This window comes from Channa argus, chromosome 18 (assembly GCF_033026475.1).
Source record: "Channa argus isolate prfri chromosome 18, Channa argus male v1.0, whole genome shotgun sequence".
Classification (NCBI taxonomy): Eukaryota; Metazoa; Chordata; class Actinopteri; order Anabantiformes; family Channidae; genus Channa; species Channa argus.
This window is the reverse complement of record NC_090214.1, coordinates 13356817-13428905: the sequence shown is the minus strand read 5'-3', so window position 1 is coordinate 13428905 and position 72089 is coordinate 13356817. Positions and strand designations below refer to the sequence as shown.

At 38.4% G+C, this 72089-nt stretch overlaps 1 protein-coding gene across 1 annotated transcript; it reads right to left on the bottom strand.

The window, feature by feature from the left end:
* Positions 1–15233: 15233 nt before the first annotated feature.
* Positions 15234–70469, bottom strand: trabd2a (TraB domain containing 2A). Its single transcript, XM_067484710.1, has 7 exons — positions 69780–70469; positions 67958–68518; positions 45180–45326; positions 44510–44684; positions 26636–26726; positions 18870–19133; positions 15234–15481 (listed from the first exon to the last, which is right to left on the bottom strand). Exons 1-7 carry the CDS (start codon positions 69882–69884, stop codon positions 15277–15279), a joined length of 1548 nt encoding a protein of 515 aa, XP_067340811.1. The 5' UTR covers positions 69885–70469; the 3' UTR covers positions 15234–15276.
* Positions 70470–72089: the final 1620 nt, after the last annotated feature.

The window sequence follows — 72089 nt, the reverse complement described above, 5'->3', positions numbered from 1 at the left end:
GCTGCCAGTTTACAAAACAAGGCACAGGGGGCTTGGAGTTGACTAGGGCGACGATTTCTGTATATTTCCGCATCAGCCAGTGAATCTGCCAGTTCATACTGGGAAGACTGGGGACCAGTTTAAATTATGTTGATTGCAAAAAAAAAATGTAATAAAATAAAACAAAAAAATCGCCTTCTATTTCAGCTTCTTCAGCTGACACTGATAAAATCCTGACTCCCTCCTCGTCCAGATGCTTTTTTTGTAATTATCTTTGGATATTTGCCAAAGATTTTGGCAAACCTTTTCACTGTTTCTCACAGTGGCAATAAAACAAAAAACATTTACAATCATTGAAGAATAAAATGGTTTGATTTAGTGAAGCCTGTGGTTGACCTGACTCCGCTTGGCTACATGCCTGCAGTGTGTCACTTGTCTGATGTGGATACAGGAGGATGTAACAAATCTGGTCGACAAAAGTGAGCAATACACTTATTCTCTACAGTGATTCTGTGACACATTATGTGATAAAAGCCTTAATAATAATATAATAATGATTTGCTGTACCTTTTTGTCGCTGGATCACCTGGTTTTGTCCTTTGTGTTTAAATGGACTGTTACACACATGGTAAAAATGGCCAGCGGCAGAGTGCTCCCTGGCCTGTCTTTTTTCACATGCCTGTAAATGTAATGATGGTTGACATGCTTACATTAGAGTACAAAGTCAGGAAACATTAATATTTAAAATTTTAATATTTAAATATTGATTTCTAGTGAAGGGCTAAAACAGGGGCTGCATTTCTAATTTTTTTTATATGAAATCTAAATTCTTATCCCAACCTGAAATTTAAAACACCATGTGCTTTGTTTCTCACATTACCACCTCCACATACACAAAGACAAGCTGAACTAAGCTTGAAATTCCAGACAGAGTTCTGAAAATCAAACGAGGCTTACGACAATCGAAACCTGACAAGAATCTAGAAGGAGGTAAACATGGCTTCAATCACAGTCACCAAACAACAGTAATTACAACGATTGTTGCTAAATAAATTTCCTCTTTGCTATGAGGTTTGAAGAAAACAATACTGCTCTGTGTCAAACTGCCATCTAGTGTTCAGATATTTCAGCTTGCAGTCTCCAAAGATGGTCTCAGTCTCATTAACCATGTTTTTGACCTGCAAAAGCAAACAGCTTTCTCTATTTATGTCATGGATCACTGTAGCTCTGCCATGACCCTTCTTGTCTTCTGTCTGGTGTCAGTCTCGTTGCTCCTTCTCAGCTGTGATCAGTGCTGCCTCCAAGAGTTGATGAGGTTCATCTGCCCCAGCTTTCCCTTGTCAGCATCAGTTATCAAAGCCTCACTCTTTAAAACCAGTGAAGCCTTGAGCTGCAGCACCAGACTCAGTTTGCTTCACTGTGGAAACGAGATCAGCTCTAATAAAAGAACAATCCTGCCATGTGGTTAAGCCTATGTAGATCACAAAAACGATTAAGTCATTATAAACTCATATTGATTCATATTGATCAGATTATCCTTGTTTGATATATGTTTATTTTATTCTACCGTTAACATAGAGTTACTTTTTAATTCTGTCCATCAGACGAGCTGACGGTGAGGGCTCCAATCCTCTATCCTCTGTTAACTGAAGAGAATTGATTAAAATGTCCACTATATTTGTTGTTCATTTTGATCTCATCATCAAACTGTTAACAAAAATGTCACATATTTACTGTGATCCCTGTCTTTGCTTATAAAAGAAAACTTTTGTCCACTCCAAAAAATAAGTTTTCTCCAGCCTTGAGAGAGGTCAGGTCTCTCCATTCCTCTAGTTGCCAGTTGCCTCTGAGTTCTGGCAGATATCTGTCCTCTGGGACACACTGCATTCAAATGAAAATTTCCTTCAACATAATATTTGGATTTGGTTACAGTGAGCCCAGACAGACAACAGAACTGGACTTTGGAATGCATCCCTCTCCTGTCCATCTGAAACCGAGTTGAAAGCACAGAGAAATACTGTTCTTTTGTGCCTGATGAATACACAACACAAGGCTGCAAGACAGAAGTATGAGCTACATACATGGAGCGGTGCTGGCAGTGCTGATAAAAGCTCAGACACACATTTTAAACAAAAAGTTTTACAGTGAATATATGTGAATAACCAGGATGTGAGAGGAGGTTGAGGAGAGTCTCCCTTCAAAAACATGCAATTTCAAATCCCATCATCACACCTGGGTCATCTTTGGGGGGCTGAAACCCTCTTCAGAATGACAAAAAGCTGCATGCATGCGCCTTATAAACAACAAAATAAAAAGGTAAAAAAGAAAATGGTAATTCTTCATTGTGTGGAGGATGCTTGTGTCTCTCAGTAAACTAGCAATGGAAATGCCAAGGAGAGAGATGGACACTACAATTACACAAAAAGCCCAGAGACAGTAGCATTTATCAATCATTTTAATTGCTGTCTCAACAGGGCAGTGTCTGACAGACAGGCAAACATCCAGACTATTAATTTGCCCTGTAGCCCTGTTTTGAAGGCCAACATAACATGTTTATGTTTACGCAGTATCCCGGGGAAATCTGATCATGAAGACACAGCTTAGCTTATTTTCACATTGGGAAACTGGAAGATTCTTGCAACTTATCTTGCAGTTGATATGTGATGACGAGACTTTCACACAACAATGCTCAACACAGAAAATTAATTTACAGACTCCAAACAGAGGTTCTGTCACAAATGCATGTCTTTACATCCGTCCAATAGCTTCTTGAGGACCACTATTCTATGAGACTTTTCAGGAGGAACCCTTCCATTTGCAGGTGTTTTTTGGGACAAGGTGATATTTCATAGTTTAATTTCAGAGAGTTTTCTATTACTTTTCCACAGCCTCTGACTTGAAATTGATATCGGCAGGGTGAGGAGCCAGTCCCAGGTGCTTTATATTCAATAATGTTATCTACAGTTGCTCAGAAAAGAACCTGAGGTGAGGCGACAGGGAACTTGGAAAGACTTCACACTAACATTTGAGAGGTGAAAAGAATGGTAAGGAATTTCGGAAAGGCTGCTAGGCTGCCATTCGCCTTTCGTAAAGGTGATGGGTTCAGCCCAAAGGAAAGAGCTAAAATGTTTCGAGTGAGGCTATAATACTTGTGTGATTCTTGTGTGACAGGCGGTATTCTGTGTCTAGTTGCGCTATGTACTTCAAATTCAAAGTCACAAAACATGCAGTTAAATGGAGTGACAGACAATTTAATGAACATTGTTGTGCTCGGTTGAAGGACTACAAAGGGTTAATGTCACCCAAAGTGCTTTGTTCAATGTTTCCCATCAAATCATAATGCATAATTTGTGAAATGTAGCCTCCATAATGATTATTTTTCGAATGTGTCAAAAGTGTGACTTGAATTTCAATGAATTCACCTTATGCAAGTGATGAATCTCGTCCTTTTGGCAACATTCTCCTTTGAAGTGGTTGATACTGATGAAAACTAGTAAAATGAGATGTGGATAAATGGTGGTTACAAAAATTGCAATGAAACTGCAATGCAAGAAGAATAATTTAGAACAGCAAACATTCAATTCACGGATTTCCGGTTAAATTGTCAGTACAAAATAGAGCCACACCTTCCAACCATTCAGTATCAGTATCAGAAGTGTTCTTCCCTGGCTGTTTGTGAGGTTTTGAGCGAAAGACATCCACCCTGCAGGAACCAGTAAGGATCATTAGGTAGAGTAAGTGTCATTAAAAGTGGACGTATGAATAAGAGCAGAGCAAGTCTTATCAGCTGAGACACTATTAAGATGAGCAAGGCCTCAATCCTTGCCTCTGCCTCTGTGCTGCAAGGCTGTAAATATCCACTGGGTTAATGAGGTGTTCCTTGTGTGGGAGCTTACATTTACTTTCCAATAAACTGCTGCCAGGGACAACATCACTCCCTATTTCTTATAATGGCATTTTAATAGATGCTCATTTTAAATAAAAAAAAAAACACTGATGTGACGAGGGATGGCGGCAGGTGTGTGGGAGAGCAAAGACAGTGTGTGTTCACATGTTGCCATGTTTGCTGGTGGTACATCCAAGGTAGGTGTACAGAAGAGAGATGTACCGACATTTCAAAATCAGAGGTTAAGATCAACACAGTGTTTTCTGATGTTTCTCATGTGTCCAAAGCTACAATTTCACTCTCCTGCAGCTAAAATCTTGCTCTCATCTTAAGCAACAGGCTAAGAACCATTTTGCAGGTTTCAGACCTTTAAACAGAATCATTTGGGGCCAACTGCAGATTACACATAGTGTGCTCTACGTATGTGAGGAGTGCATCATTTCTCTTTATATACAGTATGAACAATCGTATGCTCGTCTGAATCCGGAGAGGCACAGTATGGATGTTCTTATGCTTTAATTGTGTTAACTTTTGTCATCATTTATACTAAAGACCATAAAAAGGCACTGTGCAGAATATGAAGATGGAGAGTATGTACTTTGCATCTGGTTTGGTATTTCAATTCTAATAACCTATAGACTGAAGCTATTTGTTAAAATAATTTGACTCCTTCAAATTCAAAGTAATTTCAAGGAAATTACTTTGAATCCTGTTAAGCACTCTGCTGAGAACTGAACACTAGAATTCATGCAATTTAATAGAACATTTCTTCAATGTCCTCTTTTAAGAAAAGGTGAAAACCGAGTGATAAAAAATAATATGGTAAAAGAGAGATTAGATAAGTAAGACAAATACATTTAGCCCAATGAGTTTGTTGTGTTCTGTTCAAAGCTATATGGATGATTATTTTCTGCCAATGTTTAGAGGAAATACAGCGGCATTTGTTTCACATGCAGCTCTTTAAAAAGAGCTAATTTTCATGCACATTTCCAACAGTTATACCTTTAGACATTATAGTCAATTTAAATTTTAATTAACTGGCATTGACTTGTGTGGAGATGTACACATCTTGTCTTACATGTCTAGTGTGTCCTTTACCTCTTGAGGAAGCAGAACATTGAAGTACTATAATCAGCCTGAAGTGACTCTGAAATGTGGGGGAATTGCTTGAATCATTCTTACCTAACCTGTCACAAAAATGTTGAAACTCAAATGAGTAAAGCCATTCAGATACACTATATTGCCAAAAGTATTCGCTGACCTGCCTTTAGACCCATATGAACTTTAGTGACATCCCATTCTTAATCCATAGGGTTTAATATGACGTCGGCCCACCCTTTGCAGCTATAACAGCTTCAGCTCTTCTGGGAAAGGTTTCCACGAGGTTTAGGAGTGTGTTTATGAAATACATTATACACAGTGCTTGCAGTCTTCGCTCTTATTCATCCCAAAGGTGTTCTATGGGGTTGAGGTCAGGACTCTGTGCAGGCCAGTCAAGTTCTTCCACACCAAGCTCACTCATCCATGTCTTTATGGACCTTGCTTTGTGCACCTGAATTTATTTATTTGGATGGGTGAGCGAATACTTTTGGCAATATAGTGTATATTTCTTGTTATTTTGTTGTGATTATCCTAAAGCATGATAGACCACTTTCAAATTTGTAAAGCTTTGGTTTGTCACAGCATGAAAAGCACAGGTGTAAAAATCAGTGAGACTCTATTCAGATGCAGCAGCTCCAGGGCTCAGGTATAGTGCCAGATGACATGTGAAGTCCATGCAATTACCTGTTATAATCTTTCATTTATATGATACCAGGTGGAGCATAGAGCAGTAATTTTTGAGTGAGCGTAGAAAACACAATGTCCATTTTCACAGTTGTCCCACATTCAAAAGTGTTCTTTCCTTTTCAAACTAAGCAGAAAGATAAACTTTATTAAGGGCCACACAGGTTTAATGTATGTTACCACATGCTTCCATGGATGCAGCAACTTCATGCTTTTATTTCCAGCTTGTTTTCAAATTAAATAAATCATTTTGATTAATCTAAAGTAATTATCTATCTTTACAGACCACATAATGTGTTGGATGTCACAATGGTGCATCGACTTCCCCTTTTCCACAGGCATTATTCTGCCTGCTCAAAGTGACTTTCTCTTATGCAGAAACAAACCTGCTGAGGCTTGACAAATGCATTATATTATCTAAAACCGACCGACAATATGTGGGACTACAGTTAGGGACACCGACTGCATTTTTATATTTGTATGCATTTGTTATGCAAAAATTCTCAACTTGTATATATAATACTATTAAAAATAGATTTCAAGCACATTTGTATTTAACTTTAATGTTATAAATATTACTATATGCTGTCCACTATGTATCAGGATGGAGTACGAAATAATAAAACATGTTTAAAAAGGTTTAAATATTAATACAACCATAGATGTGTTCACTGACTACCACACTTAAAACGTGATACATTAAAAGTCCAAGCAGAAAAACTGTAAGGCAGCTGTGTGAAAATAACACAGCACACAATATTTATTGCATAGTATTTTTCTACTAAAATCTGTTATAACAGTAACATAAGTTATATAAACTAAAAACATGGTCAACAACATCTCTGCTGTAATAAAAAAAACAAGAACAAGAAGTTGTACAGCTGGTGTTGCAAGGTTAAAATATTAAGGCTTTAATGGAGTTTAGCAGAGCAGGCTGTCTGAACAGCAGGCATGTTGGGAACAAAGCCAGCTCTTGTCTTGTCCATCCTCTCCACACTGAGTTTCAGATTTTATCCCATGGTTTTTTGCAGCTACAGTGCAATTCTACTGACCTTAAGGTCCTCAACCTTTTTTTCTTAACTTAGTTTGACTTTTTAATTTGTCCTTTCAGCTTATCCCGTGAGTTCAAGATCGCCATAGCTGATCATTGTCCGCATGTTGATTTGGCACAGTTTTTACGTTGGGAATGGGCTGTTAGGGCTTCAGTTTCTTGCACAGAGACACTTCGACATATAGCCTGGACCAGGGTCTGTGGACGACTGCTTTAGCAATTGAGCTTCAGCCACCCCTATTTAACTTAATTCAATGATGACCTTTATTTGATTTGACCACTTATTGTGGTTTTAATTCATTGAAAGATATATTTTTTCCTTGTCTTTTTATTATTTGGATGTTTATTATTTATTATTTAAAGATAATTGTAATATTAGTCTCTTATAAATATATGTTCTTTCATCATCTTTCTTCTGTCCTCTGAACATAATGTGCTCCTGACCATGACCTTACACAGAGTTTTAGAAATACTGATGTCCAAAAAATGAATCTACACGTGTTAGTATGTTTTGCAGCCAAAATTGCGTAACACTAAAAACCTTTCAGTGGGTGGTGTCATAAATTATTTCTCAAGTAGCAATTCATTAGGAACTGGTTAAATGTTGCAATGAATATTCCACATATAAGCTGCATCCTCTCTCTAAACTCCACACATTGGATTTCAGTTATACAAATGAGCCTTAAACACTACATAAATGTAGCAAAATGTGATTTATACAATAATATATTAACAATAGCGTAACACAATAATTGTGCTAGGTTTGCTTTAATAAATTGAGACTATAGGTAATAACCAAATGTCTGTGGTGATTAAACCTGTTTGTTTATGTTGAACAGCAGAGAGACATAATGTCTCTCTCCTGGACACAGTGGACAGTACTTGTCCATCTTGAGTTGTACCTCTTCCCCTCCCAAAGCTCTGCTTCGATGATGCACTCTTTTGATTTTCATTTGTAGTGAAAACAGTGCCAGTCACTTCTATGAATGAATGGCCCTGAACTACAAGCAGTATGTTAATAAATGTATGTTACAGTAACTGGATCAGCTTCAGTGGATTCAGCTCTGTCCAGGTTGTTGACAGAATCACAAAACCATCGTGTTCGGCAAAGATTTTGCATTAAGGACAAGATCATTTATTGCACCTGTGGTAAAGCAACAAAGGTGATGATAATATCATGTACAAAAGTTCAGAAGTGACACCTGCTTGATGTGTTGAGGCTATTACCTGCTGCATGGCTGAGAGAGGAGAGGCAGCAAAAGGTTTTTTTCTGTGCCCCTCAACTGAAACGCTGTACATCATCTTACAGGCAGAGGGCAGCATCACACACAATGTTTTTGTAGGATGCTTAACTGCACCCAGCAATAATCAGTCCATTTCTCATGGACTGACTGGTAGGCTTTAATTAGCAGTTTTCCTGCATAAGTGGAACATTTTGTGTTTTGTAAACAGCAAAACATTGAACTGACTTTACAGATTTCACATGCACAATCTCCTGATTTCTGCTCTTACCATACTGTCATTTTTTAATTTTTTTTTTATCAGTGCAGGACGGCATCTTCATTTCAGCTCAGCAAGTTATATATTGAAGATAGATGATTTCAACTCAAAATATTACTATAATGACAGTCTAAGGTCATAAGAAACTACTACGCTACAGTGCAGAACTGTTTGTGACAACATGTATTAAAAGATAAAGGAACTATTGAAGTGAAGCATCACTGTCCTGCTGGTGAGGTAGCAATGCTTTTCTACAGACACTACTATCAAACTTTAGTGCTAAACCGTTAGAAATACAAAGTAATAGTTGATTATAAACAGATGCCACATTGCTAGAAAAGGTACATTTCTAAATTCAGTGATAAATGAAACTGTGAAAGTTTCATATTTCTGCAGCAGGCATGGGAAATGCTAAAGTGTGCTTTAAACATAAAGAAAAGCCGAGCAATGTAGACAGGACTGAGGCAGGAATCAAGACACCTAGGATAAGGTGCAACCTGAAACAATTGTAAAATATGATTAAATGATCTCTGAGACTCAGACTCAGGTCAGGTGTCGGATGAGACAAACTCCTGCACCTTTTAGTCATCATGACACTGTAGCTTCATCTTTCGCCCTCCCAGTGACTGTGTTGACCCTGGGCACATTCCTGAAGCTGAATCTGAGAACTTCAGAGGGGTGGTAACGTTTAGTTTGACAGTTGGAGTTAAAGGATACTGAGGATGGATAGCAATTAAACCAAGTCAGACCATCTATGTTTTTGTCAGTTGGACTGTGTCTGTGTGTGTGTCAGCACCTCTGAACCATGGTGGTACGGAGTGTGTGTGTGTGTGTGTGCGTGCATGTGTGTGTGCGTATTTATGTCTGTGTGTGTGTGTGTCTTGACTACATGTTTGAGCTCCCAGTGTGGGCTTCCTTCTTTCAATAACACTCCCCAAAAATCATTTCCATGAATGGGATCCATTGACCTGAGCTGTAGCTGAGTGACACCCTGTGGTGTGGTGCCAGCACAAAAATGGTTCTGTTGTTTATAAGCTGACAATCACAGGCAGACCAACTCTGAGAGCCACTGAGAGACATAACATTGTTGCTCCAAAACTCTCACTGGACTGAAATAGTCACGTTGCTTCAGTGATTGTCTTCAAGATTTAAGAACAGGGTTTTACATTTCTCTAAGAGAAAGTGGGACACAATAGATAATAACTGGAGGAAATCAAATTTGATGCATAACTTAAAAACGATTTAATTACATTTCACAATTTTTTTTCATATTTATGACTTCAGTGCTTCCTCTATGGTAACGATAAGAAAACAGAGTTTGGCATCGATTTTACAATATTTTATGATAAAATTATTTTTAAAGCTTGAATTTTTGAGTTGAACCTAAACTGTAATAAAAGAAATCAAATAACTTGCTTGTCCATTGTGTTTTTCCCAATGAAAACTTGGTGCTAAATGATCCATGCAGTGTATACATCATCTTTCAGTTGGGGTTTTGGACATACTGTATGCAGTTGTCAACAAGTGTTCCCTTTCTATAAGTCTAAATTCTTGGTCAATTCTTGGTTAAATATTACTATGAGTATGTCCAAAATCTCTGTAAAACAAGAAACTATTATTTTAGCATTCAAAGCTTCAAAAAAAAAAAAACTAAAAACTTCCACCCAGAGGCTGAAAATAAGTGAAAGAACAATTTTTAAGGGTGCTTTGTTTATTTTATGATACATTCACTTTCACAGTTGTGATGGAAATATACATTTATTTGGCTTTAGCTACTAATTACTGTATGAATTCAGAATTGTAACGTGACATATCATCAACTAATATATTATGAAGTATTATTATGGATTAACCGCATGTCGAGAAAAAAAAGATGTGGAAAACTGTGGAGCACAGAGGAAAACATCCAAAAGGAAACAGATGCGCTGACCTGTGCAATCATTAGAATCAAAAATGCCTTGAGTATTTCCCAAAAAATACATCTTTCATTGTGCTGACAAATTAGTTTTACTAACTGAGACTACATTTTGAACATTTTTGGAGGTAATTTCACACAGAGGAGGCACACATTATGAAAAAATGTATCCACAAAGCCTTGTGGGAAACTCGAAAAAATGGACGCCTGTTGGCAGCTCAACTGCACTGCCATGTCAGATAGGATTCGTATTCAAAGCTAATGCGTGGTTACTAAAATTGAAGTTATCAATGGGAACTGTCCTGTAGGTTTTCGTTCCCCATCAAAGCGATTTAACAGTAAATGCATGATTTGTTTTTGGGCATGAAGATCATACCTAAACCTCCTTTGTACCTCACCATCAGTGGATTTCTCTTTCACTACACATTGTAAATGTTGTGTATAGGCCATTTATATTTTTATGTATTCATATATCTTGGTTGCTGGAAGAAAGAAAATACCAATATGAAAAATAATTTCTCATTTTGTTCCTTTGCTGTAATAAAATGATGATGGATATTTTAAAGTGTTCTCTTATATAGACAAACACTGTTGTTTATACTGTGAGTTCCCATTGGGTCAAAGACCTAACATATTATATATAACCCCAAGGAGATTTACTATGTAAATATACTGAGGACTCCATCAACATAGCACTTATTACCATAAGTCTCAGTTAACACACGGCTAGTACTCTTTGACTGATGCAGTGATAATAGCCACAGCGAGACCCAATCTACACACACAGGCTTATTTGTGCAAGACTGTGAGGGACTGATCAGGTAAACAATAACATACTGAAATTATTTTAACAATGAGAATGTGATTTCACTTTATGGCTCAAAATATAGACCTGCTGATGACTGGATATGAGCAGGCTACAGAATAACTAGGGGAATGTTGGGCTAAAGTGCATATTAGTATCAATGTTCACATCATATAAAGGTGAGTATTGGTGATTAATTTGGATTTGATCAACAGTCGGGATAAATCAATATTACATACTGAACAGAATACAAATATTTTCATTTTTAAAAACACCTAAATATGGACTTTTATTCTTGTCATGCTTAAAATGGAAAAACCTTTTTCCACAGTCTATCCAGCGCAAGACTAGTTCTTCTGTAGTTCTTGTTTAAATGCAGTCGGGCATTGCAAGGTGCTATTTTTCAAGCTTGGCACAAGAGACTATACTGGCGATTATCAATAAATAATGCCAGATTCAGTTTTTTTCCATAATTTCTTAAAATCAAGTTAAAACTAGCAGTATTTTGGTACTAGAGTGTACAGTATGTCTTTAGTTTTATCCAGTTTTGTGCTGCACAGGAAACAGATGTCTGTATAGACATCTGCTTTCAATTCCTACAGGTTTGCTTTGTCCAATCTGGCAACCCCCACCTTTACTCTTTGTGCCTTGTTTTTACAAGACTCATTTTCCTATGTGATTGTGTTTTAAGACTTAGTTGTCAGTTGACAGGGTACTTATTTCATATTGCGATAAATGAGTAGATAGAACCCCGTGTTACTTTAATTATAGTCCTCAGAATGTTCTGTATATTGAGATGGACTTATTTAATCTAAAATGTGTTTATTCAATACATAGCTTATGCTGCTATGTATAAGCTCATGCTTATACTTTACTCCATGTGAACCTCTGTGTTTTTACATATGTGCTGTCCATTTGAGTGGCTGGTTGAATTAGCTGAACTTGTGGGTATGAGCCTGGAAATAGACTCACCTGTTATTAGCATACAGGGTTTTAAAAAATTGAAATGACCTGTGGTGCACAGGTATAGGTGAAAAGTTTAGTTACAACTCACATAGGAGTCAAAGTAATAAGTCACTTTGTGTCCTGATGTCTTGACCGCGGTCAGCTCTAAGTACTCAGTTTGACTTCAATTCACGCCGTTTTTCATGCAGCGTTTCTGATAGTAAATGAGCTGCAACATCTGTCAACAGGAGGTAATTAGAGGAGTGACCTGCACCTTTGTTTGTTTGTTCTTTTATGGGATGACTGAGTGACTTGCATGGGCTGCTGTTTTTAAAGGTTGTGTTACACGGAGCGGAGGAAAGATCTCGTTTACAGCCGCATGCTCTTTTCTTTTGTAAGATGATGTGGGTTTAATGATTTTTGCGCAGCTGTTTGCACTGGCTACAAGTATGACTTCAGGTATGAAGTCAGTTTTTCCCTCTTAGAACATTCAATCACACACTATATGTTGTATATGCACATACATTAGTGTCAGCTAAAAAGTCAGGGGTTAATGTGTTAGACTGATTGCAAATGCCACCTGATTAATCAAAGTGTCAGAAGTTTGTCTAAATACATTAGAAGGAAAGTCCAGATGCCATTGGTGTAAATATTGTATGTGACAGTCACTGTATTCCAGTAGTTTATTTGTTGATCAAGTGCATTAACGTACCTTTGCATCAACTTTGACCATTAAACTCAATTAGTTAATTTACCACAGTTCCCAGAAAGCATTTGCAGCCAAAAACAATTGGCTGTAATCTGCATGCATTACCTCATCCAAAGCCACCGTTGCTACTATTTGTATAAAGGGAAAAAAGACAAAGAAATAGCTACTTCTTAGATTTTGTTCTGTGGTGTTCAGTGTTATGATGGAATAAATCAAACAAGACAGTTAAATCAGGCCAGTTACATCTTCTGATTGAGCCACTTACCCCTCATACCCCACTAACAGTAAACCTATAATTTTTTTTTGTTTCCTGTCCTAACATTACTCATGTACATCACTCATACACTGACCTCTTTTCCCCTCTGCTAGCAAACAGCGGCTCCTAAATCAAAGCCCAAACTAACAAGTGAATTAGCTTTCTTTTCCTGTTGATGTAACAAATCAATTAACTCTCATTTCCTGTACATCTAAAGAATTTGTTAGCTCTGGTTTCCTGTTTGTATCCTGCAGAACCTACAAACGACAGGCAGAGCAGCTGTCTTGTTTGTGGCAGACCACATGCACACATCAAACAGCTCCTAATAGCAGCCTTATCACAGCACATTAACCTCACATAAACATGGCATGAACCCTGGGCGAGGGCAGGAGGGTAGTGAGGTGTGTGTGTGCGTGTGTGTGTGCGTGTGTGCATGGTTCCAGAACATTTTTGTTCAGGACAGCCAGAGCTTAGAATAGACATAATACCATATTCAATACAAGACCAACAACTTGTGTCAACAATTAGTAATCGTGAGCCCTGAGGTATATATGTGACATGTGAATTAATCTTGTGATGTAAACATATACTGCGACAACTGAAAGAAAACCTTAGTGCACATGAAGCAGCAGGTTTTTTTCTGGTAAGGCTTTTTTATATAGTCCAAACACTGGTATGACAGAACAATCTACAGTTGATGTGGCACCTTTTTTGTGGTACCATCATAATGGTGACCATTTTATTTATGTTATTGATATTTCATTTTGATGACTCCTTCGTTATATCACAAAGCAAACTTAGGCAAACAACAAAGCATCCTAAAATACAGTAGCTGTTAAAACTCACAAAAACAAAAAAAGGCTGACCTGTGTGCAGCTCCCAGCTCCAGCTCCCTGGCTTGACCACACCTTATATAGCCTTTACCCAAAAATGGTGGAAAAATAGATTTTTTTTCACATATTAGCCCATATTAAAAAAAGTGACCCTCATAAAGGCCTCAAGATTAAAGAAATACAGCAGAATTGTTTGGGTTACTACAAGCAGTAGACACACAGTAAACCTGGGGGCCTGACTAAACCTTAAAGCAAAGTCTCAATTTGCAGTTAAGAATAAAATCAGATTTGAAGCTAGATAAATATTTTATTGTTTTAATAGAAATAACTATTACAATCCTCTCATGCCATAAGTGAAATGTGAAAGACCCAAAGCACTATGCTGTATGTGGTTTATCTCTGTAGGTAGGTTCATGTATTTCAAACGGAACAATTATTAAGTGTATTTAAAATTACACTTGAAAACATTCAAAATAACACATTTGGACATTATGGTGACAAAATTATTAACATTAAAACAGGGAATGTCTCATATGGCCTACAGCAAAACTAAATTAGTTAAATAAATTAAACATACGATCTCTATGTCAAATGACATACACACATTAACACAAATCATTTCAGCAAACACATACGGCAAAGTGAGTAATAACAACGATACATGAAGTACAACAGAATCAAATGTCCTTTCCAAAACTTTAATTTCAGTGAAGATACATGACATGTGCTATCATGGTTAGTATCTGGTGTCTTTTCAAAAATATACTGCATATCTATTTATATATTTATAAAAACATCAAAAATGTTCATATTTTTTATATTTCTAAAATTCATCTATAATATTTAGAAACAATATTTACAATGCCCTCTTTTTTATGCAGCATTCTTCTAAAATGGAAGAATAAATTACGTTCTGAGGAGGAACACCTGTTTGTAAGGCCAGGGGGTTTAAGAATTGATAGACTTTGTTTGTCTCTCTCTCTCTCACTTACACACACACACACACACACACACATGCACGCATGCACGCACACACAAAAGACCATGTGGTTCCAGTTGTACTTGTTATAGGTTATCTGATATCCAGCAATAGTTTTAATGATCTTCTTGTGTCTCTTTAGTGAGATGTTATACTCTCAGTGGCACTGAAGGTTGAATGAGGGTCTAGAAAAACACTGTAATCATTAAATGACCTGACATGGAGTGTAATTTCTGAGATATGTCTGATAATACTTCCTGTTTGTAAGCTGTTATGCAGCATTCTGTGTACTCTACTAACCTTATAAAACCTTCCTCAAAACCCCTGGTTAGATATACTTACACGCTTATCAAGGCCTCAATTTGTAAAATACATGTTCTATTGACATGATTTACCATTCAGTCCCAGCAACACAAGCTGTGTGTAACCCAAAAACCATATAGTGCACTGTTTCGTTCTCCATGCTTTTTTAGTAACCAGTCTCTGAGAGTCCCCCCACTCTATGCACCCTCCTCTACTGTAAGGCGTATGATGCATGATCAGACCTCACTCTACATGAGTTGACACATGAAACCAATCATGTGTAAGAGTTTATACTCAAGAAGGTTATTATCCAAAAAAAAAAAAGCTCTACTAGAGGAACACAATCACCATCTGTGGGATTACTGTAAGAAATGTGAAGAGGAAAATGAGTAAAGAAGAGAACGACAAGGATGTGGGTGATGTTGAAGATATGTGGTGGTAGTTGTATTGGCTGTGGACTCTGTCTGGTGGCTGAACTGTGATGTAACCATTGATGATGCGGACCAGTGGAGGAGGTGGTGTCTGGACCACAGAGCTGTGGAGAGTAGAAAAGAAGGGATTAAAATGTGTATCCTTTAAAAATTTTGACTGCCAGTCAAATTTGATGAATCCACACCAACACAATCCTGATTTCATTTAAGAAAAAACATTAAAACAAAGCTTTCATGTTATGTTGCAAAAACAGCTCATAAACCTCTCCATGTACTGAATTTACAGCAATCTAGATCAAATCTTCCCAATTCTCAAATAATTTCCTTGACTTTTTTAAAATGCGCAGCACTTTCTCTGCAGTGTTAAGCCACAATTGGGATTGAGGAAAAAGCCTGTCGCTGTTTGCAGAAGAACAAAACTCTCTGCATCCCCATATTGTCCACAAATGCCAGATGCAATTTGCAGACTGCAGGAAGTAAACAATGGAAATAGTGATGATGATGAAAGCTAGAGAGAAAATTTTATTTCAACAATTGAATCTACTCAGACATTTTACACATGCAAAACGAACCTGAATGCTTGTTTTACTCTCCTTTTTATATTACACATATACACACTCAGCCTGCTCCTTTCTGGCTGCCTCTTTTCCTCTTTATCTTATTCTAAACAAATCTGGTTATTAAATAATTTTAGTTCTCCTGTTCGATGCCAGGCCTGCATTGCTGACGTGGTTTTAACTGGGATGAGGCCAGCGAAAACAAAAACACAAGTTCCTGAAGTCACAGGATCTCCAGATACAACTGAGCTGAACACCAGTTTGGCACAGCAGTATGACATACAAGATAGTATTTCCATTTTACTGGATACTGTTTTAATGGGAGATATTTTGACAGGCATTAAGAAAAATGAAAACAAGTCTTTTATAATTTCAAAACGGAAACTAAATTATCCCTGTCCTAAATTTCCATGATTAGACTGCATCCTGACTTTGTCTGTCTGCAGCCACATGAAAGTATACTTAAAGGGATCACTGTGGAGAAACGATCGTGGGTTTGGATGTCAACTGCAATCTCCTAAGCTGAAGAAGTTGGAAAAGTTTATGCCAACCAAAGCCTAATTGCCAAATACTCATGAGATGATGAAAAACCACAACATAATAAAGAGATGCAAGCTTTAAAGTTATCAAAAAAAATTATAAAGCAGGTATTTAAATGTGTAGAGAAAGTCTTGACTCATTTTTTAAGTTATGGAGCTGCTTTATTGAGATTTGAGTGCCTCGTGGGACATACTACATAGAAACCAGGGATGACACATCACTCTGTGGCCACGCATCAAACACAACAAGAAGTGCGGCACTGTTGCTGCATCTGTTTTTTTTGCACTCCCTCTCCTCTTCTCACTGGGCCACCTTTTCAGACATTAAAATATACAAAGACGTGCGCCGTTTACAATTTCTAACATGTACACAAACAGTCTGTTTCCTTTCTGTTGAAAATACGGGGTCTCTCAAAAAGAGAGAAAACATTTCTGCAGACATAATGTACACAATGTTAACAAACCTCCTCTGTTCCCATGAAGTGCAGACGCTACATAGTTGGATTTTTTTCTTTCCATCACTAATTTGGATTAATGCGTACTGTACATGAAAAAAAAAACATGTTCACACAGAGGTAAAAATTATTTCATGCTTAAGGGCACGTTTACCTTTCTGGTAAGCCGCAATTATTCCATTCACTGACCCAAGATGCTAATGTTATACCTCAACACCTGGCTTTTTTATCTATTTTTCCTTTTTATTTCTAATTGGTCCTCTGTATTTCATTGCTGCTCTGTCCATACCCAGTGCAGGATTCTTCTCAAGGCTACAGCCAACACAAATGAGTGACTATTTTGAAATGAATTAAAATGATCTTCTGCCAACAGCCTCCTGATGCTGGAGGTAGTTCGGCTCATACTGCACAGTACACTGCACTGTTCTAAAGCAATTTGTCATATGCAGACACAGCACACCATGCAGGCCAGCACTTTGTTATACACAATTTAGGTAAATACACAGGGGGTTGACAGACTCAGCTTGAAAGCATGTTTATTCAAGCGCATAAGAAAATAAAGTCCAATAAAAAATCATACCAAACTTGAATATGTGAATGTATAGCTACAGAAAACATATTAAAATGGTTTAATTTCAGGATAAATGTTTTCTATGTTCTGCCTCATTTACATAAGCTGTGTTTTTCTTAAAAGTTAAGACAGTTACTTTGGAACTGATGAAATGACAATGAGACAGTGAGCAACTACTTTAAATGGGACAAAGATTTAGCTGTACAACATATATAAGCAATAACACTGAAGTGTTGGTCTGATGGCTCAGTGATAAGCACTGTCTCCCAACCTTAGGGGGCTGGGGGGGGCAGGAGGTGCGAGATTCCCTCAGGTGCCCCAGTGTCCTTTCACAGTCCAAGATGTGGATCCGGGTAAAGTGGAAGTGCTAAATTGACCATAAACGAATAGGCTGGGCTGTCTGTATGTCTCTATATGTCCCCTGTAGTAGACTAAACCTCTTGTCAACGCATCTTGACGCATCTTGAGAGGCCACATGCAACTCTGAACAAGAGAACTGGGCGCTGAAGATGGATGTATGGATGGAAGGTAGAATGAACCTTTTTGCTTGCAGCCCACATGCACAATCATGTCCATGAAAACACAAAAAGATTGTCGTTACAACAAACCGAGAGACGTTTCAACATGGAAGACCACACCTTGTGCAGAAGTCTGAAAGGTGAGCTTGTTTTGTTGTCCGGTTACTCCCTGCCTGGAGCTACTGTGAGACCAAAACCAGATACTTACTAAGAATTCCCAGGCTGCTATTTTCACATTCAAGACATTTATACCAGCTAGGAACTAGTCTGGTCTCATACCACAGTGGAGGGTCTCTGTGTATATATGTGCTTAAATGCGTGCAGACTGCATGAACAGTGCAGGGATGTGATATGTTAGCTGTTTGAGCCTGCGGCATCACACCAGGTTTGTTCTGTAGAAAAGATTGCATGACATATTTCCAATTTCCCCTCACTTCTTTCACATCCTCTCTGTCTTTCTCTGAGCTCTTACTATTATATTCTTTCCTTTCCTTTTGTCCTCACCTCTGGCCTGTTATTTCACGTTGTCTACAAACCCCATTTCCAGCAAAGTTTTTAAAATTGTTTGCGTGTGTGTGTGCGCGCGTGTGTGTTGTAGACATCAAAGTCATCAAACATTAATTTGCTTATATTTACAAAATGCGAGTGCTCTCTCAGTGAAAACACTGAACTTATCTTTGCACCTTTGTCAGAGAAATAATTGATTCAAGTAAATTAATTACAGATTTTAGTTGTCATTGCATTTTAGTGCCTGCTTTTGTGGAAACTGGGGTTTGTCCATTTCCTTTAATTGCTTCATGAATTAAACCAGAAAGACACACAGATCAGAAACGAAAAACCATTTTGCCTTACTTTTCCTCGATGCGAACCCAGAGGTCGTTAAAATGTCGGTGCCGCTGCTTCTTTTGCTTGTTCCTTCTCTTTTTCTTCAGCATTTTCCTCTCTGCTTTCTCTAGCAGCTCTAGGCTATCTGGTGGCAAGAGCACATGGGGTAGGAGATCCTGCTCCAGGGGACGCACCTGATCCTCTTCTTTGTGGGGAAGCTCATGGAAGAAAGGCTCAAGTAGAGGAGATTCATCATGGTGGTCTTCTGATTCTGGTCTTAATGATGGTCTCCTAGACAATAAACATCACAGGAAAATAAGATACTTTTCTAAGAAAGAAAAACTGATTTTTTGTCACATCATCTGATGTTTACACCTGACAATTTAGGTCGACCCCTTATATAAAATATTTCTCTTTCCCACAGCATAGTACATATAATAATGAGACTGCACCAGAGATTCCTTATATAATTGAATTAAATGTTTTACATCCCCCTATGATAAAATGGCATAAGGGATTGTTTGATTTTTCAAAACTATAGAATTAAAGGCACATTCAGCTCATACAATGGTCAAGAAGTGTATAAAAGAAGCTAATAGTAAAATAAAAACAATGAGATCAGTCCAAATGTTTGCATCTTCCTAAAAACCCTCTAGGCAACTTTAACATGTAATATCAGCTGTCTTAGCTTTAAAGGATGCTCAAAATGAAATTTGTAAACCATCCTAAAGCTGGAGAGGGATAATGTTACCGTTTAAATATACTTTAACGATCCTTATCAAGAAATGGATAAAAACATGAACATGCTAAGACTTCCAAGTGGAAAACCATGAAAAAAAACTGAAAGAGGTGCTAGGAAACTTGTGCGAGACTACCCAAAACAAACAGCAGGGGACCTGACAAAGTCTTTAGAGGCAGCGGGAATAAAACTTCACATCTCCACAATCAAGCATAGTCTCCACAAGGCTGGATTGTTTGCAAGAACAGCGTGCAGGAAGCCATTGGATTCTTTTAGACACAGGGTAGCATGCTTGGAGTATTGTAAGGAGCATGAACAAACCACATGAGTTTGGGAATAAGCTTGTGAGCTCTGATGAGACCAGTATTGAGTTATTTAGTCCTAATTCACACAGACATGTCTGGCGAGAAGAAAAAAAACTCTGCCTATAAGGAGAGGAACACTATTCCCAAAGTTAACGGACATACAAAGTATTATAGAATATTTCATTATGGGTGATGCAAAGTTTTGCAATTTGCATTTTTTTTTTTTTTTATTAAAGCGTTTTATACATTTTATAGACTCCATAACCATTTTTCTTACTCCTAATCGTAAAAGAACATTTGTACTAGCAGACTGTGCAGTAAATACTATGTTGATGAAAAAAAAGGGGGGGTGCAAAGTTCTGCAACTGTAATTAGTTTTCTTCTTATATCTTATTCCTTGTAAGTCCAGTGGGGAGTGTGGATAGAACAGAAAGGAGAGGTGCAACCGGAGCCAAATGTAATTAATAGAAAAAAAAGAAATGAAGGCCAAAGGGGGGGGGGGGGGGGGGGGTTGGGGTAGGTAGGAGAGGAGAGGAGAGGAGAGGAGAGGAGAGGAGACCTTTGACCAATTCTTTAATGGTCCAATTTTTCATTAACAATGAAAACACAAAACAAAATTAATGCTAACACATACACAATGTAGATTCTCACCTCATCCAATGTTTCATCTGAAACTAAGAACAAGTGACTCTTGAATGACAGTAGATAAAAAGTATTTAAATCAGACTCCATTTTGTAAAATGTGGACTAAGTTTTGAGACATGCAGCCACCAAACCTCTGAAAAGGAGCTTGGCATCTGTATACCCATTCCCTGTCATTTTGTTTTTTCCTAGAGCGCTGAATCCCCAATTTTGCCTTCCCAATTAAAAAGTTAACCAAACGGACATGTCTGCCCTGTGCAGCACTATACATTGGACCACAGAGGAAAAATTTGTCCTCCAACACTTCTTCCAAGCCAATAAGCCACTGCTGCAGTTAAGAAAAGAGAGGTCTCAACCTGGGACAGCTGAGCCATAGATGCTGTAAGGTTTCCTCAGATGTACAGAATGCAGAATCATTTTTGCTCCTACGGTCTATATGTGCCATGTGTCTGTAACCATGGCCCCATGCACCACCCTCCATTGGAAATCCACAGTGCGTTTCTACATTGGAAGTTCGTACAGGGACCTTCAGCTGCCTCTGGCAGAGGATCCCGTTGGCAACACTTCCAACCACCTCGACTCCTAAACACTGGCCAGTGATGCTCTGAGAACCTTTACCGTTTGTGCGTAAAGGGGCTTTTTTGATGTATTTGGAAAATCTGGTGGCTCTGTTGTTTGAAAAGATAGAAGAGCCCTATCTTGCTCCTCCTGCTCTTCCACTACAGCACTAATGGACAGTGAGGTAAAAGGAGGCCTTGGATGGCCATGGATTCTGCTCCTAATGCCGCTCTAAAAAGGCTGGGAAGACCACCCATCATCTACTCCAGGGGTTTCTCCAAACCAGCAGTTTTCCACTGTCCTGCCGATCTCAAATTAGCCAGTTTCATCTGTTCAGCTGCTGTGACGATGCCCTGCACACCGACAGATTGAACTATTCTGTACTGTATGAGTGGGTTGTAGAAGTTGTCTTCCCCTATTCGACCATACAAGTGAGAGCAGTCTCTTTCAGGCTTTAGCACAGTGTTCCATGCATGGAGAACAGACTGGTAAAAACAGGAGGTTTGTGATAAGTCTATGCCATGCAGCTCCAGACGGAACAGATGCTTGTTGTAGGACACATTTTTCACTTTTCTGAGAAGCACATTTGCTGTTTCCACCCACATCTGTGGCTTTTGGTACAACAGGCACTGTGCTGTCTGCAGACGGAAAGCTGGCAGACGACTCCAGACATCAATAATTCCCTGGCCTCCTTCTGACAACAGGTAAATACAGGACAGCAGATTTGAGCCAGTGAAATCCACCCCAGAAAAAGTTTACCCCTCTTCTGCACTTCCCTAATGAATCCATCTGGAGCTTCAACCACAGTGAGCCGGTGCCAGAGCACAGAGGCAGCCAGATCGTTAACAACCAAGCTCCTCCCACTGTAAGACAACTGGGGCTGGACCGCAGTCTGTCTAGTCCATCTTTTGTTTTGAAAGTTACCTAGAACAACACCTACGCACTTCATACCCTCTCTGCTCCACTGCAGACCAGCTGGTAGCATTGGCTGCTGCTTATTTCTCCAGTCTCTTAAAATAAACCCTTCACACTTTGTCCAAGTAACGAGGGGGTGGCTGTAAAGACCACCCTTAGTCCACCACCACCTTCAGCAAGACAGCAGCATGTAAGTACAACAACTTTATCCAAGAACTAAATTTTTTTCTAAAACCAAAAGCATCTAATGTCCAAAATAGGTAACCATGATCAACGCTATCATACAAAATTGTATCCATAAGGAGTTTATGGCGTTTTGCTAGTATTTAATAGATTGTACAAAACAATGACACCGGTTTCCAGTTCTTCAACAGACCAAGATCCCCTTTTTTAGGTAAGAGTGTCCGGACATCCCTCGTGCAACTCAGTGGAAAAGTCTTAGAGTTCAAGCAGTGTTTAAATGTTTTTTTCCCACCAGAGTCCAGAAACGCTTATAAAACTTTGAAAGAAGTCCATCAATTCCGTGGCCACAGTTCATTTGCTGGACTACTGCAGACATCTCAGCAAAGGAAATGGTGGACTCAAGCAGATCTGATTGTGCCTTCTTCAGCAGAGGAAGTCCCTCCAGGATCTTCTCTATACTGTTAGAGTCAGAGTTCTCAACTCTAAAGAGACTGATGGAAAAATCTATGGCTAACTTCCTCATCTCTGATATGTCAGCATCATCAGATTATTTTCTCTCACTTTTCTTTTCAGGTTAAAAAACAAAGAAGCATCAATGGAGCATCGATGTCTTTGATGGTGGAAATCCTTGTTCTAATTAATGCTCCCTTTGCTTTTCGTGTAGGAACCTACCTAATGCCTTCCTTTTATTCTCCCAGTTTCAATTTTTACTGTCTACTATCCCAATTTCTTTCTCAAATTATCCTATGCAATGTTTTTCTATACCCCTTGTGCTGATTATATGTGAGTTTACACTGCTTGTTTTTCTCTTTCCCTCCCTCCATTTATGTTCAAAGTTCCTATTCTTAAACTCTCCATAAAGAGCAGAGAAGAAAAAAGTAAACCGAGGACAGTGAGACCTTTCCAAGACTGAAAGACCACCCTTAGTGCTTCACCCATTTTCATTTTTGTGCATTTAGTGGAGTATTTCCCTTCTTTTCTTTCCTAAGTTTAGTGAGTATTTTTTCGATCGGAACCTATTCTGTTTACTTAACTGTTCATGCCCAGTTCTTGACAGTTCTTGACAGAGTGTCATGACAGATTTAATGAATCTGCCTACATGGGGAAAAAATCTGTTACAGAAATACTGTCTGTCAGACGTTTCATCTAGGAAATCATTAATTTTCTGCAATGAATATGATTGTTGCTCATCCTGTGACACAATGTCAGAAAACTGCGACAATGAATCATCGTCTAACATTTGATCATCTTCATTTTCAGTATTATCTGAAACGGGTGTTTAGTTCACCCGTTGTAAAAACAATTACTCTCATTCTCTGCAAACTGAGTGCCACATCACTTCTTGCCCACCACTTATCCTCTGCAGGCCCTTTGCTATCGCTATTATCCTGCATGGAATTTATCACTTCTTCAGCTCTGCCACTGTGGTTCGTTTCAGGGGTGGTGGTTTTGGCATCTCCCAGTTTAGATTTCTTGCTGGACTACCTGCGGGCCGCTATTGACAGCACCAGATGCAGCCTGTTGTTCAGCTGAACTGCTGCCCACAGCCGCTCCTCTGTGTGGACACAATGGCCACTTATGGCCGATGTCACCACATTCCAAACATTTCATGCTGCCAGAACTGGCATACACAGTGTAGAAAGCATTTTACATTTTTACTTTGAAAGAAACCTCTGAATTTTGTGCAGGATCACTCAGACACACGAATGCGTGTTTCTGCAGAGACTGAACATGTTGCAGTCTGGCATCCTTGTAGCCAAGTCACACTGTTTTGATGCTGCTAGCAAACTTGCCAAAACGGGAAAGCTCCTTTTCCAATAGTTCACTCGGGATGAAAGAGGGAACTCCTGACATGGTGATATGTGTAAAAGGCACAAACAGTGGTGAAACAGACACAAACAAGTAATCCAATGTCGAGCCTTTTTCGAGTAGTTGATGAATTAAATTTTCCTCTCGCAGAAAGGCTACAGCGGCCTTTTCATCGGAGAACAGTATGGAACGTTCTCATGTCCAATTTGTTCTCCCACAGCTATGAGAACTTGTTCCACGGTGTATCGAAGGTCAGCTACAATTTGAACCCCATGGATTGTGGACAGGGGAGGCGAGGTATGTCATAATTCAAATAAACTAATTCTTCGTGTCTAATGTACAAATGTAAATGAAACTCGTCTTATCCTCTCACACAGGACAGATTAAACGGAGTCAGAGTGTCCTGAACTCAATAGCTCCACGGACTCCACAGTTACTCACACACTCAAGCTCACACTCAAACTCAAGCACAAGCATGCAGTGAGATGAGAGGAGAGGAGGAATCCCTAGTATGTAAGAACAGAGTGTCATGGATCTTCCAAGAATCAATATGCCGTCTGATTGAGAACATTTCAAAGTTCTTCAGGAAAAACAAATCCAACGATTGGAAAGGGAGGTATGAGAGCAAAACCAAATACTCATCTTTTTTTTATTAAAAACACTGTTGCTTCTGATGAGCTTCTGGCCATCTCTAGTAAGCTCAGCAACAACCATCCTGGATGAGGACAGACACACATATGACTTGCGTACTTTCAGACTAACACAATGACCTGAAGTAAACCCAAAATAAATACTGACATCAAATACTCTTCACCTGCACAGCATGAATGTTAAATTCCAGGACTTAACCTATTGCAGCAGTACTATGAATGGGTCAAATGCAAGTTTATCTCAGGCTCACAATCCTGCATCAAACACTGGGTTTGTGTGTGAAAGTAGATTCCCTTCATTCATTCACTTGCACCCAGAACAAGAACACAGATCCTCGCAGAGATAACCACCTGCACTGTGTGCCATGGTAGACTGCACTACATGCTTCACAGCAGGAGGTATGAGACCTGCTAAGACACAGCTTGGCCTTTTCACTTCATTGGTGGTCAATGGTGGTTTATCAGCAGTACCATCTACCTAGTGTTAACAGCAGACGACATCCAAAGAATGAAAGACATAAATCAAAGCTTTTTTTTTTTTGGCGGTTGGGAGGGTAAAACTAAAACTTCTGTTTTCCAGGTGATCATGTAGCACTGCTAACCTTTAACAAAAAATAATAATAAGCTTCATATCTTGAATAATAATTTTATAAATTATAAATATGTACGTATGTATATTCCACTCATGCTCTTCACCTCACCACAGCTGTGCAAAATGGGGTTTTGTGCAACCATAAATTCTGTTTTATTTTTATATTCAATTTATCTATTTCACCTGCAACTATGTAAGAGTGGTACCCATTGAGGAATCAATGGAACATAGCTGGTAGGTTGTGTTTACCTGTATGTAGTTAATGTGAGTCTCTCAGAATATGTATTCTTAGTGATTGTCATGCTTTCTGTGAAATTATTAGGGTTACTAATTTTATATTTAAAAATGTGTTGCAACATGTCATACAATGTAAGTGATACTGTGTCAAACCAGGTTTAATTTGTAGGAAAATAATAAAGCCCACAGTGCAGATAAATTAATAAAACTACAACAAGGTTCGAAATGAATCAACGAAACACATTCTCACATTAAGGGACATCTGGAGAGACAATCACTTAGTGGATAATTACTGAGTGCAGTTTTTGATTATTTGCAGACAACACATTTTTCACAAGGGCTGGAGCAATACTTAAACATCTGTTTTGGGTCAGCAAATGAACACAGACCGACTGTTGAGTTGTTCTTCAAAAATTATTTCCCATTTGAAATCCAGTCAGTGAAAAAAGTTGAAATATATATATTCCTGTCATGGCCGCGAGGCAGCAGTTGAACTGTAAAATGTGGCCAGGCCATGAAACCTTACACCCATTTAAGTGATAAAATATGGGCCTTGAAGTTTTACAGGCTCATGCTTTGAGGAGAAACCATAATGGTCAACAACTATAGCAAAACACAATATTTTCTGCCTTTTTCTGTCTTCTCAGTTCTGATACTCCTGCTGCTTTTTAAGAAAAATTATTACCCAAACTTGAACCAAACCAGACTCCCTCACGGAAAACATCAGTTCACAAAACTTTGGTTCTGTGTAAATTGGAGCTTTTTGCCCAGTCTATTATGACTGTAATTATAAATCATTTTGACTTTAGATATTAAAAGGTTTTGTGCAAAACGTTAAGATGGTGCCATGTCTGGGTTTGCACTTAAATCAGTCTCAAGAGCAATTTGCCATTTCCTGTCATTGGTAAAGCCAAAAAATGTTTTTTCTTTTTGCAAAAGCCTTTTTAAACATTACTATGACATTACTTTGACATTTGATGTATTTAAATATTTTTAAAGTGCAGTTCCACTCTGGAATGAATCTTTTGAATCAAAGAAAAATAATACCACAATTTTTGTAGATCTGGAACGAATTATTGGAAATCTTTCACATTTACTAATTTGAATGTGTTGGTACAGATTATGTGTGTTCCTGTTTGAGAGCATTTTAAGTACAAATTTACCTGTTAATGGGCTGTCCAGCAGGGGTATGCTCCACCTCATAACCTTGGCGACGAAGAACATCAATGACTGTATTGTTGCCAAGAAAATGACCTGCAACCACAAAAAAGAAAAAAAAAAGGTGATGACTTTATTTTTTTTTAAAGCTATTGATGACTTTTTTACTGCAGGTGAATACATACATGCAAATCAATTCAGTAAGTCTAATTTCAATACAGAAAACATACCTGAGGACGCATAATCAGATGACAGAGATAAGAGTTTGAGTTCACTTTTGTTTGTTTGTTTCATTTAACATTAACCAGACTGTCAGAAAGTAGTTCCAGCATGTAACCATCTGAGAAACCACAATATGTTTGATATTTCTGTTTGTATACATTTTAAACAAACATGTATAAAACATGTTCATTGTTGAGATTTCAAGTTGGATTTTGATGAGAGCCTGTCGAACTGTTTTGCCAGCTTTCAGTCATCACGCTAAGCTAGGCTAATTGCCACAAGGCTTCAGCTCCATACTTAACACACAGAAATGAGAATGGTATAAATACTTTTGTCTAAGTCTTCACAAACAATTATTTTAAAATATGTTGTTTTTTTATAATTGAGTTTCTTTGAGTTGACAGATGCAACCTTCATATTTTACATTTCTGACACGTTTTCTCAAAAGAATTCAGTTCTTGTCATTGACTGTATTTATTCGGGCTTCATATCATAATTCCCTTTTCTTCTCAGCAGTGTTCTTTTTTATCTCTAACGTCCTCTCTTTCTCGCTCTGACCCTTTCAACTAGGTGAAGTGGGGGCATTGAGGCTTCATGTTGCCATGTCAAGAGGTCTCCATTCTTCCCCTCACTCTGACAAAAGGGAGCAGGGGCCCATTGTTTGGGTCCCCTCAGCCGTGGCACCAAAGAGCTGTGTAAACAATGAGCCATGGCACTTTAATCTGGCCCAGAGCCATTGACAGGGAGAGACTGGCCTAGATGCTCTACAGGTGCCATGATGACGCTCCATCTCTAGGACTAATAAAAAGAAGGCTATGCCCCAGTATGCCACGGCAAAGGACTGAGGAGGTACTACTGAGAAGTGTAATGTCAACATTAGATGAAACTGAATGTATTAGTCTTTTTTAAATTCACTGCATTTGTGAACGCTTTTGCCTTTAGTCTACTTATGGTTTAAATACATGAGCTTGTTTTACTTGTTTTCTTATGTTTCTAATTTGATTTCCTTTGAGAGAATTACTATGCTAAAGAGACATAGATTTGTCTTTATCTTAAGCAGGAATCATTATTAATACAGGTGGTCAACTAAACCAGTAGCCAGCAGCTCTTAAACTCACCATGTGGTCAGAGCGAGACAGAGAGACAGTGACAGACTTGTCCAGCCTGCCCATCTTTAGAAACAACTCAGTGTGATTTATGTGATTTTACGTCAGGGGGATTAAGGTGGGACAAATGGAGCTGTTCAGCACAAAGTAGGGTCTCAGAAGGGTGGGTGGACATAAAAGGGGATATAATACCATTCACATCGACATGCACACACACCTACACACAAAAACCTATACACGTGCAAATTGGTAAACCATCAATTCTGTCACAACCCCAAAGTCTTGAAAAAGCAGTGTTTCAATTTATCAAAAAATAACAAACAATTGAGATAAAAATTTAAATATCTATTCTCTTAATCTAAACTGCTTTAACAGCTTCACGCTCCAGATGAGAAGAAGCTATTTTTTGTTGCAAGCAAAGTTTGTTAATTTTAGACAATTTGTGTGTCCCACCTTGCGGTATCAGTGTCCTCTTTGGAGTCACAGAGGACATTTCAGTGTGTTAGGAGTCACACAGTGACTCACCAGAGAGCCAAAGTACTTCCACATTCCCATTTTTTGTACTTTAGTGCTTCCATATTTTCTTCAAAACAAAACACACATGATATTTGTGATAAAAATGCTGATGCTGTGGAGTTAACACATGCACATTATAGTATTCTTCTGCTCTGCATTAAGTTTGGTTCTGCCATGCTGGTTTCACAGATGTTTTCATCGCACGGCTTTGTTAAACATGTTGACTCACACAATTACAATCCGTTTTTCTGGTTATTAGCTGTCTCACGGAAAATGAAAATAAAACATATGTTTGTACCTTGGCTCTAAAAAAAGTGGTAAAAGTTTATGCTAAAACTGTGCTCATTTCTTTATTTTAAAATGTGAGAAAATCTTCACTCATACTGACTTTTGTATATTAATTGCACTTAGTTTGATTTAGAGGTTATTGCACTTTAAGCCCCAAAGTTAGTTAAATCCGTGTTTCTGTAGGTTCTCTTCATAAGAAACAGTAGTACTGACATTTAGTTAAGCACTTACGCTAGAAAAAGGCCTGCAGCTTGTGTCAGAGGCCACCCCACTGTGTAAGAACACTTCTGGAGTGTTTGTAACATCTGACATATATTTCCACAATTTTTTAGGCCAATTTCATACAGTTTAAATCTATAAAATGGGCTATATAAGTACACCCATGTACAATATATTCAGTGTATGTCTTTCAAGCAGCATTGAGACATGAAGATGGGAGAGATAAAGACCAGGGACAGACCTGAAAGCTCTCATTCACAACTCACTACTTAATTCCAGCAACATTTGTACACTGGACCACTGGGTTAGCGGGTCAATGGCATGGTTATAAAAACCTCTACAGATTCTACATGTGGACTGAACATATCTATGACACGACAGCTTTCATAGTGACAAAAAAATAAAAAAAAATCTTTCTAAATCTTCTTGTATCCACTGATACTGATTAAATTATCGTGGATTTGAATAAAATTTAAAAAGTTATTTGAGTATTTAAAGCTATTTGAGTATTTTAAGATAATCTTACATGAACATAATATAATCTGGCTGCATCATGACTCTCACATAACAATTTTTTTGCTTTGTTTTAAATAAAGGTTGGAGTAACAAGTTGGTAAACAGAAATGAATGATAGGTATGTCTTTCCTAAAATCAGTCGTGTCTTTCTGCAAACCTGTAGTCAGACAAAGGGATACCAGCTGAGAATTGGACAGCATCCGTCCTTAAAAAGACAAGCAGTCTGCAGAATCATCGGCTCAACTGAAAGAAGGACATATGGTAAGCCTTAAATAGCATTCCATCTCCATACACATCAGTATTTACATTACAACGTGTAACCAGGGCCCTAGCAGCACTTCTCATAACATTACAGAATGTTGGATAAACAAACGCTACAGGCAGCACTGAGGCCATTCTGCCCCCATGTAGCCTTTTCTAGCTGTTTATGTACACGTGTTCCCTGCTACAGTCAGCCGGACCCAGGAGCCCGTAATCATCACCACTGAGCAGTGAATGAAGTCCTTTCTTGAAGAAGATGACAATCAGGTGTCTGGTGCTTTCTTGAGTCTGCAGTGGGCAGTGGTTTAAATGCTACTTTCTGAAACAACTTTTATTCCCATTGACTTAAAGCCGCACGCATTTGGCTTGAATATGCATTGCGACTGTCATTGATTTAGGCTGCAGTGATTTTAAGAACGTCATTTACAGTATCTGTACATACAGAGAGATTTAGAACAATGAAAGAGACTTATGCTATTTAACTATTATAGCTATAGTTGGAACTGAAACTACAGATTTTAGGATTTGACATTTTCTAAGACATCTGTAGTATAGGAACCAGCCAAAGATTTTACTGGAAAGTCACTGATTTGGTTCAATGAGCTGTTAACAGTCTGACAAAATCTCTGTATCTTTAAAATGTCAAGGAGACACAGCCATCCATAAAAGTGACAGACGTGTTAAAGACAAATAACAGGGAATTTATTGCTTATTCACTAGAATACAAATCACACTGTCATCCTGGTGCTTTTCAAACAATGCCAGCTGTTAATAATACACATATTAAGTGTCTGGAAACACAGGTTCTGCTTACATAACACCTCTTCTAATCCCTAGATCTTTGACACCGTCAGTTCCACTGCCTCTGAAACCTAATCTCTGTTTGCTTCTATATCACGACACTGTAGGCAATATTTTTTAATATAGATAAGATTAAATACTGTCAAGTTAATAGAGAATTATTGTTAGTTGCTAATTAGAATTTGCCTTTTAGCACTGAACACATGTGTTGGGAAAGTTACAGTTTTTTGACCTGATGATGGAAGGAGATGGAAAGTCAAAGCATCATCACATGAATATCTGCAACGAATTTCATGGAGATGTATACAGTAGGGACACTTCGTATACACTTGGGACACTTCAACAACAGACACCATCCCGTCTCCTGTTGACAAAGCCAGGTGATCCCCCTTTAGTAAGGGACCACACCTACCTTTAGGCTGACATTGCAGACCCAGCTTGGTTAAAGATGTTAGAAGATTAGAACACTTTAGAAAAGTAGGCAGTGTAATGGAGATCTTAACCACAGTTCAATTACTAGAAAGCAGCAGTAAATGTTTTTTAAGTAAAACTTTTAGAATGCATGTAACTTTATCAACTTGTGGTGTTGAGACCTAAGAGTCTCTTAATGTCTATATTACATTCATTCTTGCAGGCACCAAGATTCTTCACCACTGGATGCACCATGGAAAAAAATACTTTCAGAAATGAATGTTTTTGCCTGGAATCAATTTAGTATGATGCTACTTGCAACTATGTTGTCAATTTGATCCCAAGTCCCTGCAGGATAAGGATACTCTTAATATAATAGCACAGGGGGAAAGTCACTAACCAAAACCACAGTGTGTTTGGTTAAATTAGTCTGCACATAAGCCCACAAATTCAGCTTGGGTCGCAAACAAAAAATTCTTGTACCATCATTGGTTCAAGCATTCCAAAACCTACAGCGTGTTATATTTTAGTTTCACGACAGTACGTAGCATCTCCTGATTCCCCCTCATTTATATTATAGTGTATCTAATAAAAAGAAATGGTACAAATAATAACTACTTGTGATTTAGCCCACGTATTAAGGGTATAAAACAAAAACAAACACAGATTGACACAGCACCAGAGAAACCAGTGGCTGAGCCAAACTAAACCTCCACATGTTGTTTTAATGCTTCTACTGCTCAGTCATAAATGACATATTGTACCGGCCTCATTTCTCTACATTATGTCATAATTTCCTTCCAAACTATGACAAAATCTATAAAAAGGTCAAATCTACGTTTTAAGCAAACCCAACATGCTAGAGCCCAGATGAGAAGTATTTCCAGTATCTGCACGATTGTTGCCCAAATATTAAACAATTTTTAACTATTTATGTGTGTTGTGGCATTTCTTTCTGTCCCCTCTACCCACTATGCATGATGTATGATACCAGTGATAAGAGAAAACAATTATTTTGACTATTTAAGGCTATTGAATGGCTGTTTGAGTTTGAAAGACACCTCTAAAAAATTAAACTAGCCTTTCTTAAGTTAAGGCAAAGAATGCTAACATCTCAGCCAGCGTCAAAACATTCCTTATTCTATTTCTCTCAGGCATAGTGAGAGACAAAGTTCAAAAACAGGCTGAATTCAAGAGGTTGTACCTTTATTGTAAAATTCTAATCATCATTTCATAGACCGATGCAGGCTGTTGAGGGAGAGCTGGAGGAGAAAAGGGAGAGGCAGAGACAAGCAGATGCAAAAACAAGAGGCAGGATGTAGAGACAAACAGAAAACAAGTCAATTCATAACAGACATAAGCTGAGACGAAAAAGCTGAACGAGTGCAGGTGTCAATTGCTGGATTAAACAGGGAAGAAAAACAGGAATAGAGACAAAGGGATAAGGCATGCACAACAACACAGGAATGTTAAGTTGTCAGATGCCAGACTGTGATAGCCAAGGATACGAGCATCCTGCAAAGCTTTCAGTTTAGGACTAAAAGACTTCTGTACTAGACTTAGACTGGATCTTGACACGGTGCCCATGTAAAGTCTACTGTACAAACCAGGGGTCGATCCAGGCCTGCTTAAAATGGTATCTGAGTTTGGCATACAGATTTTCCGCTATTTTTTTTATTCCTGAATGTCTTTACCCAAAGCTAAACCAGGAAAACTGCATCTAGGCGATGCAAATCTGGAGTTATATGCAAAGCATATAAATGTTAAACAAACAGAAGGTCTAACTGTAGCAGTGAAAATAGGACTCTTTCACCTTATGTGGATTTTCACAGATATTGCTGTTTATCAAAGGTAAATAATTATCTAAAAGTATCTGGACCAATGTCAAAGATCAATGTCAGTACCCCAGACAAATGTTTAAGATGGACATTCTATTTATGGTACACTCCATGAATTAAATTCATCACACATTTTGTGATAACCACATTCATTTTCCTCACATTTATCTACCGAGCACTGGTGAGTCTAGACTTTGGGGGACTCCAGGCCAAAAAGGCCTATCAAGGTGCCACAAACCAACAACCACTACTTCTCCTTGTCTCTTTCTTTTATTTTTACTGAAAGTATGCTTGTTTCATTGTGCTGATAGTTACAGTTAGAATAGGTCGTATGATAGTTACAGGTAACTTGCTGTAGTGGTGCACTTCATAGTTTAGATTTTTCATTGCAAAATGTGCCAATAGCATTGGCCATCAGGGGCCCCGTATATTTTGGAGGTCCCCAAACTCTTTTAACAGTATGCATCTTACAGTGGTGGTCGTTAACAGTCCGGCCTCTATAAATAGGGAAATAGAACGAGGGTCGAGCCAGGAAATTACTTGTGCACAACAGAGAGAGCAAAACAGAAAGGTTCAACCTTTTCCTAACCTCTTGTTGAGTTATGGTTTATGCCTGTGTCGTTACTATGCTGTAGTGATAATGTAGTTCTAATGTAATGTTTTAAAAAATGTCATAAAAATATATCTTTTCCTAGGTGCTGGTATCATAACACTGTGACACACAGTTCTGGGGTGGGGTGGTATTAAACTCTAATTGATTGGATTGGATTTGCTTATGTGCTTATGTGCTGTGAAAATGTAAAAGGCACCAAACTAAAACATTAGACTTCTTTGGGGAAAGGTAACAGGAATGATGGAAGAGTTGATGTTTTCTAGCTTTTAAAGCAGGCTTAATGAGCCAAATTGCATGTAAAATATATAATTTTCTGCAATACTATTTGCACTTCCAGGATCATTAAAAAGATGGATATAAACATATATTTTAATTACTTTGTGTTGCTCTGAGCTTTTTTAAAATGAATTATGTTTCACTGTGTTTATCATAAGTATGAAAACTGCTCAGTGTCTGCAAGAAGTTTCTTGAGCTCGTGCTGAGCAACTTCAGCTTTGAATTTATGCTGAGAATAAATGAGAAGCAGAGCACATAAGAGGCCTGTGGTGTGAGGTTGTTTTTTAAATAAACCCTCACAGAAAATTTGTGGTGGCACACAGCACTTTGGAGCTGTGTTAGAGATTACATCTGTCAGGCTGCAATAGCCTCTACACTCTCTCAGCGCAGTCCTCAGTTTTTCTCTCTCTGCCAAAAAATTATGGTGCTTGAACACACACCAGCTCATTCACTGTGGTCATATGAAAGAGTGATCAAAGTTTGAAAATCTGTAAAAAAAATTAAATTAAAAAAAAGTGAGCAGTTCTGACAAAGTAAAAGTGGAGCACTGCCAACTCCAAATGTCCCTGCCACCGAATGTCTCGTGTTACTTATAAATACAGTCTGAGGGAATATTCCCAATGTAAAAGCTAGTGAAAGGAGATTTTATAAGCAGTTTACTGGAGGTGGAGGGATACCTGCCCACTTTAACTCAGGTTGGCTCAAAAGATGTAAATCATAAAAGTGCCAGCATGACCAGCATTTTCATTCTGATGAACTCAGATGTGTCTACTGTGAAAATAAAGCCTTTTACTCAGTGTCTATGGTCTGCCATACAAAATATGCCGCCTCTTCGAAATTTCTTTGCTAAAGTAGTGCAGTGGGGATTAAGTGTTTTGTAGGCCAACCTGGAAGTTTGCATTTCCCTAGTTCCCTCAACAACAAGCCAATGCGATATTTTCATTGATTTTTGAATCACTGCTGAAAATAAGCTCCATGAAAAGGTTTATGATACCTACATATTCAGCCAAGATAATCTGCAGAGACGGTCACCACTTTTATAATTTGTGAAGTTTAACCACAAATGCCAGAAGTAAAAAATCTATTGTTAGGCTTCAAATGAACTACACGATTGCCCGATAAATCTAATAATTGTGAGGTATGAGTTGAGTCACAAAAGCAAATTGTTATATGTTTTAATAAATAAGTGAAACCATGTACACACTCCACACATTTTTTCAAAAGGAGCAGATTAACATCTGTAAAGCCATCATTCAAAGGAAATACCAGAAGTGATCACAATTAGTAAATTGAGATTAGCTTCTACTAAGCTTTTATGTACTTTAGATCAACTGCGTCCTAAAGTATTTTTAAGTGAGCTTTTTCTCATCCATACCTTCCAAAATGTATTCTTGTTCTTTGCATACTCAAGACTGCTCCCGCTAAAAAAACACACAACCCTGAAAGCCTCACATCCTGCTGCGATTCCCTGCTCAGCCTTTCGACTGTCTCAGTTCAGAAAAAGGACAGCAAGGGGGTCACTCACATTTTATAAAAGCATCCAACATCATTTTTGTTCTCACAGAGCTTCCATCTAAAACATGTGGCTTATAGTGCAATTTTGTGCCTATTTAGTTTGAGTAATCTGCAAGAAATCTTGTAGATGTCCAATGAGGCCTGCATATCATCTGTGATTTAGATCTACATTAGATTATAACTCGGAGCAGATCCACAGGATAGAGGCCTATAAAACCGTATAAGCTCTGTTTTTCGCGGCCTTATCTCATGCTATTGTTTCCTAGATTTTAGTTTTTTCTTTTAATAATTTTTTCCTTCCATTTTTTGTTATTGTACAACCGCTGTGTCAATTACCCTCATTTTTAACGCTAATCATTTATACCTCCATCAATAATAAACTGGTTAACCTCAATTTGCTGTGGGCAGAGCCATGGGCTTAGATTTATTTATTTTTTAGATTTTACAGCCTACCTGCAAATAGCCGTCCATCACAATAACAAATGGCCAAATTGTATATCTGAGTACTAAAACTGCACCATCTAAAGGGGCCTCAACCAAAACAGAAAATCATGTTTATCTGATTATGGTCTTTCGTTTTCTCCAGACCTTAGTGACGCAAAACAGAAATTAGAAAACCAATTGCAGCAATTTCAGCATGACTTAATTAAAGCAGAGCATTGTTGTTCCTGCATCACTGAGAAAACTTCTCTTACACAAAAGTCTATGCAAAAAGATTGTGCAACAGATTTTTAAAATAAAGGCATCAATTTCAGCCATTACATCAGTGATTTGCTGCTATGACAAATGCTCAAAGTTAAGTCTTAAAAATGCTTCTTTGTATGGAAAGTAAAACAAAGAGAGAGAGAGAGAACGTAAATTGCTGTTTAAAAACATACAAATATCTCCTTGGGCACAGACCTGGAAACCCCCAACCCTAAAAAAAAGACTCTTCAGTCTAAATGTGATGGTAATAATGAAACAAATTTAAATATAAAGAGTCACTACTGATCTGTGGCATCCCAGATTCCTGTTAGGGTTGTGTCTCAACAACATACTGTGTAGGGCCAACAACGCAGGCTCATTCATACAGAGAACCAGAAAAAATCCTGCTTCATCTTAACAAACTGTATTTTCCAAAGAAAGAGAGAGAGAGAGAGATGAAGAAGTGGAAGCCACAAATCGCACAAGCAATGTTTTCCTCTGTCTCTTCATATCTTCATCCCCTCTGGGCAGTGAATTTCTCTCCTTCATGTTTTAGCACCAAAATGAAAAGGGACAGGTCCATCATAACAATTCTTCCTCAGAATCATCAATAGATGCACTGCTGGCACTCACTAGGTAAAGATGTAATTTTCCTTTCCCTTTCAATAAGAGTAAGGTATTTCTGGTTCAAATGAAAGGTTAGCCCCTGGGCAGGCATGTAAAGATCCAGGTGCATAAGGAAATACTGCTGGGTTTGAATGGGGTCAGGGGTGAGGAGTTCAACTCTTTTAATAAATCACAACAAGCTGTAGTGACAGGCGTTCACTGCGCTGACTGTGAAAGAGACGAGTGGGCTCTATGAAATATGTCTCTGGGGCCTCTGACCCGATGAGTGCAACAAAATGTACATCTTTAGGTGCATTTCAGTCAGCAGCTTGACAGCCAGTTTGTTATCCAGAATGGCTGACAGTTTTATCCATTCAGTTAAGAAGAGACTGAGATGTACCAGATGACATGTTACAGACACTCCTGCCTTCTTAACATCCTACTGGTTAAACATTTTTCATTTACTATGCAATGAATAAATACAGTAGGACACTTCAGAAGAAACGGATCAAGAGGAAGATTCACAGACAGACTGGCAAACAGTGACAAGTCAGTGTCTCACACGCTATAAAAGACAGTAAGATTAATATTGTGCATCTGTTTTGATGTATTTTAAAGTAGTATTACAATTTACCTGTAAACACAAAACTTATAATAACAATTTAGTTATCAAAAATCCGTTTCACCTAAACTTATAAACGTTAAGGTTCAAATGAAATCTTACCCTCTTTTTGATACTATTTATTTTTCTGACTTTTCAGCAATTATCCATCAATGTGCTTTGTTTCCAATTCTGACATTGTGGTTGACGCTATTTCTGCTCTAGATTCAAACTGCATTCAAATGGCTTCACATGTACAAGGGATTCATTAGGAAATATTGGATAAAAACTAATTTCAGTGAGATGACTGTCCTTAACTTCACTCTCCCTCCTGCAAAACAAACATGTTATGCTAGAGGACTAGGGACTCTTCTTTTGTAGGATTATTAACCAACTCCTTTATTAAAAGCCAAAAAAGATGGTTTTATTTTAACCACTAAATATCTGAATGACAATTTAATCTCATGGTCGCCCTTGTAATTATATTTAAAAAGAAAATCACGTGATATTTAAAAAAATTAAACATTGATTTAAATACCATCTTTCTTCCACAAATGAATAACACACATTGCAAACTCAAAAACTAAAACCCTTTTCAAAAAAGTCATAATATAAATATGTCATTCAAAAACAGATCCAGGAGTTAATCTAGGTTTGGCAGATGTTGTGCCCCTGCTTGGCCACTTCCCTTCCAAGTTTGTGGTAGGTCTGGTCTGGTTTTTAATGGTGCTGTATGACATGTGTATACTCGTGTCAGCGACTGCCCCAAACAGTTGTAAACTGGCTGTTTATGAGTGTAAGGTGCTGTGAAAAAGCACCACGTTTTAGAATTTCACACCGCTTGGGGAATAAAAAAAAGAGTGAAAGTGGGCATCTAGTAGTGCTTACTGTGAAAACAGTAAGCAGTGGAGCAGTTTGGCACTGGTTCCTGTAAGGTCTGGGCATTTTTAAGGGAATATAAATAGGAATATAAAATATTACACACATTTATGTAATTAATGTATAGTTTAAATAGGCAAAAACGAGTTCTGTTAGATTACTGACTGGAAAAGTAAAAAATATATATATTTAACATAATTTGGTTTAGTTTGTTCCAACTCTTCACTGAAGCTACAGTACATACTGTATGTTTACACTAAGGAGAAATGTAATTTTTGGCCACAATTCCCAACTCTTCTGCCTGGCATATTTGGTATCTCTACAAGATCTCCACTAGAAAACAAACTGGCAATTACACCACCATAAATATTTAAGTTTGTGGTTTTAGAGTGGCTCCATAGCATAAATCTGTAAAGATAACATGCTGTAGTTTGTGACACATTACTAATAAAATACATTTACTATCGCTGTTCATTTATCTAGATCAGTTTCTTGTTTGTAGTTGGTTTTGTCTCTGTATTTGTTCTTTTGTTTCTTATAAAAATTCTTAGCATATAGGATTCATGTTAGAGGTAAATCTATTCAAGACACTAGCTGGAAAACAAACCACTTTATTTCTTTAATGTTATAATTTTCACTGTGTAAGTAAAGGATGCTGACTCCTAAATGGCAATAGACTCACGATGAGTACTGTGCATTAAGTGACAAGGTTCCCGTTCCAGTACTGAGAGCTCCCCACACACTGACAAGTCAAGGTGCTCTGTGAAAGTTATGAGTTAATGTCACACTCTGCTATAAGCCACAGCTCACCGGGGGCCAAAACATCCATTTATCACAGTCTACCCACCTCACTACAAGATTTTGCTAACTGAGGGGTATTCACTTTAGCGTGGTCCTACCAACCTAAATAGCAAAAGATCGAAAGGCAAACCTTAATTGTCTGTGAAAAGAGTCAAGCATTTCAAAGTACAGTAACCATTAGAGCCTGTCAACCATACTGGCAATTACACCACCGCAAATATTTAAATTTGTGGTTTTGGAGTGAAGTTTGAGGGGAATCGTGATGCGCTAAGCAGTGTGGGGCTGGTATTGAAACATGGATGCATTCGAGCTCAGCCCGAAAAAGAAGACATAATAATAATCTTGTAATAGCTGGCAGAACCTGAGCCCCAGCTTTCAGCGATATGTAAACACATCGCTTTATTAAAGTCAAGAATGCCAGGGTATGGAAGAGATTGTGAAGGGAACATGGGTTCATATTGTATACGAATTTCATTACTGTACCTATGGAGTGGAGCAATAACTGCTTCCATATGCCTGTCTCAACATATGGCACTTTTTCAACATCATCATTTACGCTGAGTGATGGCCGTGGTATTTCAGACAAACAGATGGGGGAAAAGACAAATTTCTAGGAGGTATTTACTTACAGTTTGGTAAAGTAAAGTGAGGCATTATAATACCTTGATGCTCAAATAGGGTAGAACAGGGCAGGGGTTATGGAAAGAAAAACCTCCATATTTCCATACCAGAGTGCATTGTGCTAGGTTGCCTCAAGGTAACACTGCTAAAATTACTGCAGGCCTGCTGAAATTCAAACTCTTCTTGACCGAATGTAACAACTTGAAAATTGTATCTGTCAAAAATACAATTTCAGAAAATTTGGTGTTATGCTGCTTTGCAAAAACAAGCATTGTTTGACTGAAAGTTGGCCAAATTCCCAAACTGCTGTCGTAGCCTTTTTATTCACAACTTTTTGGAATTTGGTGTAATTGTTCCATTACCCTTTTGGCCCCTTTTTTGTTTAATTTAGCACAGGCAGGCTAAAAGCTATTCAGCATTTGGCCATGAAAGAAAAGTTATCATAAGTTTAAAAGATTTGGGAAATTTGTATTGTGGAAAGGTTTTTTTGTGTACCATAAATCATCTCACACCACCTCGTAAGGTCCACTATCTACTGGGTGGCCGTCATGAGTGTGTGCTACATAAACATAACATTATTGTAAGCAGCTCTTATCATCTCACAGTCTCTCTCTGACATTCGCTTATTTATGTCTGGACCCTCTCTGTTCTGTGTAATGAAGCTTGAAAAATGTTGAATACAGATCTTAGACAAACACACCAAATTAAAACTAAGTGCATGCTGAGCGAGGACAACGGAACAAGCTGGTTGGTGACCATAGGTTTATTTGACAGTTGCTTTTCTGACCCCTAACTTGTACACACTACTCGTAAGAAACTTTTTTTTTTTTACAAAAGTGAGAGGGAAGATGCAAAAATGCCCCTGTTCTAATTTAGAGTTGGCACAACCAAAGAAGTGGTTGGATTTGGTGTGCAAGGAGTTTTGGCTAATTACCCATTTTCACTGAAAAAAAAAACTTATAATTAGTGTCTCACATACAATCAGCATCTTATAATGCCCTCTTCATCTTCAGTGGGATTACTGATTTGGCATCAGCCCCAATCGTCATTGTAAAAATATCATAAGAATCCCAACAGATGCTTGAGAAGACTTATCATTGTGTTCACAACAGATAGTCTACAAGAACTAAAGGACACTAGGTTCGTTGGTTTTCCCTTTTTATAGCTTGAATGGATGCATGTAAATAGGTCTCGATCTAATAAGGCCTCACGACTTAAGCTGAATTTATGCTTGATGGGGATGGTGTCGCAAAATCCTGCATGCATTTCAATGATATCATATTAATCAAATCATATATTATATTAATGACCCTGCCCAAGACATCTAATATTGCAGCTGTTTAGGTCCTTTGTCATCTCATATGAACCATCATTTGCCATCACTACTGGACACTAAAGGAGCACCACTGTTTGACACAGCAAGAACAACCTTATGTACACAACCAACTGCATTAGGCAAAACAGCTTCAGGTTTAGGCTGAGTTACAAGATGAAATGGTTTAAGGTTAGGCCCAAAAACTTCAGCCCCGAAAGCAGGTATGACTCTATGATGGCATGTGTTGTACAACATTTACATTCCAAAACAGTAAAGTTTGACAAAGCACTGTAATGCTTGCTTTTTCTTTTACAGTAGCCTTCTGTGTGGGGACCAGTTTGAGCAGAGTGGGAACCAGTCTGAATTTGGTGTGAGGACATTTTGACAAAGTGAAGACAGTCCTTACGTTCTTGTACAATGTTGGCTTTCTGAGGGTTACGACTTGGGGCTACACATTATGTCAATGAAAGTCCTCACTAGAGTAGAAATGCAAACCGGGGGGGGTTCGTCTGAGGGTGATGCATATGAAAAGTCATTTAGGGTCAGAAAATCTGGTTTGGCATTGTGTGACTGTCAACCATTAATGCTTTCTCAATAAACAATTTCCAAAACCACACACACACAAAAAAAATCACAAAATATTTCTATCCCATAAACACAGATATCAATGGATTGCAGCACATTTATCAAGTTGCTGTTTCTCTTGAAATATTAATGCATCTTAGAGGAGCTTAAGTTTCTTTCAGTTATTATTTCTACCTTTTGTTGCTTCAGATGACGGACCAAAGAATAAAACATATATTTCATTTAAAAATAATAAATGATGCACATTTACAAAAAAAGTGTAGAATAATACTTCTTTTAGATACTAGTTGTCATTGGGGCTGATAAACAAACATCTCCAATGCTCATAAACACTAAACTACTAGGGCACACGGACATTTTTATGCTTAATTCATGTGATATCTTAAGTTTCCTTTGGCAGAGCACAATCAGCCTGCAACCAGGCAAGACAGGGAATAAATTACCATGTATAAGCTGTTTTGTTAACTTGTTGTGGCAATAAAGCTTATGGAAGGCAAAAATGAAAAGCCTCAACAATTTTCCACAACGGTCAGGAATCAGTCAGGAATCTGCAGACCAACCCCTGCAGGCTTATGGGAAAGTTTCTCGAGCAAAGAAATATGTTAAAAATGTGGTTGCGCCTTCAAAAAAACGCAAGTTAATTTCTCTGATCGTGATATAGTTCATCAGAATTTATCCAAAGCTCGCAGCATTGCAATTTAGAGGTAAAAAAACCTCTTTCTTTGGCTGTTTTGTTTACTGCTGCACATCCAAATTACAGGTACATTATTAGCAAAAAAACAAAAAACAAATATTTAAACAAAATGCAGAATAGACAATTATTGCATCATGAACCATTGAGATGCCCTTTAGTACAGATTTAGAAACACAAGATGTCACTGATAAGACTGATCTCACAGCTGATTTTAACAGGAAAGTAGAGTCCACCGATATAATGGATTCCATTGTAGTTTTTGTATGTATGTGTGTCTGACCACTCCAGTGATAATTAAGGACACATTTTACCCAGTTTTGTCTTGGGAGCTGAAGCATGTGTGTGTGTAAAAGTGTGAGTTTTTTATTCTGTATGAGTGTGTTGCACATGCATCCAAATGTGCCCCATTACCTTCTTTATACATTGCGACCCTACCTGCCCTCTGTGTGTCTAAGACTAGTGCTTCTGGGCTGACTGTTCGTATCACTTTCACTCAGCAGCTCATACACACACATATACAGCCCACATGGATAAATACACACAGAGGCACACACCTTTTTAGACCGAGCCCTTGTAAAGGCACCTCCTTAGGGACACGCCATGAAATGTACTCCTTGTTAGGGTTTGAAAGTATGTGTGTGTGTGTGTTTGTGTGTGTGTGTGTCTGCTTTTCTTCAGCTGTTTCCTGCCAGCTCAGAGACCAACAGACTGTGAAGGCCTCTCTCCCTCTGTCTGCTCAAAGCTCACTGCTTTTCTGCTTCTAAACGACCAAAGAAAACCTTAGATGAGGATGTTTCTGACGACATCATCATAAGGAAACTCTGACTCTGATATTGACTGCACTGATCCTTTCCTCTATCCTATGATGAAGAAAATCAGATTTTGGTGGCACAGATTCTTTCCGAAGTGTTATTTGGCCTTTAAATATCATGAACTTTGTGCAGGTTGTTGCTTTCAATGATGATTAAATAACTGATTTTGGTATGAACAAAAAAGTTATCTGATGATTTAAAATTAAAGTTGTCATTTGAAAATTTCTTCCTTTTTTGTTTTTGTTAATTTTTCACCAAGTTTATTGGTTAATATAAGCAAATCTGTTTTTCTATTTCTATTTGAAATAATAAGTATTATTGTTATTACAAAAAACAGCAAACTTTTTTCAGCTTCTTGGATTTAGCTCTTTATAATCATAATTAAACTAATTTTTGGTTTTGGATAGAAAAATAAGCAATTACACTATCACCATAGGCCAAGGGAGATTGTAATGGACAACAACAAAAGTTATTCATCGCCAAATTATAAAAATAACACAACAAAAAACAATTATGATTTGATTCCAAATTCTTCTGTGCCAGAAACAAGAGTCATAAAAAGCTTATCAATATTAGAGACATATGTCCACAAACAGATACTGGTATACAGATATCAGATACTGACTGAAAAACCATCTGAGCTAATGATTACAATGCAGACCACAATGCTTTGAATGAACAACCAAAGGTCACACAAACTAAAAAGACTCTCACAGGACAAAGACTGTCTGCTTTAGATATATACCACCCTCAATCAAGAAACATGAATACACATGCACAGCAAACACACGCACAAATACACACAGTCATCCACAGTTAAGCTGACAACGTTGTGGAATCAGCACTTATCTGCACCTTATCTTCCCTGTTGTAACTCAAACTCTTATCAGGTGGGTGCTACTTATGAGGTTGTTCATAGTTAGAGAGGAATTCAAAGTATCAATCTGTCATTTTATAAAACTATGTGAAAGAATTCAAACAGACCACATGTCTGTTTCTGGTCAGTCCTGAACTGATAAAAGTAGGTTTTATTGAGCTTCTGCCACAAAGAAAGACTCAACACAGCTCTGATTTATTTGGGGCCTATGCTGATAAAGGCCATCAACTCTAGATCAATGGTTTAGTCGTCTGAGCCACTAACCATCTCCAGGGAAGCTTATAAACACCATTTATTGCAGTCCACATATTGTTTTAGACATAGAACAGCTTCACTGCAGGGACATAGTACCTTCCTAAATAGTCTTTATTAAAAAGCTAATATGAGCTTTCACCTTTCAGTAACACAGTAGATTAATTGGTTGTTTGACTACCATAAACAGTAAAATTAAAAGAAATTCTAAAAGCCATTTTGTTATAGTATATTTCCACATGACACAAGTTATACTGCCTTAGAATCAGCGAGTTCTACTCTGATCAATGGGATTCTGCCCCTCTTAAGTTGTCTTTGTTTTCTCTTTCCCTGTGGGACTTTGTTAAGCTGCTCAGCCTAAGGCTCATTCTATGTCGTCTGCAGAAGTACTCTCCCAACAAAAAGAGGAATTTAGGTAATTTTGTTGTAGACATATAGGTAATCTCCTTGAGTGATTTGATGAACAGAGACATGAGCAGAGACAAATAAAGACCTAAATGTTTTATCTCCGACATTTCAGAAATACTTTTTCCTTATCTTATTTTATATATCATATGTTTTAACACTAACCTGCTCCGAAGGCAAAGAAGAAGCTCTTATCTGGGTGTTCCTCTAACAGGGCCTTGACCCTCCTACCCATTCTCTCATTCCTCTTGTAGATGAGCTCCTGTCGGAAATAGCTGTCTATCTCCTGGGCTGTCACCTGTTCACTCGGTGGCAGTGTCACATTATTGAAGTTAGGGACCTATAGTTGCAAGGATGATGTTAAACCACAAAAAAAACATATAGATGAGACTGATTTCATTCTGATTGGAAAGGGCGGGGGAGCAGAAATTAAAAAAACACATCACTGTTTTGGATTTCTTGCTATGTTATGTGACCAAACACTAAACTGATTTTGCAGGTGCATGGGCATTGTTAGGCAGAAGAATAGTAAGTAATAAAGGGGAAGGCATGGCGAGGATGATGGAGAAACAAAGAAGAGTAAAAGGAACAAGAGAAGAAGTAAATTGACAATACTAGACAGAAGTGGCAGGGGTGTAGGAGTAGGTTTGGGGGATGGAAGGTCAGTCATAGGGTTAGGGGTGAAGGTAAAAGGACAGGGGTCATGCGACTGGGGTCAAAATGGCATTTTGTCTATTAACTAAATGAAAGTAGTTAAAGTCCACAGCTGAATAATATAAAATAAGACACAATAACACATTTGATAACAGTCGGTTAAACAGTGTTAGGATCTGACCTGTGAAGTATCATGATTAAAGATGATGGAGTTGAGGTCTCCACAGTTGTAGTGCCTGATGAGGTCTTCGGTGGTGTAAGGGACCTGTAGGCTCCCTGCCCTCAAAGACTCCTGCTGTAACAACGTCTGGTTCAGTGCAAAGATTACCTAAAAAAAATAATGACCAGTTATCAATATATTACTTTTTATCCTAAAGCAAGACCCATAGTCTTTCTGACTGGCTTCCTGTCATACTGTATCATCAAGTAAATGCAAAAACAAAGTAACTTAATGGTACTTAAGATAGTAAATAAGCAGTATTATACAGTAAATAGTATGATGATGTCATCTGAAAGAGAGACAGTTTGGTTTTATGCAGCCAAAACCCTCTCAGTTCTGCTGCAGAGATTCGACTATTGTGTGAGCGTGAAATCGGCCAGTGTTTGGTGAGAGGGCCCTGGTGAGCCTGCCGCCTATGATCAGCACCGCCAGGACACACATATGCATACATGCACACACAAACACACATTAACACACACACAGGAGGTCCTACGGTCTACAAACTGTCACACCAAACCCACCGCCACTCACCTTAGCCCATGCTCTCTCTCTGATCTCTCCATGCACACACAAACACATGCACACCTTTCACCCTTCAAGCCATTGATGTTGATCCCCATTAAAAAAAGAAAGTCTGTATGGTTTATTTGTTTCTCAATGGGAACAGTCCGTCAGAGTGAATATGTGTTTTGTCAGCTGTGGAAGTATGTAAATGTGTCTGTAGTGTGTTTTTACAGTTTAGGGTGCATCTGTGCATCTGTGTGTGTACTTTCAGACTTTGTTTCAGATGATGATATTGTGGGAGCCTTGATGTAGCAGAGTAGAGGAGGAGAGGAGGGCAGCGTGGAGCAGATGCCTTCTTGTCAGGGGACAAAGGACCCCTCCGTCACCCTCTCTTCTCCTCTACTCTGCGCTCCCTCCAGCTTTCATCGGCCGCGCATCAAAGTGGCGCTCTGCATATGAAAAGGGCCCCGTCTTTATTCCACGCAAATTAGCCTATCGCCACCCCTCCCCGACTCATTTCACAAAAACACCCTCACATCTGTGCCATGTCCGTGAAGGAAGGCCCTCATCTGCAGGGTCTCCCCTTTTCCTCGGGTCTCTCTTCTACTCTTTCTCAGATTGCCGTGCCTTTCAGCCCCTTAAATTATGGCTGTGAAGGGAGGAGGAGAAGACAGAGGGCGAGAGGGGGAGGATCAGTCATAGCCAGATTAAAAGAAAGAGACTTAATAAAAAAAGTGGGGAGGTTTAGGCAAGGAAAGAGACAGGAAACAGGAAGAAAACATAAACAAGACAGCGAGGAAGGATAGCAAAAACAGGAGCAAAGAAGAGGAGTGAAAAAAAAGAAAACCTTAACGAATTATTTCTTTCTTTCAGCTGTGATCCTCCTCTTCTGTTAATACACAGTGGGTCAGTGGGTACATTTTCCCACTCGGCTCCTTTCATCAGGTCCCTGTTTCTTCTTCTCCTCCACTGCTGCCCCCTATCTTGCCCCCTCCAGCACGGAAACACAGACACACCCCTTACTGATATCAAAGCAAGCGGAGCCAATGAAAGTCAATAATTGTTCTTTGTCATGGAAATGCCCCCTCTTGTTGAGATGGAGTGGGGTGTGTGTGTGCATCCAGAGCAAACATCATCACAGTCAGTTTCCCACATGTTGAGATTTGAAGTGTTCAGTGGCACGGCTGAAAGAGAGTGTAGTGGCTTTGCTTAGATTTGCAAGACACGTTGAGACTTTAAAGAGAGTTTACATTAACTGCATTTGTAAAATGGTGAATCACTTTTCAACAGTCTTATAAACCATTACTCTGTAGAGAACTGTAGTAATTACAAAGAAAGAGGGCAGAAAATTAGTTTTAAATTGAGTGGAAAAACTGTCTGCTCCAGAGTCAAAAGAAAGTGTTGGCTTGCCAGAAGTGCCATCGTTAGACGTAAGACATTTCAGCCCGTTCATAAGCAAACTACACAATCTACACCATACGGCATAATGAGTAATAGGGCTTTCTTTAAAATAATTGATTTGTAAGAGTTTATCAATATTTAGAGTTTATAACCACAACAAACCAGTCAGAATAGTCTCAGATTTACTGCTCTCAGCAAACAAGCCCCCTATTAAAGTCAAAAGTATAACAGAAAAAACTAGTTAAATGTGTTGAACGCGTAATTATAACACAGAAAAAAGTATAATATGTCAAAACAATGCTTGGCTGAAGTGACTTAATAGCCATTTATTCATTTTTGTTCCAGATCAGTCCATTCCCTCCAACAGTTGCACAACAAATCTGAGGAGTAACCCGTTATCTTGTAGTACAAGGGAGGAGCAACATCAGCCAGACAGCATAGTTTAGCATTACGCCAAACTATGCTGTGCACTATGCATGTAAGATGAAATTTGATCTATTATCTTCATGTTTTAGTTCTTACTCATCTGAACACATTTGCTTCAAAACTGACGGCCCTAGTCCCTAGCCCAAGCGGTATGTCATCAGTCTACTCTCATGGTACTTCATCTCAAGTTTATTTCAACCTTATCATTCGAGATAAGCTTATCTGAGGTATATATGCAGCAACACATTTTGTCTGTGTATAAATGTGCAGTGTATGTAAACTGTATGTGAGGTCCTGTCACAGTATGGATCTGGTGTAATGTGAATGTTAGAATAACCAAGATAAACTCCTTGTAGGGTAAAACCTCGGGCTAATTGAAGCAATTCTGATATCATGTGCTGGCACTGCACTGGAGATTGTTTGCGTGATTTAATTTCCAAATCAATTTTAATAGACACTAAAGAGCAGCATGTGTGTGCCTGCACGCAACTAAAGTTCTCCTTTTGTGTGCGTTTATCCTTATTTTTTTCTGACACATTTTGTGTGTGTTGGAGGAGAAAAGCATGTCCCCAGGTTTGAGCAAGTGTTTCAGAAGTAGCTTGTCCAGATTGTTGACAAACCGTGCACTGAGACACGCGCACAGCCACACACACACACACACACACACACAGCACTTGTAGCCAATTCAATGAGCCTTGGCCATCTCCCAAGTACAAATGAAGACTTCCAACAGCTCTTGTGTTTCCTCCTGACTCTGTGATGTTATCAGTTATACAAAGCATAGAGGGCTAAGAGACAGAGAGGAGACTAGAGTAGGAAAATCAGTAGAGAAAGAAATAAGCGACTAAACCAATCAAAAGTAGTGGAAAAAAAGAAAAAGAGAGAAACAGAAACTGACTCTAAGCTGATGTTATCAGTGAAATCTCAGAGGAACACAGAAGGAGATGAAGGCAGATATAAATAGAAAAACAAGGATTCTGAGTTACTTATAGTGATGTTATCAGTGAAATGTTAGTCGGCCTCAAAATAAGATTTATCAGGAGCACAGCAGCACTGCCAGGATATTAGAGGTCGAGAAACTATAGTCCAACATCAACACCTAGTAATTTATATACATGGTTTTCTTTACATACAGGAAGTAGCCTGCTCTCTATTTTGTCCCCCAGACTCACAGTGGGGTTACGTTTTTATATATGTAGCAGGTACACAGCGGGGCCTAATCTTATCCAGAATTTATCTTCCTATGCAGCAGATTTTAGTCCTGACTATAACAAGGTACATGTGTGGAGTGTGATGGGAATGATGTTCCCAGATGTTTCTAAATCACTGGATGAATTGATAGGCCCTTTGGTCAGAAAATAGTTTTTGTATTCTGCTAGCTAAGGCTGATGGCCATTTATATTAAACTCTTTCTTTCTCTTGGACAAACTGTTGAAGAAAATATTGAATATACTCCTACCTGCATTAAGACCCTATGAATGTTTGTCCAACTGAAATTAGACAAGAAATGAGAAGCACCCAGCAGCAAAATGGTGCAGTCGTTTGCGCTGCTAGCTCACCGCTAGAAGTTCCCTGGTTTCAGTCCATCTACCAGCTTTGGCGTTTCTATGTTTTGTATGAGTTTGTTTGTTCTCCCCCCGCTTGCGTGGGTTACCTGCAGCTACTTCAGTTTCGTCCCACAGTCCATAGACATGTATGTTAGGTTAATTGGTGACTCTATAGTGCCCTTAGCTGTAAATGTGAGTGTGAATAATTGTCTGTCTGTGTATGTCAGTGTCGTGAATTAAAGGGATATCTGTCCAAACTCATTGTCTATGAGTCCAAATATACATTTGTGATGGGTGTGATAAAATAGCGTTCAGGCCTTCCTGAGATACTGAGTTGAGAAGAATGGAATAGACGTGAAGCCAAAATTTACTTTGAATTTTGACCACCAAAATCTAATCTGTTTCTCCTTGAGTCCAAGTGGATGGTTGTGCCATATTCCCCTGAAGGCATTCCTCTAAAATCCCATTCACATTCATCAGGAGAGACAAACCAGGGCTATTTGTTACGATGCTGTTAGTTAGGACAGTCAGCTCGATTAGCACAATAAAAGCCGACACACCTTCCAAGTTACTAAAAACAACGGGATGACTTCTTTGCATTGGGGCCTACACAGGATCTAGGATTGCTGGTGCACATGGACGTACAGTGATACAACCAGAAAAAAAATGATGCCTCCTGCCATAGTTAATGTTGGCAGGAAGGCATAATGACCACAGTGATACTGTGTGGTATTGCTGATACTAGATTTACGGGCAACTGAAAAAATGAAAACAGCTCAAATCAGTTTGGATTTACAGGACAGAAGCAGAATGATCCATATGTTCAATATGTTTGTTTGCTGAGCGATCACTAAATACACTAAGCACAGGAATTTTCTGGCACTACATGGATCTAACAGACAAACAAGGAAGCAGTGGTGACTAATATGTATATTGTACGCATGCATGTATATAACTGTGTATAATGGCATAGCCATACAGACCACCCAGCAGTGGAGAAGTAGACTTTGTTAAAAGTGTTATTTAGAAGTATGTAAGAACATTTTTATTTACTGTGTCACACACATTTGTATAGAGATTGCTATGTCAATAGTAGCTAATGGCTAATGCAGCTGCAAAAAAAAAAAAGAAAAAGACAAAACTGACACTTTATTCACGCACATCTGCAACAGTACATAAATGTTTCACCACTGTACAAGTGAGTTTTCATTTTCTGACTAACAACTCTCAGTTTAAACACACACACACACACCTGTCAGAATGAGTTATCTATATTGTTACAAGACACTGTCCCTCTTCCTCATCTATCTATTTTCATTCCACCCTCCAATGTATTTCCTCCATTCACCACTTCCACCTACCCCTAAGCCCACCTTCTCTTATCTGCCTGCACCTTCACTCTCATTTCCCACCCCACCACCCCAATCATTTAATTTCTTCCTTCTTCTCCTTTTTGATCCTGTACATTGGGTCCTTTTCCTCCTACTCCTCCTTCCATCCATCTGATCCTCCCTTTCTCCCTCTCTCCTTTGATCTTATACATCCCCTCTATCAGTCACGTCTTTTAAGATATGACCCTTGCATTCCTCAGGTCACTAATGACCTCCTTGCTGCGTGTATGTGTTTTCATGCATGTAAGCGAGTATACACCTGTACAAGATTAAGTCTTTTCTCTGTTTCTGTGTACATGTATGCATCAGTTCACATATATGCTGAGTTTACTGCACCCTCCATGAAGCTCGAATACTTTTGAAGATGGCTTTATTATTACTGCAATATAAGAGAAAAGAAAGAAAATATGGGGCCAAGATTTCCTACACAGGAGAGAAATAAAGTTAGACATGAAGGAGAAGCGAAAAAAGGGAAAAAGAGAGAGGAAAGATCCTTGCCAAGCCACACAAGGAAAAATCCTCAGGCCTATATCTTTGGAACTAATGATGGACAATAATTGCTTTTCCTCTTCTTTCCGAAAGCACAATCCATCCTCCAGTATGCCTATGTCTTTGATCTTGGACAGGTCAATTAATAAATGTTGAGGTCTGTGTGTACATAAAGAAAGTTTCTTCCTATTCAAAATGTGTCTGAAAGTTAGGTTTTCAATGGGCATGATTGATTTTAGGTTTCATTCTAAAATGCAAAATGTACTTGAGTAAGTCAATTTATCTTCTCTCTTCATTTTCTTCATGATGCTTGTTCACACATCAAAAAAAGTCTTTCCCTTGAAGAAGTGTGAATCACTGCAGGTTTGACTTTTTGTCTTTAAAAAAGGCTACATCTAACAGGGATAGATTATTTTTGTTGTTTTATGTATTTCCTCTTAGTAAAAATTAAAGTTTGAACTGACTTTTAGTTAAAAAAGGGGATTATTAGATTTATTGCTGATTAATTTTCTGTTTTCTTGCACATTAGTTCCACATAAATTATGTAATAAGTCGTTTATGACAAACTATGATGCACAGCAGAGATGAAACAATAATGGACAAAACACATTATAATTATTTTTATATGAAGACATTATACCTGTATTTTGCAATAAAGTCTGTCTATACACCAACCCCCTTATTTAGTGCCCACACTTAATAATAGACTTTTCTGTTATAACTACATTATGGTGGGGTGAGGTGGGATGGGTGTTTTCCCTTGAAGTTAGTTTTTCTATAAATATGGCCCAAACTGTAATTTAACATGGAGAGGTTCTGTGAAAGCCCCCTGTGTCACAGACTCACTGAACAGCACTGTCAGCATTGCAGAAATATTTTCCTCTTAAGGTTTTTCAGTGAGACTCAACATTCTAACCAGTACGACAATTAATCGTGATTCTATGGTATATCCGGTCATTTTTGCTAGATGCGCCCTAGTTTGAACACAGACAAACCATTTATCATAACTCTGGTTTTATTTGGCCTATCAACACCATTCACAAACTGCCAAAGAGTTTGACATTTGCACTTTCGACACGGAAGAAATCAAGTGTCTGCAGCCCTTCATGCTTCCCGCCAAAGACCGCCTGATTTGGATTCTGCGGCGCATCCACCGACTCCAGAACGTTCAAAAATGTTTTGCATGTTTTGGAGCATTTTTATCCATTGTCCTTTTATAATGATACTGCCTTAAGTAGTGGGAAGAGCGTACCAGAGCACAATATAGCAGGGAGTGGCAGAGCAGAGTGTATTCATTTTGAGTCTCGTGCTAACACTAAGGTGCACACTGTTGCTTTAGACTTTAATTAAAGTTAAACATTTTACCCACATTGATCACACACACCAACAGCCCTATAAACAAGCCACATTTATATGAAGCCCTGAATACAGGTCTCCTTCTCTTTGTGTGCATTCTCCCCCACACTTCTCTGTCTCTCTCTCCTTCTCTGTGTAAAAACATTCTTGCATTTACCTTGGTACCCGGACGCAGCCAAATATTTATGCTGTCACAGGGAATCAGCCTCAAACTGAATGGCTGGAGGGCTGAGTTGCATGTGTGTGTGTGTGTATGTGCGTGTGTGTGTGTTGGGAATTGTGGCGATTGAAATGTCACTCCTCAAATCCCCCACTCAGTCCTGCTTCACTACACCCTGAATCTGTTTATGAGGCACAATCAACACACACTTAATAAAATGGACACACACATAACACAACTATCCGAAGTATTAAAGGCTTATAGTTAATTGATCTTGAGATAATGTATCGTCAACAATTCTGCTTGTCCATTAAACATTAAACAAAAACGTCAAATAATAAACAAATAACGTCAAGATACATGATTAACAGCTAATACACAGACAAAAAATGGATTTCCCTGATTCCTCTATTCTCAGACCAAACAATCATATAGTCATAATTAGAATAAAGTGTAAAAAAAAAACCAACTCTTCTAATGCCTGGCAACATACAAAATTTAACTACAGATTTAAATAGTGAAAGTGAGAGTTGGCGCCAGTGTCCACAGATTTTCCCAGCCTCTGGCTTTTTCTCTGTCCATCTCCCTCTCTGTCTTGCTTCTTTCTGCACACACTCCAAAGAGCATCCAGCCAGCCACTCAGTCCATCAGTCCACTAAGAAACAACACAAGGGTCTTGAAAACATGGAGAGCCACAAGGAAAACAGCCATCAATCTATGAAACTGTCTGCTGACTGAAGGAACACTGTTAATCTTCAGCAGAGCGCAAGTCAAGAACAACAGTGCAGAGCTGTTTCATGCTGAGATTCAAAGCAATACAGCTGTGAGCACTTAGTGTGGATACACACCGATCATCCAGGTATTTACACTATGTGTGTGTGTGTTTTCATGCAAACAAAGAAAAAAGGTCAAATCTGATTAAAATGTTCCATATTCATGCAGGCAAAAAAAAGTTGTGTTTAATCATTGACAAAGATTCAGTCAGTGCGTTTCCATGGACTTACAGTAAGTAACCAGTTTAGAGTTGGCTTTGTCAGGAAAACTGATTTCTTAACTGTCAAGCAAACCAGAAAGTTGCTTTCTGTAATTGGGGTAGTGATTGAGGTGAAACCTGATTTCCCATAGTAGATTTCTCCAGGAGAATGCAGTTTTCTCAGGTTTCCAATAGGCTTTCTCCAACAGGCATGTGCATAACAAAAGGCTGCAGATGGGAACAAGCAGCTGAGTAAAAGACTGAATGAAGGAGAGATCACTAAAGGAGCGAATCCGCTTCATTTTTTCTAACACATCTAACACAAAGTGCCTTACAGAACTCTAAATAAGTCACTTTTTATTGCAGATATATATATTTTTATTCATACAGTTCACGCTTTGGATCAACTGTGTCTCTCTCTATGCTGTATGTCCTAGTCTGCAGCAACACAAACGCAAGCAAAAAAAAAATGTAAAAGCTAAGAAAAAAATCTGAAAGTAGTGTTTTCTGTTACTATACAGTTAAAATTAGTTAGACAGGCTTCCACAATACATCTGATGTGGAGGAGAAATCAGGTTACTCCTCTGCTTCGTGTATACTCATATTTTCAGTAACCAGGTTTCTAAAGATAATGTAAACTTTGTTCCCTGATTACCTGAGAAAGAGGATTTCCCCAAGTAACCTGGTTAATTAAGTGCATGTAAATGCAGTCAGTATCACTGTCGTCTTTGTGCTGCACACATACTTCCAAAGACACACAAAATATATATATTTTGAGTCTCCATTTCAGTCCTTTAACCGTCAATCTAATGTCATAAAACAGAATCAAGGGCAAAGGGTAAACGCATATACGCAGCATCTGTTCTTGGGTCAGACAGTTTGACCCCCAGTATAGGAAGTCCATTAGTGACTCTAAAGGTCACTAATGGACTTCCTATACTGGGCCCAACTAACCATTTGTGTGCTCAAATAACTGGCATTGTTTAAATACTTATAATTTTAGAAATACCATTGAAATTACTCGGACGATTGTCAGGGTTCTTTTTATTTTCTACATATTGATATTATATATTGGGTTTAGCTGTACCTTGATGTTACACATGGAGTGGGTGATAGATGACAGAGATGCAAATTTGGTGAAAAGGTGAAAAAAGGACTTTTCTGTGTTTCATTTGGGGCTGCGGACTTTTTCAAAGATTGTCTCTTCCTCCAGTGAGAACCTTTTTTTTAACTACTATGTTTCTGTTAAACTGAAATAACCTGAGAGAGCAAACCCTGCAGCAACTAAACAGCCTGGAGGGAAACCCAGAAATCGCAACACAAAGCAGCCAGCAAGCCAGACAACATATGGTCTGGTGGCAAACAAGCTTCAGGCAGACAAGCAGAGGTCCAGCATATATATGGTGACTGTTTACTGTGAATGACATGGCTTCAGGTTCAGTGTCTTGCTCAAGGACACTTTGACATATGACCAGAGGATCCAGGGATCTGAACAACAACTGTGGGATTGGTAGACAACCGCGCTACCTTCTGTGCTACAGTGCTTTTTGTACTGCATTTCTGAAGGCAAAAATATGCTTTTCCATCAATACACATGTATTACATGTATTACATACACTGTAGCTCAGGTGCAAGTGCCCATGCAGGTTTTGTATCCATACGGTTCCTTTAAGAAATACTTTGTCCAGTCTACAATTAGCACTTCACAGTTATATATCTCCACCAAGCCTTCAGGTTGCACTTTCATTTCACATCAACATCCATTCATGTCAGTCAAAGTAATCAGCTGATCCATGATGAGTGGAGTTACCAGATGTTTATTCCCTCCTGACATTCCTGAGATACTGTGTTGGTAAGAATAGGACAGACGTGAGTTCCCCATGACCTTGACCCTGGACCTTCTAAATCTAATCAGTAACCCTTGACCTCTTAAAAGTGCTTCTGAAATATTGTGTTTATGAGGATGGGACGGAGGCAAATGCAAGCTAAAAACATAATGCCTGAAGCTGCAGCTGTCACTGGCACAAAGGCATAACAACATGTTCTGAGTAAAGAACACACATAAAAAACAGTAGGCAGCAGCGCCAGAAAATAAGTCTCTAACTTCTGACTCTGCAGAAGTCAGACAGAAAAGGACAGCAGGCATCAAAAACCCACACAGTTCTATTTACGAGTATCTGCAATTCTGTTAAACCACTGGCTCAGACTCACAACCAAAGTACTGCTGGCAAACTAAACTGAGGAGGCCACACATACACATCAATACGTAACCATGCACATTCACATTAATATGCATGTAAACACTTTCCATCAGGTTGCATCAATTTTCTTGTGTGAGGTTATGTCATGGAAAATAGGACCTGGTGTCCAAACCCTCCAAGAAACATATCTGTTTGTTGTAGTGAAAGACTGATCAATAAAGGAGACAAAAAGATTGAGAGAGATAAACAGAAGATGAAAGCAATATTTAGAGACAAGTGGTAGGAGAAAAGAAAGAAGAATGCCTGTAGGTAAAGAAAGAAAGTGGGGAAAAGGCAGAAGGGGGGGCGGGGGGGGGGGGGGGGGGGGGCACAGAGGGAAGAGAGAGACAGTTGTTGTTGTGCAGACATCTGCCACAACCCACATTCTCACAACCACAGACTTCTAAACAGCCAACAAAATATGAAAAACATCCAAACATCCTAAATGTGCTGGGAGTACAGCTTTCAGAAAAGATTGCCCTCTCTGAGGACAGTGCAGTCATAAAAATTATCCTGTCATAAGAGGTTATGACCAAAATAACAACTGTCAAAGATGCACAAATGATTAAAAGTACACACAAGAAATACCCCCACTCATTTTAGATCAAGACATGAAGTGCTGCTGAATGAGTGAGAGACCAACTGAGAAACATGATTAGTGTTGTTCATACTCTGGGGACTGTGGATGTTTGCGCTGAACTTAGTTGCTGAGCTTTTTAAATCAAAGTGGTCCACCAGCTAACCAAGAAACCAACATTAGAGCTGAATTACAGCCATGCTGCTAGCACACCTAGGACGTTACCAGATCCAGAACGAAAGCAATGATTCATTTGCAAACATGTCTGCTAATTAGCTTAGCCTATATCTAATAGGAATATGAGTTTGCAAAGTTTATTCAAAGATATGTTTGTACCATCAAATCCTGTCTCATGACTTTTAAACTACTTAGGAAAACTGTTATTTTTCTGAGAGGAGGCTAAATGAAATTGTGCAACACAGTTAACAAATTGCAATGGATTCCTCTATTTCTGACTTGCCTGCTCAGTGTCCCTTTAGAGGTCAGCGTTGTCAGGTTGGCCTATGGTCTAAAAATGTGAGTCAAAAGTTTACCCAAGTTAAACTCCTATTCAAAAATTCATGCTAGTTTATTTATCTACAAGTCCACAATTTTATTAGATGTTTTGTATTTGCTATGAAACATCAGTTTTGTATCTTGGTGGGTCAAGTTCTAATTCAAAATGTTGACCTTGTATCACTGAATGAGATTATATTCAGCTTTCACCGACTTTGTAGAAGCTGCTATCCAGAGAAATATCTTATAAGCATCGACTGTTCAACAGACAGTGAACACCCACTTGACAGGTTACAGACAAGCAATGTCAGGAATGTCTTTGCAGCATTGACTGAAAAACATCACCTACCTGTAAAAAAATTCCTGGTCATGTTTGAGGCGACTTTTCCATATACTTTTGGTATGTGTTAAAATATGTACCATGGTTAAGACATTTGCCTGTGTGTGGCTAAGTCAGGTCAAAATATCTGTGCAGAACTGTCAAGTCTCATAAGACCCGCCTGTTTGGCTGAAGCAACCAAACATTTGGGCTGGAAGCAGAAAATGGTACAGGTCCAAAGCATCATCATGTTTAAGATGTGTTATAATTTAGTTATACATTACAGTTAATTTATATATCATAACATTTGCACTGTGTGAAGTCAACAAACCCCATCAATCGAAGAAAGCTTTAATTCAATGCCATTTCAACAGTATTTATTTTCTGTGTAACTGAAGTCTGCAGGGCTATACACAATGATGAATAATAAATAAAATAATAAATAATATAAGTAAAACCAAGTAACATTTACATGCAATTGAGAATTATAAATAATAATTACTTTTATAATAATAATAATAATAATAATAATAATAATAATAATAATAATAATAATAATAATAATAATAATATTAAGTTTAACATTTCAAGTAAAACAAAGACTTGGCTGTACACGTACACGATGTACACGTACACCCCAGTCCCGTCTGGATTAAAAACCTGGTTTCCTTTGTCAACCTTACATTTACATTTACATTTAGTCATTTAGCAGACGCTTTTATCCAAAGCGACTTACAAGTGAGGTGCAAGGCAGCAAAAATCTAAGTCAAGGAGAAAACATCAAAGCAGAGTCCTATCAGAAAAGTGTTCACAGTTCATGAGATGCAAGTGGGAGAAAGAGCAGAAAGGAAGTTTTTTTTTTTTTGATAGATTTAAGGGCATAGGAAGATGCAGAAGAGTTCTGTTTTCAGCAGTTTTTTGAATATTGAGAGAAAGTCTGCTGAGCCTGCAGAGTTTGGTAGCTTGTTCCATCTTCTACCATAGAGAATATTTTGGTGCAATGCTACTTTACTGTGACGTTATATATCATTTGGTTTTAAATGTTCAGACTTGGTGAAACTTTTTCTATCAATTAGAATATTAAAAAAAGAGTGTCAGATATTTTGGGGTACATGCTAAAACATTTCAAATTGACTTCTTGCATGTATAAGCAAATTTAATAAAGATGAGGTTTTTCAAATTTTAAAAATCACAAGTAAAAAAAATCCATTCAAACCCGAATTACAAATGGGAACCCTTTCTAAAAGTTCCAGTGGAGGAAGTAAAAAACTAATTATCCTGTGTGTTGGAGCTTGTGGGCAAATTTGGACTCATATTTGCTTGGCTGAATTCCACTCAGGTTTGGCTCATTTCTACAGGTGGTGGAGAAGCTGGATTTGATCCAGACCAGACTCAAACCTGGCCGCTGCACAAAGTTTAAGTATACCAGGAGCAATTCCAAACATTTTGTGTCAAATTATCAAAAACTAATGCCCATTCAAAAATGAAACTGCTATCTTTAAAAGCATTCTTTTCATTCATGTCTCTGCATTTTAATCATTATTAATGCTCTTTGCTCAGTTCAAATACAGCTTCATAAGAGAACTGACAGCCAAAAGTCAATTTTTCTAATGTTTATTTTTAAACTATTATTAAAACTAAACTGCTACATTAGCTTAAGGTTTACTGGTAGAAATTTAGAAGGGTTTACACTCTATCGATTGGCTGCTGACAGTCGTCTGGTTCTTTTAGGCTTTAGGCTTTTCACTGCTGAGGAGTATCAGCATGTAACCGACATCATTATTACTCTTTTTTCTCCCATAGCTATCGTGAACATGACCACCTTTTTACAGTATTATGTAACCAATGATTTTCCGTATCAAACATTGGCAACAAATACTTTTAATAGAACTTAAGCCCACAAACGTTAGAACCATCACATGACACGAAAACGAGTTTGTTGTGAGTCAATGTCAACTAATGTTGTTTCTTAATTCACATAATGAAGCAGTGTGGATATTTAGTGGTAAAGCAATACTAGTATAGGTCTGCTTAATGTCAAAACAAAGTGCCAAAAGCAGTGAATGCTATGTGAAAGCACCCATTGACAACTATAACTAATTGCAAATGGTTTGATGACATCCCCTCGAGGGCAAAATGTGTCCAAAGATATATATTTATGGAAAATATGACAGTCACAATCACCGTATTGAAAGTTAAGACAGTATTAATACAGTGAAACCCCAACTCAAGTTATGTTTAGAAAAGATTTGAGGTGATTCAATTTTCATTCTTCTGGATGTATGTTGAGGCACCAGGTGACATCTGCCCACTTACAATCTTAATTTATTTTCGCTTACTATATTTTACAGTATTTTTTTTTTTTTGTAAATTCAAGTTTTGTTGAAAATACAGATCAATTATTACATTTTTTTCACAAAAAGAGGAAGTAAGGCGTTCCTTTTTTATCAGTCACATGCAGTTGGATACTGACTGTATTTTAATAATGGTCCTGGGTTCAGCCAAGACAAACCTTAACTTACACAACAATAGAGGGGAAGAGGGCACCAAACAAATTGAAATTAGCAAAGTGACTCTAACATCACTTGTGTAATGTAAAAACCTAAATTAGCTTTAAATTGGCTGCTGTTTGTGATTATAAGCCCAATCGTAACCATGGTTTTATTATGTAAATGAAGGTGGAGGCACACTGCAAGATAACAGAATCACATGTGTTTTCAGTGTTTCTCCGTGAGTTTTCACAATCAGATGTTGGAGCAGTCGATGGAAAAGTGCCTCCTAAAATAAGCAGTGGCAGAAATATCTGTTATTTCATCTGTAATTACATCCAGAGTTATTTTTACTTGTCTCCTTTGAGTTATTATACTCTTATCCTTGGAATAGATCAAGTCATTGATCAATTAATTGTAATGAACTATGTTTAGCTTGTACGTAACCTTGGACCCTTTTGGCCAGAGAAAGTACGATTGTAAGTCATGTTGTGTATTCAGAATTGGTCTGTTTTAACACTAAATGATACATAGATGATGTGATATTTGCAAGATATGATAGCCAAGCCAGCAAAAAAGCTAAAAGGTCTTCATATGCAGATTTCAGTTTTTATGATGTTCATGCGGGAGGTAGTACCACACATTTGTATGGGTAAGGCGCAAGTTTTCATGACCTGGTGTTAAGTCAGAGAGACAAGCTTTTAAATCCCTATTTTAGCTGCAGAAGCCAGTCTTACACAACCAAGAAAAGCCTGTGGGAATCTCTAGAAGTCTGACTCTCCTCAGCTGGAGTGTATTACAGTATACACTTTCCGAGATCTAAGCTCTTTTTCTTGGCACAGAGTTGGCACCATCCAGCTGCATCCGATCCACTTTCAATAAAATATACTTGAAAAACAAAATGATACAAACAGGGGGGCTTACACAAGAATGGAAAATTACATTTGTAAAATTATTCTACCTTGATATAAGAGAAGCAAATCATATGGAACATGTTTAGTGGTTCCTAACAGAAACTTTTGAAGGACTTTGTAGAGAAGAAATCTATAGTAAGTACAAACATATACAATGAAAATAATATTGTTATGGAATACAAAATGGCTATAAGTTTAGGGAGATTCCTGACTAGATATGCTGCAGCTTGGATACCACAAACTCTAAAGGTTATAGATTTAAATGTGACACAAGCTTCTCTACAATGTTGAACGAGATACTGAGGATAAGAACAAATTCATCTTTCTCGGCTTTTTGCCCAATGCATGACTGCATTTTCAATTCTAACATTTTGAAATGTATGAAAAAGGAATTAATAAAGGTTGGATCTGATGACATCAGAAAACACACTGGGGTTCCTACATCTACTTTTCATTTGATGATTGAAGTGTGAGTTAAAAAGCTATAGTAAGTGTAAAATGCTGCGCCGACCTGTTGCTTGTTTCCTACTTTCAAATATATTATACTTTTTGAGTATACAATAGACTAATTACATTAAAGAAGTTGGAATAAAAACTCATTGTCATCAGTCTTTATCAGCTGTTCATACAGCAAACAAATCATACAGATGACCTCAAGGGCTACTTTGTTCAGTAGCTTTTACTCATGAAGACTTGTTGACAAATTTCACGCTTCAGTTTCTATTTAAAGCTTTTGAAAAAGGCGGTTTTGAAAGTTAGATCTTCGTCTTTATCTCCGGTGTCATGTAACCTGACAGATGGACAGATAATGTCTAAGGAAATACCAGGCATCCAATAAGGGACTGTTTGGTCAACAGTGGGGATGAAATCAAGCACCTCAGTGCAGCACAAACTGGGGACTGATAGGAAGCTGTGAAGACATGTTGGAAATTCAGCCTTCAAAATGCATAGTGCCTGATTTCTTTGTTTAATGAACCGCTGATAAAGATTGGTGACCGAGTTTTGTCCTAATATGAGCTGTGTCGTCAAGTCAACATCAATAAACTAGTGGCGATGAAGACCAGCCACTGCATCAGGTTAATTAGGACTTGTCTGGGTCCACAATTGAACATTATGTTTGAACATTATGGTAAGAGGTATAACTCTGTAACACCTCTGAAAAATCTAAATGCTCATTTGATGTTTATATTTTGGTATCAACTTTGAATTCTGAATTGGGACCTTCTAGTGTTTCATCAAATGAAAACTAGATATTGGAGCTCCAGTGTGCTCACTAACATAGCTAGATCCAACTTTTATTACTTTGGTTTAAACTTGCTTTACACACCTACAAACACTCATTCATATCCAGACATGAACTCAACATGCACACAAATGCAAATGTGCACAGAACCATTCATGTGCACCCGGACACAAACAACAATATACAGATTCAAGCTATTATATCAAATGCATGAAGAAATACACCTCCAACTGGAGCTAAGCTTAGATTTTTTTCCTGTGATCAAAGTATACTGTAGAATTATAAATTACCAGCAATTTGAGATGGAAATAATGCCAACAATTTATGACTAATAAGTTCACAATACAAATCACTTCCTACAATAGGAGTAATGAATGTGCAGCTGTACAGCACAAACTAACTGCTAAACAGGTGGATTTGTCTTATCTTGAACCAGCGGAAAAATATTTCAAGCCTACCTAAAGATATAGTATTTCACTTTAATCTAACTTACTAAACTTTTTTATGAATAAAAAAATTACACCACATGTTTACTTTTAATATGTCATATGATGACATTTCCTTGGAAAAACTGTTTCAGCATTTATTTTAAAACTTCCACGTGATTTATAGTTTGTCTAAGTAAAAAAATTCTGTTTTTAAAGCCAAATTAACTGGCAGCGCATTAAAGTCCCACTTTACCAAAATGATAAGATTTATTGCTATTCTTTTTGGCTGTGTCTATCTGTCTCAGACTATATGTGTACATTTCATCACTGCAGGCCATTCTGCTCTGATGATCACTGAATCAATGTGATAGATAGTAAAGTTCCTCCAAATAGGACAAATGAGATTTAATCAGATTTGCTGCTCTTACATTGCTGTGTAATACTGTCATCATGCCACCATATGGTTTCGTCCTCCCTCACGCACACACAAATATAATACACATGGATACACCCTAGAATGTGTACTAGGAATAATCTGACGTTTTAGGACGTGAATACTTGCAGAAAAAGAAAGACATTGTGTCTACTGTGACTTTGTACACCACACTTAAAACTAAAGCTAGGAGGCTTGAAAATATAACTGGCAGAACCTTCAAAGTCCTACAAAAAGTTTGAAAATGTCTATGGGGTTTCGTTAGAGAGGTTGTGTGTGGGTTTATTTCATGCCTGGGTACCTAAACATTATTTTAAAAATTGCACACTAATTAACTAACTACATGTAAAGGGTCTCTGCCACGTTTTTGAGTTGCATGTGACCAAAATGCCAGTCCTTTAATAAATCTAGGCATCTACACTGTCCATATGCCACCTCATGTCACCCATGTCACGCTGTGACTTCTACCTGTTTCCTTCTTTGTGCTAAGCTAAGATGCTGCTAGGATAAGATGCATCAGTAAACACATATCTGACTGACATGATTTTAAGAATTTCTTTGGGCAGCAAGTGAACTTTTTCCCATTTGGGACGTCTCTTTTCATGTGACCACATGAATCTAAATCATGGAGATAGACCGTCTTCCCACAATTCTGCTGATTCAACAACACACTGCACTTTGGTTTACTCAATGGTACAGTTTACGTCCACTAAGCAAAAAGCTATTGCCTTTTGCTATAATTGATCAAACACTCAGTGTGCAGACAGTATTTATTGGCCCTGTGGTAAAGGTGATCTGCTAAAAGATAAATAAATAGAAGAAACAAAACTTTGCAAATCCAAATCCTTGCAGTTGTTATCCCAGGGGAAAGCAGGACACAAATACTTTGGCATGAGCCCGATATACTGTTATTGTTGTTGTTGCCAATTCATTCTAAAACTGGATAGTGCTTTTCTTTCAGGTTATATAAGTGAGCTTTGTTTGGATTTAATTAGACCTTGCTGTGTGAAACTCAGCTGTTCAATTAAAATATATTTTTTTAAAAACTCTAGAATTGAGGTTACAAAGTTGTCAAAAAGAGTTAATGTCATAATATCAAATGGAGACCAAATCACACCTTCTTTCCTTAATGGCTCTTCTCCTGATCTCAGTCTGCATCTCATATCTCCTCGCTGCAGTCTCTACTATGAATGAACCAAATGAGCTTCAAACATTCTTTGCCTGCTCTCATACATGGACACTGAGACCTGCATTCATCACCTCTCCATGCACCATTACTCCCAGTGATGGGAGGAAAGAAACAACACTTTCATTAGCAGATCTGCTCCACTGAGGTGTGGAATGTCCTGTGGGTTTCCAACAACACTGACAGAGAAAGCCAGCCTTCATGCAGCTATTGTTGTCCTCAACAAGCTCACTTAGTGTAATGGGCAAGGCTCAGTCTGATCTTCAAAAGATGAGGGGCACCATGCAAGAATAAGAGCAGTCATGCTTAGCAAGATTAGAGTTCTGACTAAAAAAGTATAATTCATTGTGGTTTGAAAATAATGAGCTCAGTAGACTTAATTTAGAGAGAAAGGCAAACTCCAAAATGGACACAACAAAAAATTACGTTTTAATGCAATGCACTTATAATATATATATATATATATATATATATATATATATATATAGAGAGAGAGAGAGAGAGAGAGAGAGAGAGAGAGAGAGAGAGATGTTTTATGTTTTAATGCAATGCACTTATAAAAATATATATATATATATATATATATATATATATATATATAGAGAGAGAGAGAGAGAGAGAGAGAGAGAGAGAGAGGGGAGACACAGACACACTCCCACTTTGCCTTAAATCTTCAATTCATGAAAGCCTGGCTGCATCTCATGGACCCAGTTGTCAGATATGATCTGAGTCTAAAAGCCTTCTACTGAGAATCAATTGAGCCTGGCAGCTGGAAGCTGAATGATTCAATTGACTGTGTGAAGTGGTTCAGCTAATAACAACTAAAATGCTTCACTGAGATTAAAAATGTCCTGGCCAAGACAGGAAATGAAGGTGTGATGCACAAGCTCTTGAAATCTCACAAACTCTTTAAACTTTGTACAGCAGATGTAAATGAGGCCTTACTGTGAAGCCTATTATCACCTCAAACTTGTTCAGAACTACATTATCATCCATATTATACCAGCCCAGGCACCATGATTTACCACTTGGGAAACACGAAACTGAGCATTGACTCGAGAGTGCTGTGTTTACTGTCAGCTGTACAGAGGCTTTGTGTTGATGTTACATTATAGCATAAACCGTGGTTCAAAATCCACTGAAAATCAATTTGTATAATAACCACATATCATTCTCTGACCTAATCAAAGTAAGCAAGCAGGTTGGATGTCATTATGTGCACCAAAAGGAGAGAGAGGAGAGAGGAGAGAGGAGAGAACCTCTCACCACTTCAGTACATGAATTATTTTATTTGCATTTGCCTTTCCTCTTTCCTCTGCAGTCTGTTTCATGCCAGATGCAAATGACCAGTTAAAACATTACAGAGACTATTACAGTCTGTAAATACGCATTTGTAGTTGTAGCCTGATTAAAACACTGCCTTTAGTCAAGAATGGCAGTCGAGACGGCAGTATTGTTTCAACTAGAGCGTATCTCACTCATCGCACTCTCTCTGGAAATCTTACAGTTGAGTTGAACTAAAAGGCTTTAAAAGGAACTGCCCTTTTTAACTACATAGCATAAGTGTGAGTGAAAAAAATGTTTGCTTAAATCTAAAGCGGGCTTCTTCCAACCCGGGCGTCCCTCAAGCTGCTGTTGATTAGATTGAAACTGAGTGTGGAAATTATGGAGTGCCAAGCTGTGTGCTGTGTTGGTGCAGTGTCATGGCAGGGTTGTGTCGGGGACATTAGAATTCATTGTTGAGCCTTCTGGAGGCTTTGTGGACCTAATTCAATGAAAGCTGTGATGAAGGGAGGTTTGCTTTTTTATAGCCCCGTTGACAAACCCAATTTCAGCCACCCACTGTTTAAACGACAAAGTAAGTTGTTTGTCTGTGCCTTCCAAAACAAACCAATATGTCCGCTATGAAAATGATTCACGATGAGCTGCCTACCTCTTTGAAGCAAATAAACTACTTGTCAAGGTCAGACGCACAGCACATTATACCACAAGAGGATATTTGTAAGAAAACAGCCAGATTAAGATTAATGCTGCATTTTGTTCTTGTGATGACAGTCTGATCCAAATTGCAAACTGGTTTAAAATGACACAAGAAATTGTTTCATCTTATCTGCCAAAAATGAGACAAGTGTAAGTGGATCTGAGAGAAATTACTTCTGTGTTTATTTTGTAATCCCTGGAAAAAAAATCCTAACTTCTAGCAATTGTTAACTGTTATTCATCCTATGTGTGTATAAAAAAATAAACACTGCCACGGGAAAGTGATTTCCATTAAACTGCCGAGGCAAATAAGTAACCAAAGTCAAGTAATGTCAAATTTCACCGTTTGTTTATATTTTATGCTCTATGATTGTTGACACCCACCGCTTCCTCAAGGATTCACTACGAAAAGTGCTGCTGGGTGGTTTGTGCGGTGACTCACATTCTGAGGGGCCAGCAGGGCCTGCTTTAAAATAACAACACTTTAAGCTTCTGGGTGTTAGGGTAAATGGTCAGGTGTAATCCCCTTAGCTTCCAACCAGCATTAGCAAAAATTCCTCGATAATTCGCAACATGATTTCATAGTGACTGCTCCCTTTGAGAAATGTTTGGAAAGCTGAACAGGTCAGCGAGGGCCACAGGCAGACAGGCAGGCAGACAGGGAGATTTAAGTGTGCCGGTCTGAGGAACAAGGCATCTTTTTTCTGGTGATTTCAGGCTTGAGTCATTAGGATCCATTTTTCCTTAATAACAAAGGACGTGGTGGAGCACGGCTGAAGGTTTGTACAGATGATTATTAACACCTGTTGTCAAAAAAATAACGAACCTGTACTATACATCTGGTCTTTGTCATCTGTATTACACATCTTAGCCACCTCAAACTGGCACATTTTAGGAGATGTGAGGCCTCGGCACAGCAGATGTGACATTGAGTTTAGAAGTAGAAATCTAAAAAGGTTGTCTACACCTATCAGCTGAATAGAACAGCACTGCATCATTTGGCTCACAGCACGTACTATATGTACCATTTAGACTTAACAAAATAGGAAGGTAAGGGCACCAGGCAGCCCTTTGTGGCTGGGTTGGGCCACACCTGGTGGGGTGGGATTCAATCCCGTAGCCTTCTGCATTCCAACCCATTGAGCCACCAGGCCCCCAGCTGAATCCAATACCATGTAAAACCTCCATATTCTATCAATAACTAATAGTTTTAGATAGATGTATCTCTTGTGGCTAAACCCTTAATAACAATTACTGACAGACCCCAACAAATGTTTACATTCAGTGAAACTTCCCATAACATTCTTTCATCATTATTGGCAATGAATTTCATGTATATATTAATAATTAACTGACACAATCAATAATCTTTATCTTTTATGCCTTTAATCATAATGTATCATGTGTAAGCTAATGTAGTGCTGTAGTTAGACTAACTCAATGTTGGAAATATTTATGAATTAAGATTCTTTTAAGGTCCGTGAATTTTTAATCATTGCCTATGAGGTTTAGGAAATTGTGTCATTACATTTACTATAACATTAACACTTGAGCACATAATTGCGTTTCTTCTGGCTAAAGATGCCCAAGTACAGAATGATTTAGTTAGTAAAATGACACCCGAACATTTAAGAAGCCTTTCTCTATTTCTCTATTGTCTAAGGGTTTTCTGTATTCTGCATCAATATCGACCTAAACGTTGTTGTCTTGCTACATGATCTGCTTTCTGTTGAGTTTCAGTTCTCAGTTGGATACTTTAACATTTTTGTGTAGAACCTACAGGTTCAACCCAGAATTCCCAGCTCCATCAATAATGTCAAACCATGGTGGTCCGGAGGCAGCAAAGCAGGCCCGAATCATGATGCTGCCACCATCATATTTCAAGTGTTTCACCAAACAACATCACCAAACAAAAAGCTTCTCATTGAAGCCAGAATACTCTGCTTTGGTCTCAATTGCAGACTAAATGTTTTGGCTTAAGATTATTAAGTAATATAAATATTTTCTTTATTCAGCTGAAGACAACATGAAATTTGTTTTATTTAGTTGTCCAAATGGGTTCAAGTTATCTAGTTTTAGGCCATCCATGAAAATCTGATCGGACCTTAGGTCATATTTATGCAGACATAGAGAACCTTCTTACTGACTGACACAGCACCCCCGTGTGATGTACAGCTTAACAACTCACCTGGGAGAAGTTGAGCCCGTTGAGTGGATGGCACTGTTCTTCCACCTTCTCGACAGCCCCAGTTTTTTTCCTCATCCTCTCTGCCTCCTGAGCCAGGTACAGGTCCAGCACGGGCACCCCTCGTGTTTTAATGTCTGCCTCGGTTAAGGAGTTCACCATCAGCATCACCCAAACAGGCCGCTTTCTTTCCCAGTTCCCAGCAATGGCATTGAAGAGGTAATCCGCATAGAGCCCCTTCCCTCTCTGATCTGGGGTCATCCACAAAGGCATCATGAGTTTTACGTACTCAAGGTGTCTTTTAAGTCTACGGTAGATGTCTCTGGGTAGGACGTCCTGCAGGTTCTCACCCTGAGGAAGCAGCTGGCAGCTGGTCAGGGCTGAAATGGTGTAAGGGTCTGTCAGGTCCAGCTCAAAGTAGACAATGTTGCTCTCCTGGAAGGCGTGCTTGGAGTTTTCAGGGATGAAGTCCCAAACACGTGTGTAGGGAACATGGATTGTACCATAGAAATATGAGGGAGGGTCTCGTTTGATTGTCCACAGGAAAGAGTTTAGGTCGGTTTGCTGAAGACAAGTATATTGTGATTATTTTCATTATAAATTACCCTTTTTATTGTTTTTCAATCTACATTGACTTACAACAATCGAAACCACTGAAAAACAGAAAATCTTTCCATCCAGCAGTGAACTGAAGCATTCCATAACTAAATGCACTAAATTAGCACTACAGAGAAATAAAGAAACACTGGTAAATTTACAGGGAGACTAATCTTTTATCAAACAGACATTTCTCACTGAACTGGTCTGACACCAACCAGCAAAACTTTACTTTTGTCTGTGAGAGGCTGTTTATTAGACAGTCTGTTAACAGACTGATAAAGTCTTATTAACAGGCCACTTAGGACCTAAGTACCAAACCAACAATACGCATGTAAATGATTGTCAGAGTGTGAGCTTTAGCCCAAAGTGTTCTGCTTCCTGTTTTACCTGGATCTGACCTAAAATAGTCTGTGTCAGTGTGAAATGTGTGTCTGATAAGTTTAAAACTAATTATCAAAGAAAAGAAAGACTGGAGGTTGTTAAATTAAAGGGAGGATAAGATATCTTAATACATTAAAAATACAAATGAATAAGCTTTGATTTGTGAATTTTCCCCTGAATTCACCTACCTGTATATGCAGTATTTAAGGAAATGCATGTTACACAAACTTAATACACAAAGCCAGTGTTGAAACTACTTGACCCGGTCATTCAACAAAAATGGATCATCGGTCCTGTGCTAACAGGATAATGGCAAATAATTTTAATGCAAACATTTCCCATTAGAAAGTGATATTTCTTGGGATTTGCACTGTTGTAAATAATTAATTGAGCACGTTGATCTTTAAACTTTGGCTCTGGAAACATTTCTACATTTAGGGCCTAAAGAACAGGGAATTAATTACAAACAATATAATGAATCATGAAATGAAATGAAATATGAAATCAGATACAAACCTACACGAACATTAGGGAAACTGGGGCTTGTCTCTAGACAAGGCAGCGTTTCAATATGATTTATACTTGTAATAAACGGGGGAAACCAGGTTAAATGTTTAGACAAAAATTAGATAAAGCTCAAAACTTAAAAGTTACTCCAACACTGTTGTTGCTGAGGTACGCGGTGTGTCAAACCGCGAAGCCAATGGGCCCTTACTTAGACAAAACTTTATCAACTACTCCAAAATACAAGACGGTGTCCAAACACACAGTGAATGTAAATGTTGATTGTACTCGCACATACGCAGAGTAATTACTGAGTCATTGTCGCTTCATAAATACTTACTTTTTTGTTTAACTCGCAGTTGGAGGACTCCTTCAGTCTCCACTGGTCTCCCCGGACCAGCAGTAACAGACAGGACTGAATGAATGCGCACAAAGTGCCTCGCATCGTAGCTCTCTCGCCGTAGCCTGGATTTACTTCACAACGTGTTGCCACAACTGTTTTCCGAAGAAAGTGTGGGTGAAGTCCTATTTCCACAGCCCCGGCTCCATGCGGTCACGTAAAATGAGCTGACAAGTATCCGACAAACCGCCGGACAGAGTCATGCTGGCTCGTGCGTGGACATGGACGCAGTGCTGCTGTTTCACGTGTGTTTGAGCGACACGGAGGTGGTCACTGGAAGTTATACAGGGTCAGATCATCCTCTCACCGCCGGTCACACTACTTTCCCCACACCTCCCCCGCTGCACTGCTCTCTTCGCGAAGGTTTCCACAGTGTGCGCGAGTTGATCCAAAAGTTGGAGAGTGTGAAGCCAGAACTGCTCGACAGGTCCACGCCTCGTCAGCGCACCTGAAGCCAAACGGAATTTAAAAAAAAAATCAGAACTGCTAAGCTCCTAGTTGGTGAATATAAGAGCTGGATTTTACAGGACAATGTCTTGAAATCAAACTTTTCTGTACACTGCTCTGTCTGCCTGCCAGGTCCTAACTGTTCTGCAACGCGTGCCCGTGTGTATGTGTGTGTGTGTGTGAGAGAGAGATAGAGCATCTCTGTCAGACAGCTACACTCTACCTACCCCCTAGGTTCCTTCCCTCCTCTCTCTCTCTCTCTCTCCCTCTCTCTTAAGCACACACACACACACACACACACACACTTTCTCCCTTGTATACGCATGCACAGCCGTAATCTGATTAAAATTCACCCCACCCCGACGCCTAACGTCTTTATTCATGTCTCTCACCACATTAAAGTGAAGGCGTGAAAACCTGTAGGCCATTAAACTAAAATAATAGCCTCTGATAATATGGTATTAATAATGTCATTAATAGTCTGAGTAACAGTTCGTAGCCTTGACCTAAGTCACAGTATCTGACGAGGACTACAGGAGGCCTACAGGTAACCAAGGGGCCCGGGAGAGATCCCGTAGATAGATAATCAGGGCCTGGTAATTAATGCCTTACAAATGGAGCATTAGCATGAGAAAACCCGGAACAACAGCGCTTTACCTTAGATTACAGCTGAGCACAGACATGGAAATCATAGAACACCACGTTTGAATGAGGCTCGGCACCATGCAGCACTTTGTCACGTTGTCACACGTTAAGTCAATGTAGGCCAGTTCTTAACTTGGTGCTATATGACAACATTATGGGGGAAAAAATATTTAGATAAAAAGTATTTTTCAAAAGTGTCCTGGCCAAGACAAATGTTACTTAGAAATTAAAAGAAAAAACGTTTGGTTTCAGCAGTAGAAAAATGTTTTCTCTTCATGTGTCTTTATACCGTATTTTATGTAAAGTTGTTTAAACAAAGTTGGTGCATGGCAGAAGAATCAGTGCAATTTGTTGTTGGAAGCTTTAAAATATGTGTCGTCATGACGAACAATTTGTGAATACACTTAGAGCTACAAGCCAAACCACTGTTTTCTTTGGTTTTGTGTTCCTTTTTATCAACAGTTGCATGGGAAATGAATTTTCCTTGCACATTGTAGACCTTTTTCATGAAAACATGTTGAGGGTTTTCTGCAGTTCTAGCAGCACCCGGGGGGATCTATGCGCTTTGGTTCTATCCTCCTTCCCATCACACTCCTGGTTCACACAGGGGCAGCGAGCACATGTTAATTTTGTCAGATGTCTGAGTAAATTAAACGGTGTGTTGTTGCGAAGGACAACTTCAGGGAGAGATTTTCGTTGGTTGCTCTTTGGGGAACCATCATGAAACCCAGACTGGCTTAGGTTTTACGGTTCCATCCGCCCAAGACGACACCAGCCTCGGGGAAAAACAGTGAAAATGACATAAATACACAGTTTTACGTCATTGCTGGAGGGACATCAGTATTTTTGCTGACAGAGGAGGAGCATCATTTAATCCTTTTAAAATTGAAATACAATTGGGGAAATCAATGCAGATCGGCCTTACATTCAAAGAGTTTTTATTCAAATATGCGTAACCTAACCTTAACCTATATGCGTGTCTCTGCGTGTGTGGTATATCCATGGTTGTATGAACCCAAGGTCACCAGGGCCTGTTAAAGCTCCACCTAGTGGGAAAAAACTGATCCTGCCACCTGTGTGATTTTCTAGTCTGTGTTTGGTCCCGCTTTACAACTGTAACCACCCTGTGCTATGGCAACTTTCAGGTTCATACAGAGC

Bases quoted from the DNA above. Each gene is read 5' to 3' on its own strand.
- trabd2a (XM_067484710.1), bottom strand. From the start codon at position 69,884: ATGCGAGGCACTTTGTGCGCATTCATTCAGTCCTGTCTGTTACTGCTG. The intron at 45,327-67,957 runs GTGAGTTGTTAA...TATTTTTTTTAG, and splicing joins ACGGGCTCAACTTCTCCCAG to GTAATCTTTGCACTGAACCA. The intron at 44,685-45,179 runs GTCAGATCCTAA...TTGCAACTATAG, and splicing joins TTAATCATGATACTTCACAG to GTCCCTAACTTCAATAATGT.